We start from the raw sequence: 58,189 nt of genomic DNA, 5'->3' as shown, positions 1-58,189 counted from the left end.
CTCCGCTGATTCAAAATAATGACCACTCGTCCATATCAGTGTGTTAAGATAAGATATCGTCGATCGTAGCGATTGTAATAATTTATAATTGAAAATTTGTAATTTTGTATTAACAGTTAGTTGTCGTCTGCGATGGTCGAAAGTTGTGGTTCACCGTCCGGGGATCGTATTGTCGCTACGAAACGATATTAATTAAGTGTTATTAATTATAAATAAAAAGAATCAAAAGTATTCAATAATAATAAATTATAATTATTAAATCGAAATATACAGGTATCTGAATAGCGTCTGCTGGCTCCTACTTATGCTATGGCCGGCCTTGATGTCATAAGCAGTATTGAGTTTGCGGTTTTCGTGAGTTCGGTAGTTCCAGTGACGATTATAAGTATGATTCCCAAATTAGCACACTACGGGGTTTTATTCTTTCGGGTTTCCCGGGGAAAACATATTTCCGGCGGACGGCGCGCTATCTGTATTGCGATTTCGCGCGGCGACAGTCGTCTTTCCTATTACTGTGGTAATGAGCCACAAGAGTGTGCCACATAAATGGGCACTACGTTTTGTCTCGTTACAAGGCTCAATCTATCTCGAATGTTAGGTAATATTACCACAGAATAGATAAAATCAGAAAGGACACTCGATGCCAAGAACGTTTTGCGTGGAGTGGGGACGGAGGCCGCCATCTTCTTATTTATGCTGTTTTGTTAGGTTATGAAATTAAGTTGTTATGAACACTATGAAATATTGTGTAACTCGTGTATGTTTAGTAAACATTGTTTACCTTTCGCTGACTCCCTATTTTACAAATATACAATTTTATATATTATTCTTTGCTAATTCTTAAAAAATTGTGATTTGTATTGATATTTTTGTTTTTGTCAATTGTTTATAATAGTTGTTGTGTTTGGTCAATTTTAATTTTTACTTTTTTTCTATTTATTATTATTGTTCCAATTAATTAATTATACTAATGAAGTATTGTTTTAAAAACAAAAGTTTTTGATCACAATAAATAAACAAAATTGAAAAATAGATATACTATATTTGAATTAAATTGTATTGTAATTGAATAATATACTTACCTATAGGTACTATTTATTATTTAATTAAAAATAAGCCGAAATTCCAAAAAGCTTGAAGTAAGTCTATGGCCAAAAGTTGGACTTCAAGATTTTTAACTTTAACCGTATCATTTTGTGATTTTATTTTTTAGTTAGGTAATTTATTTTTCATTGTATGGACACACTGATTCATAAATAAGAATATGGCCGCCACGTTTTTGTGTGATAAGTATGATTACTGTGTTATAATTTTTAAGTGTCCACCCCTTGATATTACTATGTTTACATAATACCTATTATACAATATTATACATAATATACTATTTTATACTATATAATACTATTTTTCTTTTATTAGTGGAAATGGAATACTTTTCCAATATTTCTGAAGAAGTAATTTTATTAATAACATCTCTTTCAATCATAGGTGCTAATAGGTGGAGGGGCTAGAAGGACTTAGCCCCCTAAGAATTGATATAGCCCCCCCCCCCCAAAAAAAAAAAAAAAAAAATTATTTTACTACATGATACACATTAATACATTATTGAACTTAAAAGCATCATATATAAGAGTATTCAGTATCCTGATCTGAGCTACAGCTTCAGCCCCCCCCCCCAGATTTCAAACACTATTTGCGACTATGCTTTCAATATTTAAACAACCTTACATAAAACAAAAAAAAAACTTTTTCAAATGATTTTTTCAGTTTTGGTGTTTTTGATCTGGAGATACTGAAGCACCCCCGAGCACCTTCCCCCCTAGTAGCGCTTATGGTTCGGACAAAGTATACAATTTTTGCATGTATATGTTACGGGCAAAGTGGGAAATCCGGGCATTGATATATAATGCCCGGGCACTGTGCACATTTCCCGAACATTTTGGCCAATGTAAGAATGATCATTTCAAAACTCAAATTTGTCATACATTACCGGGCATTGTACTAGATTGCCCGGACATTGTTCCAACATTTTATACAATGCCTTTCGTATATCGTGCAATAAGGGCCCGAACAGACAACCGGATTTTGCCGTCCGGTCGATATACCCGCACTAAGGTCCACCGACCGGCGAATTAGTATTATCATTGATTATAAATACTATATTTATAATCAATGGTATAATTATCAGATAGTAACGTGCGTGAAGTTGGCCACTCCACATTGTCGTATCAACCTCAAGCCTTCACCAATATTTTGGAATTAATTTGGAACTTATTGCCAATTGGAACCTAGTTTTCGAAATTTGTTAGTTCATGTTTTTTACAGAAATTAAGACTATGAATAATACACGTGATGTTTCTTATTATAAGTATTATGAGGACGCCATACCCGCATGTGTTGTCTTCGTCTTTCAAGTGCGTAACATGGCAAATTGTATGCTCAGCATCAATTTCAATTTAGCTCCATTAGTTTACAATTTCGAGTAAATTGACCTCTTTTTAGAATTAAAGGTAACATTATTAATAGGTTTTCACAGAGGCTTTTTATTATAATTCAATTTTGAAGCGAGTTATGAGTATTTTAAGATATACAAGCAATTCACAGTTTTAAAAATACTCATAAGGTGCTTCAAAATTGAAATATAATAAAAAGCCTCTGTGAAAACCTATTAATAATGTTACCTTTAATTCTAAAAAGAGGTCAATTTACTCGAAATTGTAAACTAATGGAGCTAAATTGAAATTGCTGAGCATACAATTTGCCATGTTACGTACTTGAAAGACGAAGACAACGCATGCGGGTGTGGCGTCATCTTATGTAAAAAATTTTAAATAATATTAAAAAATTGCATATCCTTTGATATATATATTTTTTAATTTCTCTTAAAATGAAAATTTTCAAAATATGTTAAATTTTGTTTGACATTTAAATATGTATTCATATGGAAAATAAAATATTCTACTACTGTATACATGACGTATTGAGAAATTAAACGACTTAATTAACTCACTGAAATGATGGTGCGAATAATACAGTTAGGTTACATCAGGTAAGGTTATGAATAATAATATATTTAATATTAAGTAGGTATATTATATTGTAATGAGTAACAACCTTTCGTTTTATGTTGTAGATTAAGCAAAATAGAAGCCACGTTTAATGATGATATAGGTACTATAACCATTGTAAGAGCAGACAAATGTGGATCCTTCAGTGCTGATCACCTGTTGAGGTCATTGTGACATTGTTGGTTAAAACAGTTATAAAGTATTACATTTAATTATTGTAAGTGTCTAATGGTGTGCTTCGCAAGCAATCAAAGTATATACCTACAACATCTTATACTTTAACATTTTCGTACACAAACTATATTATATTATGTGTAAGGGATCGTATGTATTACAATTATAATTGACTAGGTGGTGTAATTTCTAAAAGTCAAAAATCAAAGCACTTTTACCGCCCCAAAACATGATGACAGGCACAAAAAATAAATAAATAAAAAACACACATCATGGTAAAATCAATACATTCCTCGATCCGCTCAGAATCTAAAAGAAAGAAAATCTATGATAGATTTAATGTTGTATTCATAAAAACATAATTATGTGATTCATCTTCTTTATGTACCTAGTTTATAATATTACAAATTTAAAACAATAAAATCAAATAGTAAGTACCTATACCTAAAGTACCCAAAATTTTTGAATTTTTTTTGAGTTATTTATAGACCACTGAAATTTTCGATTTTTATGAGAATTTTTTTTTGAAGTGTCGGTAAAAAAATTTTGGATGACCAAAATAACTTGAAAATTAATACAAGGTTCCTTACGAGTCGTTCTTATTTTAGCTAAAAAAAAATCAAATATCGTTAGTCACAATTTTTTTTAGGTTAAAATTAAATTTTTAAATGAGATATTTTATATGTACTGTATATTGTTTTTTATTTTTTATTCATTTATTTATTTAGTATTAAACGGGCAAGGCCCTGTTACAATATAAGTGTGGTGGATGATAATACAATACAATATTAAGATAGTGAAGTAGTAATATTGTAAATACAAGAATACATAGTAACAATAATAATTACAACGACACAAATAATAATATTATAACATGCGATAATTACATAACAACTTAAATGAGTGGACGTTTGGTGAGTTGAATAATTCTATTTCATGGTTATTTACGTACATTTCCCCAACCCCAACCATTTCGATTTTTTAATTTTTTCCAACGCCAATATTTAGTGCTCCATTCCTGCCAATTCCTGCCGCAATCCCCAGAATTCCTGCTCAAATACCGCCCCCGAAATAACTAAAAAAACTCCGGGTGGGGCGGAAGAAAAGTTTTTATTTAACGCGGATTTATATAATATTAAACCGAGTTTATTATTATATTGATTTAACTACAAATGACAGTTTTGAGATGATGTGCGAGGGCATGTAGTCGTTGAGTTTGTGCTTTATGCCGTTCGAATTCCAAAATAGAATTTTTAAGTTAGTCATTGCGAGGAGTGAGTATGGACAGGAATGTCTTGATGGTCGATTGGATCAGTGTTTGCGGATCCTGGTTGGTGGATATGGCAGTCAGGAGGTTGGTTAATAAGTTTAGAATGAGAGTTAAGTCCAGTTGGGGGGCTGGGGAAATACGTGGAGTGTGAGGTGACCCTGAAGTAGCTGAGAAGTAGGAAATTGTGGAAGTCGGTTGAGGGGCTGAAGATGGTGGAGAAGATTTGGGTGGTTGTTGGGTTTATTGTTGGACAGGGCGTTGGGATTGTGAACGCAGTTAAGGTAGGAGCTTTGTTGGAGGAACTGGATGACATGGTGGAGGAGCTTGATTCAGAAAGGGACTCGATTGTCTCGGAATCGGAGGAGTTTGGCGGTGGTGAGTGGGAGGGAGGCGCTGAGCGTTGGCGAGCTAATTTGTGTGCTGGGTTTAAGGCAGAGGCGCTAATAAAACCGAATAGCTGATGCGATTTATTTATAATCTTGTTAATATGGCAGTCAAATTTTAGTTTTGGATCGAATAATATACCAAGGTCCTTAATAGGACCTGTGGAACGAAGAAGAATTTCACTTTCTATAAAATAGTTATAGGTAATAATAGATCTAGCTCTAGAAAAAGTCATTATTTGACATTTTTTAATGTTAAGAGTAAGATAATAATTGGTGCACCAATTATAGAGGATATTTAAATCAGATCGAAGTAAGTCAGCATCCTCCTGTGAATTACTTTACGATACATTTTAAGATCATCCGCAAACATTAGCTTAGAGCAGTTATAAAAATTAATATCATTAATAAAGATACTGAATAATATTGGAGCTAAGTGGGCACGTTGCGGAACTCCAGATGTGACAACAATTGGGGTAGACATATAACATTTATAAGAAACAAATTGAACACGATCCTTAATAAAAGAAGTTAGCCAGTTTAGAAAAGATCCACAAATACAAATTTGTTCTAATTTTGCAAATAAAATCTGGTAGTTAACTTTATCAAACGCCTTAGCAAAATCAGTATAAATAACGTCAACACTAGCTCCGGTTAAAAGGGCATCAAATACAAAATTTTGAAAGACAAGCAAGTTAGTAATTATTGTACTCTTATTACACCGGAAACCATGTTGGTCATCTACGATTACATTTGATAGAATAGGCATGACTTTTGAGCTTACAATAGATTCAAAAACAATAGGTATAATAGAGGCTAATGATATTGGTTGGTAATTAGAAATATTAGACAGGTCTGATGAGGATTTTGGAATTGGGTGTACAATGCTAATTTTCCACGCTTCGGGAAAAATACCAGTAGATAGCGATAGGTTAAATAGATATAATAAGGACGTAGAAATGTACATTTTTCACAAATTACAGAAATTACATATAATATATATTCTTATTTATTTTGAAAGGAGAGGGGTAGGTTTTTGATGTAAATTACATATGCTCGTTTCTTCATACTATGGGTGGTACGAGTTTTAAATCGTTTTAGGTTTTTGCATTTTATGCGATAGTTTGCTACCATAAACATTTCGGTGAAAAAAAGTAAAGACGAACAATTGATTATGGTCGTCTATTACATTTACATGAGCTAACAAATATTTGATGTTTGCAAAATTAATTTGGCGGCAATATTTCAATTAACATTTAACAGCACACCTAATGTCAGCTATTAATTTATAACTTCGTAATTGTACTGCAACTTATAAACTGCTGTTCAATTATTATAATGCGCATATTGTGTACAATTGTATTTAAATGAGGTACTTTTCGTGCGATCGTAGTCGTAAATATTATACCAAATTCCGAAACTATTACATAAATCAGCCACGCAGATTTATTATTCAATTGAATATTTGATTGTACCCAACTATTATTGGAGTTTTTTGAAATTTATTTTGTTTAAGTGTTGTAAAATTATTTTACTCTTAGCATTATATGTTGTATAATTTGTACCATTGTACCTATATTGTTTTGTTTACATTTTACATATTAATATATGGTAATTAATAGGGAACGGATTTGAATGCAAATTGCATTTTTTTCTGAATGTCCGAAAACATTGGTTTCCAAGCAAAAAGTTCATTTCATACATCAAAGAATTAAAAAATGTAACTTTTATTTTGCATTTTTAGTGCATTTTGTGGTTTTTAAGTCATTTTTTCCACATTAATTTAAAAAAAAAAAATTAAAATACCTAAATATGTATTATGTTACGAAATTGCGAAATTATTGTTGACACGTGTAGACACAAAATATATACATACAAGTTACAACAGATTATTACCCACATTAAGGTAAAGGTAAGGGATAAGGATACGATAAACTATTTATCTAAAGTTAATTTATTAAAGTTGTATTGTATTTAAATATTTTTTATTAGATTTTTCATTATAATGTGTTTTTTTATAAGTTTTAAATCCAAAATTTTGTTTTTATTGAATATAAACCCATTTTTAAAGTTTTTTAGGGCATCTTTTGATCTTAAAGCATTTTTTTAAGGCATTAAATTGTATATTTTAAGGCATTTTTCTTGTTTGTTAGAGCATTTAAATCCGTTCCTTAGTAATTAATTATTAAATTAAATTTCTGTTTTGGTATGGCTACCTACATGCAATAACCTAATTATACATCACAAAATGTTATCATACATTTTTTTGTGGGTTGGCTAAGAACAATAGTTAGATGATAGGTTATATAAAATATGTACTTATATAATGGATAATTGAATAAAAACAAAAAATCAGTCATAGTATGGAAATCGTAATCTAAACAACACATACAGGAATATTATATGTATATATGTGAAATTTGTAGTATTAATATAATTAATATTATGTGTGATGCTCCACTTATCTTAGCTTTTGGGTAGTACTTGAGTAGGTACTCGAATAAATATTTGACTTGAATATAATAGGTTCAACCGTACAACAAATATAATATTATATAATATAGGATCCAGGAAGACTTGGATTTAAAGGGAAAATTTAATCAAGACCCTAACACTGACAGTGCGTATTGCTGCCTCCGAATTAAGTCCCAAAATTAAAAATCGACTAACTAGTCGGGTCACAGATTATTTTAGTTACTTGTTACCACTTTCTACAGTATAGTTGTGTACCGAATTTTTTTCGATAGTGATAATTTAAACAATACGCTTACGGCTTACACATTCCTTCTCATTCTAACAGGCTTAGGACTATATTCTGAACTATAATATATTTTGGCCATAAATGAGGCTAAAAATGACAAAATGGTGACAAACCTACAACTAACCTACACTAACCTACAAATCTATATTATATAATTATGTAATATGTATATTATATATGTATTATGTATTTATGTACCTATATAGTATAAGTGACTAAAATAAATTATAGAAAAGTGTAATACAGTATATGAATAATATGATATTTATGAATACCTACTTTAAATTATTTCGTCCCTATCACACACGAGACACTGGTAAATCAATGAGTCCTGGGAGTTTGGTGTGGTGTCGTTGATGGGGATGCACGGTCCAGCCCAATCTATATGGCACTGCGATTGCAAGCATTCGTTACACGACTTGAAATTAACGCTAATTGGTGAAGACAAATTATCATCGATGGAGTACACGTAGACGAAGTTCAATAGTATGGTGAAAACGAACACGGGAACGACGGTGTACGACACAAACATTTTGGAAATCGAGTCTGGTACCTAATATGCGGTACTGCGATGTATGTTATATCGGAATCTGTTCCTCAACAACGACGAAGTTGATCCGGTCAATGTTTGAGCGTTAATAGTTGATGGACTGACACTACAGTTCCGATCGGTTTAAGTTTCGTTTTTATAGCCTAACCACTGTCGGGTTCGCGATCGTTGCGTCGTTTAATTGGTCGGGTCTCGTCGTGGTAGGGTTGTGCGATGGGCGGTCGAATCAACACGACAAAATTATTTTGTTTGACTTCCGTCGTACAGTGTGTCACTAAAGTCCCGTTACGCAGTAATTATCTCTGTGTCAAATCCTCCGCTTGATAACTATACGTCCTGCAGTGGATGTGACATTGTTCAACAGCAATTTATTGTAGAAATGTGCGACATATAGTTTCAATTTCTTAATGGTTGTAGTGGTGCTAAAGCCATCACTCTAAATAGATTGATGTGCCCATCTCACAGACTTATATACTTAAGGTGGTTCGAGACATTTAAGAAGTAATATATTATGCTACATACTGATATTATCTATAATCGATAGATATAACTAAAAATAAATATTAAATTTGTGAGTAAACAGCATAAATCCATGATAATTTATTAATAAATAATAATTTATTAACAGTGGTATTCAATCCTTAAGTACCTAGGTATCTAAATATAGTTCTAGTAATTCTATTAATCATTAATAGTCGTAATAAATTAAAATATCTAACATATTGGTCCAAACGATGTGTTCAACATTTTGAACTTAGAAAGACTATAAAAATTAAAAGGACTTTGCGCGCATGTGTTGTCACCGTCTTACACATGTATACTATATAAGCAAATTTTCGTTCACTAGTTTTAATAGTGTGCTGCAGTTGGTTCTGATATTAGAGTAAATTGTGAATGAGTTATGTGCATTTTCAAATATTTATGCATTATATACAAATAACTCATTTGAAATTAAAATATCGTAAAAAACCAACGAAATAACACAAATATTGTTATTACCTAAAAGTTTGATAATGACTCAGTTCGATCTAATATCAAAACTAACAGCACACTATTGAAAATAGTGAACGAAAATTTGATATGTGTAGTACGTGAGTAAGACTCAAACAATAAACACTTATGGGAAACTTGTAACAATAGAACATTTAAATACATTTTTAAACAGAAAATAATTTTCACATTTTCGTCTAGTACACATTATTAGTATAATATTCAATCATGTGTATTCGAGTATGGTTAATATTACGACTCTGGTGTGCCGCAAGGTGGTCGAGTGACCCGGTATTGTTCGCTCTATTCATTAATGGCATCAGGTCCGTATTAAAGAGTTGCCGATTTCTCGTATTTGCAGATGATATAAAATTATTCTTTCGCATTGATTTCTCTCGTGATAGTGATCTGCTCCAGAGTGATGAAATTAATGCCCTGGTATTTTGGTGTAGGCAGCTTGGTTTGGAGCTCTGTATTCCAAAATGGCATTATATGTCTTTCACGCGTTCTCATAGCCCTATTCAGCATAATTATCTAATTATTGATGGTACCAGTTTAAGTTTTTCTGCAGGTAGTCGTGTAGTCGACCTAGGTGTCACATTTGACCGGACTTTAAGTTTTAATCTTCATATTGAAAAAATCACGTGTAAGGCTTTGGAAATGCTAGGTTTCATAAAAAGAATTTCATCTGAAGTTCAATATGTGTAGGTAGTTCTTTAAAAGCGCTTTACTGTGCATTTGTACGGTCTCACATTGAATACGGTGTAGTGATCTGGGACCACCAGAATTTTCGTGACTCTTGCTAATTTGAGCGTGTTCAGCATAAATTTCTAAAATATGCTTCTTTTGTACTGCATGTTGACTGCCTTCCACACGATTATACACCAGTTCTGATGAAATTTAATTTGCGGACGTTGAGTGATAGAAGGAAAAAGTCTAACTTGGTTTTCTTATCAAAACTCTTGAGTGGGGAACACTATTACTTGTTTACTGAGATTTGAAATTATTTTTTGTAAAGAAAATTTTCGAAAAACCTACACGAATATCAATCGTAGAACCTAACGTTGTAATGAATTTTGGATCAAGAAAAATGATTCCTAGTGGAGATGATTTGTCAGTCTATGACATTTTTTAGTTTTATACAATATTATTTATTTTGCTATTATTTCAATAAAAAATAAAAAAAATTAGGTACCTATAAAATAAAGTCCAGATTCATTATGCGCACGACTCACTCAGTCATTTATAGTAGGTATATTATACAATTTAATGTTCACACGTATTATATTTTTAAATTATAATAATATAACTAAAATTTTTGTTCTTGATTATTTAATATGTAATTTCATCCAAAATTGAAATTAAGATAAATATAAAAAACTGTTTGTGAAGTTTTTAGATTTTTTTTAAGTGGAATTAACTACTTACGTGGTACTTCGTTTTTTTAAGATTTAAAAGTTTTATAAATTTTCAACAACTAAAGATAACACTTATAACTAATTATAACATTTAGGTACCTATGCCTTCCTATTATTATTTTTAACTATTTATATCTTATTTTATAAAAAATTAAAAAAACATTAGTTCGTATCTTATTTGACCAAAAAGCTGAAACACTAATTTCTCATCAACGGCCAATGCTAAATCAAACACGCAATATCAAAATCTAGTAAAACTGTTGACTCGCAACAGTTTGTCGGGACGTTGTCGGCTAGCTCCTGATATTTATCTAATACGAATTTTTGAATTTTTTTATATTTTTTTTTTTAGTCGCTTAATTCACACCAGACGCCATTTTTTTTTATCGTTTACCAACTTACACGCCACATTTTTATATCCGGGAACCATATATACCTAAAATGCGTAGTTACATGTTTACCGTGTAAGAACTTGCATATTATGTGTGTACCTTTTTCTATCGTTTATGATTTAGGAACTGACATGTGTAATTTTTTTTACCGGCTAGTAGGTCTCGTGTAGTATAAAATTACATCCACCCTGAAATATTATATTGCCTTTTGATACGATATCTGTAGATGGGTAAACATAATGTGAATTGTGAATCGCAAAAGTTTGAATGCCTTACATACAGAGGGGCTGGCCTCTGATGAAGTGTGCTAAGTGCTTTATATAGGTGAGGTGTTACGTGTCCATAAAAATATATAAGTCATCGTGGACTATATTGAAAAGGTTTGAGGATGGTGAACTGGTGGATGTGAATAAGTATGTACATTTGATTTGAGGACGTTTAAAGGGGCCTAAATGTAAGTTCTCACTCGTTAGAAAAAGTTACGTATTACCTAGGAAAATGGAATACAATATAATAAATATAGTTTAGATTTTTTGTTCAGAATGTCATTAAGACCTAACCTAACCTATGTCAAAATTGAATTATATTTTTTCTACTTGTTTCTGTCTTATTTTAAAACTAAATTTAGTTAGTGGTCCTATGTTGTCAATATTAACCAAGCAATAATTGATGTTCCAAGTTTATTTCACACAAGGTTTTTTTGTTTTCTTAACAAATTTATTATTGATAAAATATACATATATTAGATTAAAACCTATATAATCATGGGCGTGCGCAGGGGGTATGCAGGGTATGCAGCTGCTACCCTGAAGTTCTGTGAGGGAGAACGTCGACTCTGGAAAATTGAAACATCCAGTTATCAGTTATCAACTACCAAGTATTTGCGAAATACATACTTCTTGTATTGTGTAATGGTATTTATTACAATAGCTTTTTAATTAAACAGTAGGTTTTTCAATATTTGTGAATTGTGTATTACATATTATCAGAATTTTACGATCTTAAAATAACTTTCAGTGCGCGCTATTGTCAGTCTTCTGCATATCCTGAAAAAGAGGCCTGCGCACGCCTATGTATATAATTAATTTTAAAAAAGAGAAATAGTCTCTTTATCCTCCAAATTTATATAGTATATTATAACATTAATTCCTTCATAAGTCTTGTCAATGGATAGTTTTTCCTCTATTACTTACCATTTTTATAATTATATATAAAAAAATATTATCACTTTAACTACTTGTACCGCAACCACATAATAATTTGTACGAATTATTGAATTTTCAAATTAGTAACAAAAGTCATATTATATTAAACTAAACATTCTATCAATAATATGATAGTGTAAATAATTTATTAATATTTAAAAAACACACATCATTGTAAAATCAATACATACATTTGGTACTACATTCTGAATCTAAAATTGGATATATGTTTCTTTTGTAATGGTTTTTGTTTCTGGTATTCAATCTTATTAATAATCAAATATTATCTATTTAATTATTGCCATAATAGAGACATGAGTTAAATGTTAGATTTTAGGTGTTTATAGAATAAATAACAAAAAAACTTAATAATAATTTAATATTAATATAAATTACATTTAAAATTTCATCAGTAGCATAGCATATAAATAATATGTACATTGACTATTGAGAAAAAAACAACAATTTATAATTTTAAAAAAAAACATACAATATGAGGTACCACAGTCAGTGTTGAGATTAGATAAGTACTTTTTTATCTAGATAAAGATAAAAGATAACACAATTTAAATTTATCTAGATAAAGATGAAATATAAATACATTATTATCAGGATAAAAAGAAAGATAAATTTAATTTTTTTAACACATTGAAATCCAAAACATTTTAAGAGTACACCTTTGATATTACTTAGTACTTCAATATTATATAAACATCGGCTATATGAGTAAATTAATGTTAGCAGTAGACATTATTATTAATAAATAACTAAGGTATAACTGAAAAAAACATTTTTTAAATTGAGTATCAAAATCAAGAAAAAAATACACATTTTACACGATTCGTAATAATGTAATGTAGGTATTCTCGTATTTGATCACAGTGTCCGGGCCCCTAATGAAAATATCAATAATAAAAAATAATACTTGTATAATAAATAACATTATAATGAACATATTTTTTTTTTTTACTGAGAGTCTGAGATGACTCGACAATTCAAATTTAAAGTATTGGCTAGTTATCATACAAATAAATTGACAATCAAAATGCGTATTATATTTTTTTGTATAGAGATGAATTTATCTAGATGAATGTTTTTTTAATCTTAGATAATTATTTAGATAAAATTCAAATATTTATCGAGATAAGATAAAAGATAACTAAATAATTATCTAGATAATTCTCAACACTGTCTAAAACAAATGATCGCAGATACTTGAAATTTTCACTGAATGTTTATAAAGGCATTTTCTATATTTGATAAAATTTAAAAATATTTAAATTTGTTTTGAGCTGATTACTGACATTTTAATTTTTCAACTTTTTTAGTTTTTTTTTTCTATAAATATCGATAAAAACGTATGTGTTCGGTATAAAAGCAATCCCACCACCATAGAAAAATCATGAGCACGGCGTTTTTGCAGACAACACATAATCATGTACCTAACTGAAAATGTATCAATATTAGCACGCAATGGCGGCTATATCTTCAGAAACTGTCACACATATAATTCTTAAAATATTTCCACGATGCCGATCACAAACCGCAATGGTCAAGGGCCATCCCTTTTGAGCCCTCTACTTATAATTACCTAGTCACACCGCTGTTTAAAACGTATCTACTACCGTACTGGTGTATGTACCGGCAAGATATGGTAGCATAGGCGGAGATCGGGGGGGGGGGGGGGCTTACGGGGACTTAGCCCCCCCAAAATAAATCATTGGAAGTTAAAGCCCCCCTAAAAATTTTTAAAAAACAAAAACGTACTTTTGTACAGATTACAGAATATTCTAGGATAATTTATTATTATTATTAAATAAATACCTAAACTGTAAAAATAAGAATTTTACATACAATTTATATGTAAATTCGTTTTTGTTTGGATCTAAAAATTATATTTAATAATTAACAAGGATTAGTATCACACATAAACGTGCTAACGTCATACTATTTTTGTATATAATATATTCTGTGTACAAATCGAGTATTCGAGTGTATTGGCTATTTGGCTACAATAATATACAATAACATATTATACGGTTCTATAAATAGATGGGAAAAATATTTTTTCATTTCTTTTTCTTGTTATATCACAAGAAACGATAATAACTGCCTTGATGCCTGATATTATGGTGAGCTATTCCGGCTATTATAGACAGATTGCTATGGCTGTTTGCTATTGGTTGTAAAGTTTATCATGATTAATTAATATACCATTTTCTAAATTATATTTTGCTTATTGTTATTTGATATCGGTCCTTGAAAAAACGTTTTAAAAATTTATTATTCAGTTCATTCAATATGTTTGAAATATTTAAATTTAAATCTAAAACAATTGAAGAGATACACACAGGATCGACAGATACTACTGATCAACCTGAACCAATTGTCGACGATTTTGATTTAGATTTAGGTGATTTAGAGTCTGGTCCTAAAAGACCAAAACTAAAGGTAAGTTATAAATTTATTATACATGACATTACCTACCTGTAATAGATAGGTAATAATCTGTATTTTTTTATTATTAAATATTATGTAGCATTGTAGCTACTTAATTAATATTATTAATTTTTATATACCTAATAATATTTAGCAATTCCCTTTAACGCAATTTGGTTCTCAAAAACGTGGTTTTAATTCGTCATATTATGTGAATAATAATTGGCTCGAATACAGTATTAATAAAGATGCCATTTTTTGTTATGCTTGTCGAATATTTGGAAACAATCATACTGAACCTACATTCACATCTGTTGGATTTAAAAATTGGAAAAAAGTATGTTCAATGTTTTATTAATTATAAAAATATAGGTACCTAATTAAAAATATCTAAATTATTTGGTGCATATAGTTAGATCAAGAGGTTTAAAAAATGGGAAACAATCAAAGCTTGATGCCCATGCTAGTACAAAAACTCACTTGACTTGTATGGCAAAATGGTCAGGACATAATATAACTGTTCAAAAAACTGGCACTGTTCATACTCAGCTAACAACTCAGCATCAATTAGAAATTGCAGCTAACAGAGAGTATATAAACAGCCTTATTGATATTACACTATATTTAGCAACTCAAGGATTGGCCTTTAGAGGACATGATGAAAACAAAACATCATTAAATCAAGGTTTTATCATTTAAAATAAGAAAATAAATATAGGTACTATGAAATTATTATTGAACTGTTTATTTTGTTTTTAGGGAATTTTAAGGAAGCTTGTGTTTTATTTTCTAAGCACATGCCCAAGTTTTCTGAAATATTTAGCAAAGATACTAATTACACTAGTCATCATATACAAGATGAAATCATTGATATATGTGCAAATAGTGTTAAAGATTCAATTACCTATAGAAGAAGTAGGACCAGGAATATTCAGTATAATGTGTGATGAAGCACGGTAAGAAATGCATATAACAATACAATAATAAAATGCTTTTATTTAATATTAAAATATTCAATATCCTACTTTTTATTTTTTATTTTATCATGACTTTTATTTTTTAGTTGCTATAAAGACGAGCAAATGTCTCTTTGTATTCGATATGTAAAAGATTTTGATATTAAAGAAAGATTTCTTGGATTTATCGACTGTTCTGAGAAACAGGATGCTCAAGCTTTAAGTGAGCATATTTTAAATTACCTTCAAACATGTAAACTAAGCGTTTGTGAGTATTCTAATTAGTAGGTATAATAACGACAATTTTTAATTATTTTAATGAGTTATTAAATGTAAAAATGATTGTTGGGGGTGTGGGGGCAAAGCCCCCACGGGTCAGTTTATTACCAAATATTTGAGCCCCCCTCAATATTTCACAGGATCTCCGCCTATGGATGGTAGTTTACATTGGTGCAAATTAAAAGTTTTGTAGGGATAAGATGGCATAGATTTAGTTTGTTTTTGTTTTATTTAGTTTTTATGGGACACGAACTACCTATACAAACTTAAAAGTGGCGCAAATTACCAATATTAATTTTTAAATGTAGCACAAATTACATATAATATATATTCTTATTTATTTTGAGAGGAGAGGGATAGGTTTTTGATGTGAATTACATACACTCGTATCTTCATACTTTAGGTGGTACGAGTTTTAAATCGTTTTAGGTTTTCGAATTTTATGCGATAGTTTGCTACCATAACAATTTTGGTGAAAAAAAGTAAAGACGAACAATTGATTATGGTCGTCTAATGCAATTATATGAGCTAACAAATATTTGATGTTTGCAAAATTAATTTGGCGGCAATATTTCAATTAACATTTAACAGCACACCTAATGTCAGCTATTAATTTATAACTTCGTAATTGTACTGCAACTTATAAACTGCTGTTCAATTATTATAATGCGCATATTGTGTACAATTGTATTTAAATGAGGTACTTCTCGTGCCATCGTAGTCGTAAATATTATACCAAATTCCGAAACTATTACATAAATCAGCCACGCAGATTTTCTATTCAATTGAATATTTGATTGTACCCAACTATTATTGGAGTTTTTTGAAATTTATTTTGTTTAAGTGTTGTAAAATTAGTTTACTCTTAGCATTTTATGTTGTTTAATTTGTACCATTGTACCTATATGGTTTTGTTTACATTTTACATATAGTAATTAATTATTAAATTAAATTTCTGTTTTGGTATGGCTACCTACTTGCAATAACCTAATTATACATCACAAAATGTTATCATACATTATTTTTTGGGATGGCTAAGAACAATAGTTAGATCATAGGTTATCTAAAATATGTACGTATATAATGGATAATTGAATAAAAACAAAAAATCAGACATAGTATGGAAATCATAATCTAAACAACTTATACAGGAATATTATGTATATATGTGTAATTTGTAGTTTTAATTAAAATTAATATTATGTGTGATGCTCCACTTATCTTAGCTTTTGGGTAGTACTTGAGTAGGTACTCGAATAAATATTTGAATTGAATATAATAGGTTAGGTTAACTATTAAAGGTTAGGTCAACTATTAAAGATTATTAATTATCAAACAGAATATCTCACTTCGTGTTACGATTTGATTTTATATATTGTCTTATGTCATGAACACGGCGCAAGTGATTTTTAAATTTTTTTTAATATTTAAAATGTATTTTTAACTTTTAGGTACCTATATGCATTCCTATTATTATTTTAAACTACTTATATCTTATTTTACAAAAAATAAAAATATAATAATTCGTAGTTGTACACAACTGTACAACAAATATAATATTATATAATATAGGATCCAGGAAGACTTGGATTTAAAGGGAAAATGTAATCAAGACTTATATATATATATAATACAAACACTTACAGTACGTACTGCTGCCTCCGAATTAAGTCCTAAAATTAAAAATTGACTAACTTGTCGGGTCCCAGATTGTTTTAGTTACTTGTTACCACTTTCTACAGTATAGTTGTGTACCGAATTTTTTTCGGTAATGATAATTTAAACAATACGCTTACTGCTTACACATTCCTTCTCATTCTAACAGGCTGAGGACTATCTTCTGAACTATAATATATTTTGGCCATAAATGAGGCTAAAAATGACAAAATGGTTTTTCGTCAAAAAAAATACGAATTATTATATGTTTATTTTTTATAAAATAAGATATAAGTAGTTAAAAATAATAATAAGAAGCCATAGGTGGTAACTAAATGCGTATTCATAAAATTATATAAGACATTTTACAAAATCAAATCGTAACACGAAGTGAAATATTCTGGTTGATAATTAATAATCATTAATAGTTGAGAAAACGATTAAATTCGTTTTGAATTACAAAAGAGTGATTTTAGATTCTGAGCGGCGCGATGAATGTATTGATTTTACAACGTTCTGTGTTTTTTTTTTTTTTGTGTATATCTGTGTACACGATAAGCTGTCGAAATAATGCTTAGATTTTCAACTTTATTAGTTTTTTCTGTTGGAAAGTGAATCTAGTTAGGGAGATCAAATTTTGAATTTCATATGGTTTTCAAAAGCACCGGAAAAAAATAGGAAAAAATTAAGGCAAAACAGACATTATTACGCAATAGTATATTGTGTGGCAAGGGTAGGAAGTGAGCCATTTCAGTCGCGGGCGTCGTGTGCATTTCGCGAGCCACACATACTATTTTTTTTCACGCCCCTACGTTCATGGAAAAGGTTATGCAGGGATCTATGCAACAATTATAGACAATTATATTATTACTATTCTATAAAAACAATTTCATGGAAGACATTTTATTTTATTTCAAAATTACAATTTTCACTTTGCATATTTTAATTATTGTGCCTAACTGATAAGATAATTATACTAATATACTATATTATTACTAACGCATCGTTCGACGCACTTATCTAAGAACGGTGCAAATTAAATATGTTTAAATGTTTATGCGTCATGCAAGGAGGTTATACTATACATTTAAGACGTAACCAAAAGTTTATGTTTTGTAAGAACCGTGGTAGGTGTATACATTTTAGTTTCTGGTTGTGCAGGGGATCCGCGCCCAGCACTTTTGGTGATTTCCTCTTTTCCGCCCGAAACTTTTGGGGATTTCCTCTTTTCCGCCCGGCACTTTGGGGATTTACACTTAACCGCCCGCTGGACGGAAAGAGGACGCTTTCGAACGCTTCAACCGTGGTCGAAAACCAAACTTTCGGTGCAGGCGAGACAAAAAATCAATTTTTGAGAAAATCAAACTTTTATATTGGTGTAACACTGGCATTTTCTATACAAGGTTTAAATTTAAAAAAAAAAATCTTAATCTTTTGAAGTTGTTTATATAGACATTTGAAATTGGTTATTTCACAAAAATATGAAGTCAATCCCCCCACCGTGGAATAATTCATAATTTAATGGTTAGATATATTTACCGATTACATAGGTATAATTTATAATGTTATACAAACATTGAATCTTAACTATATAATAATAATAATTATAGTGATAACAATGAAGGTACAATAGTTTATTTATATAATATCATATAGAATAGGTACTGCATAAGGCATAACAATAACTTAAAGAATTTTTGTATTTTTTTTGTTTACTTGGTAAGGGGGTTAGGAAGGGTAATTTTTCTGAGAACAAAAATTATAGTTGAAAAAAAAATATAATGTAATTAATATTAATATTAAATAATATCATGATGAAGATGGCACGGTTTCATAAACCGACCATATGGTAATTTGTTAACGTACACTTATCGTCAAACATCTGGGTGGGCAGGTTGCACGAATCAGATGAGGTAAGGTTAGGTACACTCACTTCAAAGCACGTGAAACACTGGCCGTTGCAATGGCAACCGTGAGCTTTATTGTGGCATAAACTTTCACAATATTCTTTGTTGTAGTACATAGCGTTTCCCTCATCGTCCTCTTCACACATGAGACACTGGAAAATCGATGAGTTCTGTGAGTTTGGTGTGGTGTCGTTGATGGGAATGCACGGTCCACCCCATTCTTTGTGGCACTTCGATTGCAAGCATTCGTTACACGACGTGAAATTAATGCTATTTGGTGAAGTTGAATTCGTTGAAGACAAATTATCATCGTCGGAGAACACGTAGATGAAGTTAAAAAGTATGGCCAAAACGAACACGGGCACGACGGTGTACGACTGAAACATTTTGGCTTTGCTGTTTTTGTTGTTTTTTCGGAGGAAATCGATTATGGTACCTAATATGCGGTACTGCGATGTCTGTTATTTCGGAATCTGTTCCTCAACGACGACGAAGTTGATCCGGTCAATGTTTGAGCTTTAATAGTTGATGGACTGACACTACAGTTCCGATCGGTTTAAGTTTCGTTTTTATAGCCTAACGGCTGTCGGGTTCGCGATCGTTGCGTCGTTTAATTGGTCGGGTCTCGTCGTGGTAGGGTTGTGCAATGGGCGGTCGAATCAACGCGACAAAATTATTTTGTTTGACTTCCGTCGTACAGTGTGTCTCAAAAGTCCCGTTACGCACTAATTATCTCTGTGTCAAATCCTCCGCGTGATAACTATACGTCCTGCAGTGGATGTGACATTGTTCAACAGCAATTTATTGTAGAAATGTACGACATATATAGTTTCAATTTCTTAATGATGGTTGTAGTGATGCTAAATCCATCATTGTAAATGCCTTAGTACCTAGGTATCTAAATATAGTTCTGGTAATTCTATTAATCGTTAATAGTCGTAATAAATTAAAATATCTAACATATTGGTCCAAACGGTGTGTTCAACATTTTGAACTTAGAAAGACTATCAAAATTAAAAGCACTTTGGGCGCATGTGTTGTCGCCGTCTTACACATGTATACTACATAAGCAAATTTTCGTTCACAAGTTTTAATGGTGTGCTGCAGTTGACTCTGATATTAGAGTAAATTTTGAATGAGTTATGTGCATTTTCAAATATTTATGCATTATATACGAATAACTCATTTAAAGATTAAAATATTGTAAAAAACCAACCAAAGATCACAAATAATGTTATTACCTAAAAGTTGGATAATGACTCAGTTCGCTCTAATATCAAGACTAACAGCACACTATTGAAAATAGTGAACGAAAATTTGATATGTGTAGTACGTGAGTAAGACTTAAACAATAAACACTTATGGGAAACTTGTAACAATTGAACATTTAAATACATTTTTAAACAGAAAATGATTTTTCACATTTCCGTCTGGTACACATTAGTATAATATGTATATATAATGTATTTTAAACTTGGTTTGTATTAAACTGTACCACTTACTCACTAATTAATATTAAAAGAATACAAGTTTTATAGATTATTATATTAGTTATATAAAGCTTCAATCATAATAACATAGGTAGGTCCAAGTAAATATACAGGGGAGGCGGTTGGGACAAGTTTATGCAATTTTTACCCACCCAAAGTAGAACTTTGAACACTCCAATCTTCAATCCAATAGTGTACATATATAACACTTATAAATATGTCAATAGTGACTTCCTAATTTTTGGTACCAAAAAACTTGAATCAAATTAGTGCGATTGATTTACATTAAATCATTAACACTATTACTTGTTTACTGAGATTTTAAATTATTTTTTGTAAAGAAAATTTTCGAAAAACCTACACAAATATCAATCGTAGAACCTACCGTTGTAATCAGTTTTGGATCAATTTTTTTTTTAGCTCACGAGGGGTATTTACTTGAACGAATTGTATTAATCCAGAACTACAGGTTCCACCAATGCATCCCATTTGAATCTTTGGGGGTTAATTACAGGAAGTACCTATACTAGTTAGGTCCCAGATTATTTTAAGTAAATAACTAAAATATTCGATATAGAAGGTAAAACATTAAAAATACGTATATAAATATAAAAATAATTATATAACATAAAACGCAATTAAGTGGCTAAGTAGATATCGCTCTGCTGTTAAGTAATTGACAAGTGGGTTACTGTAATGGATGGTATTAAATTTTAATTCAATAATATAATATCATTGTACAAGAAAATTGATTCCTAGTGGAGACGAGTTGTCAGTCTATGACATTTTGTAGTTTTATACAATATTATTTATTTTGCTATTATTTCAATAAAAAATTAAAAAAATAGAGTCGAGATTCATTATGCGCACGACTCACTCGGTCATTCATAGTAGGTATATTATACAATTTAAAGTTCACACGTACAATATTTTTAAATTACAACAATATAACTAAAATTTGTATTCTTAATTATTTAATATGTAATTTCATCCAAATTTGAAATTAAGATAACTATAAAAAATTGTTTGTGAAGTTTTTAGATTTTTTTTAAGTGGAATTAACTACTTACGTGGTACTTCGTTTTTTTAAGATTTAAAAGTTTTATAAATTTTTAACAACTAAAGATAACACTTATAACTAATTATAACATTTAGGTACCTATGCCTTCCTATTATTATTTTTAACTACTTATATCTTATTTTATATAAAATAAAAATACAATAATTCGTATTTTATATGACGAAAAACTGAAACACTAATTTCACATCAACGGCCAATGCTAAATCAAACACGCAATATCAAAAACTAGTAAAACTGTTGACTCGCAACAGTTTGTCGGGACGTTGTCGGCTAGCTCCTGATGTTTATCTAATACGAATTTTTGAAAAATAGTCGCTAAATTCACACCAGACGCCAATATTTTTTTATCGTTTACCAACTTACACGCCACATTTTTATATCCGGGAACCATATATACCTAAAATGCGTAGGTACATGTTTACCATGTAAGAACTTGCATATTATGTGTGTACCTTTTTCTATCGTTTATGATTTAGGAACTGGCATGTGTAATTTTTTTACCGGATAGTAGGTCTCGTGTAGTATAACTTACATCCACCCTGAAATATTATATTGCCTTTTGATACGATATCTGTAGATGGGTAAACATAATGTGAATTGTGAATCGCAAAAGTTTGAATGCCTTACATACAGCAGGGTCGGCCTATGATGTGTGTTAAGTGCTTTATATAGGTGAGGTGTTACGTGTCCATACAAATATATAAGTCATCGTGGACTATATAGAAAAGGTTTGAGGGGGGTAAACTGGTGAATGTGAATAAGTATGTACATTTGATTTGAGGACGTTTAAAGGGGCCTAAATGTAAGTTCTCACTCGTTAGAAAAAGGTACGTATTACCTAGGAAAATGGAATTCAATATAATAAATTTAGTTTAGATTTTTTGTTCAGAATTTCATTAAGACCTAACCTAACCTATATAAAAATTGAATTTTTTCTACTTGTTTCCGTATTATTTTAAAACTAAATTTAGTTAGTGGTCCTATGTTGTCAATATTAACCAAGCAATAATTGATGTTCCAAGTTTATTTCACATAAGGTTTTTTTGTTTTCTTAACAAATTTATTATTGATAAAATATACATATATTAGATTAAAACCTATATAATCATGAGCGTAAGCAGGGGGTATGCAGGGTATGCAGCTGCTACCCTGAAGTTCTGTGAGGGGAGAACGTCGACTCTGGAAAATTGAAACATCCAGTTATCAGTTATCAACTACCAAGTATTTGCGAAATACATACTTCTTGTATTGTGTAATGGTATTTATTACAATAGTTTTTTAATTAAACAGTAGGTTTTTCAATATTTGTGAATTGTGTATTACATATTATCAGAATTTTACGATCTTAAAATAACTTTCAGTGCGCGCTATTGTCAGTCTTCTGCATATCCTGAAAAAGAGGCCTGCGCACGCCTATGTATATAATTAATTTTAAAAAAGAGAAATAGTCTCTTTATCCTCCAAATTTATATAGTATATTATAACATTAATTCCTTCATAAGTCTTGTCAATGGATAGTTTTTCCTCTATTTCTTACCATTTTTATAATTATATATAAAAAAATATTATCACTAACTACTTGTACCGCAACCACATAATAATTTGTACGAATTATTGGATTTTCAAAATAGTAACAAAAATCATATTATATTAAACTAAACATTCTATCAATAATATGATAGTGTAAATAATTTATTAATATTTAAAAAACACACATCATTGTAAAATCAATACATACATTTGGTACTACATTCTGAATCTAAAATTGGATATATGTTTCTTTTGTAATGGTTTTTGTTTCTGGTATTCGATCTTATTAATAATCAAATATTATCTATTTAATTATTGCCATAATAGAGACATGAGTTAAATGTTAGATTTTAGGTGTTTATAGAATAAATAACAAAAAAACTTAATAATAATTTAATATTAATATAAATTACATTTAAAATTTCATCAGTAGCATATAAATAATATGAAAATTGATTATTGTGAAAAAAACAACAATTTATAATTTAAAAAAAACATACAATATGAGTTTTATCAGGATAAAAAGAAAGATAAATTTAATTTTTTTAACACATTGAAATCCAAAACATTTTAAGAGTACACCTTTGATATTACTTAGTACTTCAATATTATATAAACATCGGCTATATGAGTAAATTAATGTTAGCAGTAGACATTATTATTAATAAATAACTAAGGCATAACTGAAAAAAACATTTTTTAAATTGAGTATCAAAATCAAGAAAAAAATACAAATTTTACACGATTCGTAATAATGTAATGTAGGTATTCTCGTATTTGATCACAGTGTCCGGGCCCCTAATGAAAATATCAATAATAAAAAATAATGCTTGTACAATAAATAACATTATAATGAACATATTTTTTTTTTTTACTGAGAGTCTGAGATGACTCGACAATTCAAATTTAAAGTAATGGCTAGTTATCATACAAATAAATTGACAATCAAAATGCGTATTATATTTTTTTGTATAGAGATGAATTTATCTAGATGAATGTTTTTTTAATCTTAGATAATTATTTAGATAAAATTCAAATATTTATCGAGATAAGATAAAAGATAACTAAATAATTATCTAGATAATTCTCAACACTGTCTAAAACAAATGATCGCAGATACTTGAAATTTTCACTGAATGTTTATATAGGCATTTTCTATATTTGATAAAATTTAAAAATATTTAAATTTGTTTTGAGCTGATTACTGACATTTTAATTTTTCAACTTTTTTAGTTTTTTTTTTTTCTATAAATATCGATAAAAACGTATGTGTTCGGTATAAAAGCAATCCCCCCACCATAGAAAAATCATGAGCACGGCGTTTTTACAGACAACACATAATCATGTACCTAACTGAAAATGTATCAATATTAGCACGCAATGGCGGCTATATCTTCAGATTCTGTCACACATATAATCCTTAAAATATTTCCACGATGCCGATTACAAACCGCAATGGTCAAGGGCCATCCCTTTTGAGCCCTCTACTTATAATTACCTAGTCACACCGCTGTTTAAAACGTATCTACTACCGTACTGGTGTATGTACCGGCAAGAGATGGTAGTTTACATTGGTGCAAATTAAAAGTTTTGTAGGGATAAGATGGCATAGATTTAGTTTGTTTTTGTTTTATTTAGTTTTTATGGGACACGAACTACCTATACAAACTTAAAAGTGGCGCAAATTACCAATATTAATTTTTAAATGTAGCACAAGTTACATATAATATATATTCTTATTTATTTTGAGAGGAGAGGGATAGGTTTTTGATGTGAATTACATACGCTCGTTTCTTCATACTATAGGTGGTAAGAGTTTTAAATCGTTTTAGGTTTTCGAATTTTATGCGATAGTTTGCTACCATAACAATTTCAGTGAAAAAAAGTAAGGACGAACAATTGATTATGGTCGTCTAATGCAATTATATGAGCTAACAAATATTTGATGTTTGCAAAATTAATTTGGCGGCAATATTTCAATTAACATTTAACAGCACACCTAATGTCAGCTATTAATTTATAACTTCGTAATTGTACTGCAACTTATAAACTGCTGTTCAATTATTATAATGCGCATATTGTGTACAATTGTATTTAAATGAGGCACTTTTCGTGCCATCGTAGTCGTAAATATTATACCAAATTCCGAAACTATTACATAAATCAGGCACGCAGATTTATTATTCAATTGAATATTTGATTGTACCCAACTATTATTAGAGTTTTTTGAAATTTATTTTGTTTAAGTGTTGTAAAATTATTTTACTCTTAGCATTATATGTTGTATAATTTGTACCATTGTACCTATATTGTTTTGTTTACATTTTACATATTAATATATGGTAATTAATAGGGAACGGATTTGAATGCAAATTGCATTTTTTTCTGAATGTCCGAAAACATTGGTTTCCAAGCAAAAAGTTCATTTCATACATCAAAGAATTAAAAAATGTAACTTTTATTTTGCATTTTTAAGACTTTAATGCATTTTTTGAAATTTTTAGTGCATTTTGTGGTTTTTAAGTCATTTTTTCCACATTCATTTTAAAAAAAAATTAAAATACCTAAATATGTATTATGTTACGAAATTGCGAAATTATTGTTGACACGTGTAGACACAAAATATATACATACAAGTTACAACAGATGTCCGAATTAAGTCCCAAAATTAAAAATTGACTAACTAGTCGGGTCCCAGATTATTTTAGTTACTTGTTACCACTTTCTACAGTATAGTTGTGTACCGAATTTTTTTCGGTAGTGATAATTTAAAAAATTCGCTTACGGTTTACACATTCCTTCTCATTCTAACAGGCTTAGGACTATATTCTGAACTATAATATATTTTGGCCATAAACGAGGCTAAAAATAACAAAATGGTGACAAACCTACAACTAACCTACACTAACCTACAAATCTATATTATATTATTATGTAATATGTATATTATATATGTATTATGAATTTACAGTGGCGTAATTACGGGGGGGGGGGGGGGGGATTTGGGTGTCGTATCCCCCCCCCCATGACCTTTTTTTAAGATTGATTAACTACATACCTATGTACTTCATTGTCTAATAATATTATTATTTTTTTTTTTTATATAAATGTAATGTATAAATTGAAATCAAATACCTCGGCGAATTATTATTATAAATAGCCTATACATATTTTATACTTTATAGAAATAATACAAAAAAAACAAATCCTTTATGCTAGTTTTACATAAATACTTCGTACCTAGTTCATTTTAAATGCAGCCACGCAAGTTTATAAGAATCACTATTGCAATATGAATATGTTTTGTGTAAGTTTTGAGTTTGTTTATGCATTGTGTAGTGATACAAAAATAAACCACCGAGCAGTAAAGTATTATTTTATCGTGGATCGACGACGATCGAAAGACTATTGTCATATCTGTCCTATCTTATCCTATCCTAATATTTTTCCGTAGTGCTATTGAACTAAAAATAACTGATCGATTTGTACACTTAATCGGATTTTATTCCATGTCTCATGTGTACATATTATATTACTCTGAATTCTGAAAGGTGCTTATAATAAATACTTTTTATTTTTTTTTATGGGAGGGGGGTATAGCTGTATAGGTAAAAATATGTTGAAATATTTTATCCCCCCCCACAAACATGGCCAAATTACGCCACTGTATATTTATGTACCTATATAGTATAAGTGACTAAAATAAATTATAGAAAAGTGCATAATATTGCATTTCACGTTTATAATTATACCCATATATTGTATGCAAAATTATCATTATGCCTACTTGTTGCCAAGTTGCATTTCAGCTAAATAAGTTTAAATTTATTCATCTTGTCATCTTGATACACAATGTAATTATGTAATTTCATATGTCCATACCATTATTTTTATCTAGGTAGGTATTTTAATAGGTAATGTTATATAAATACAATTATTTTTGATGCAATAATAATTATGGTTTTGCAGACTAGGTATATAGTTTGAATAAAATAAGGTAGGTAAAGTACAACAGTACAAGTAAGTAAATAAAATAGGTATTAACACAATAATTCGTCAATCATTGATAACATCAGTTCCTAATTAAAACAACCCTATTAAAGTTGAAATAACAACAGCGCATTGCCAACTTAAAATCAAATCGCAGTTAATAAGAACGTTTTATTAGCTATTTAAAATAAACAAATTATAATTTTTAAGATAATTACATTTCGTATTTTTCCCATGTATAAAGGTTTTATTTTAACAAGATTATATTCAAATAAACTATATTAATAAGTTGAAATAATATTATGTATATATTGTTATTTTAATATTGATTATAGTCAAACCATATTTTGGTTTAAATATACTCCTGTTGGTGTTAATTCAAATCCAAAATTTGTATAATTAACAACTATACCGTCAACAACATTGTAAAAAGTTAAATCAACAATAGTATTTTTGTGTACAAACATTGAATCTTAACTATATAATAACAACACAACTTAAAGAATTTTTGTATTTTTTTTTTTTTTTTAATTGGTGAGGGGGTTTTCTGAGAACAAAAATTATAGTTGAAAAAATATAATATAATGTAATTAATATTAATATTAAATAATATCATGATGATGGCGGCACGGTTTCATTATTCGTCCACATGGTAATTGATTAACTTACACTTATCGTCCAACATCTGGGTGGGCACGTAGCACGAATTAGATGAGGGTGGCTTAGATACATTCACTTTAAAACACATGAAACAATGGCCGTTGCAATAGCAACCGTTAACTTTATCGGGGCATACCTTTTCACAATATTCTTTGTTGTAGTACATAGTGTGTCCCTTATCGTCCTTATCACACACGAGACACTCGAAAGTCGATGAGTTCTGTGAGTTTGGTGTGGTGTCGTTGATGGGAATGCACGGTCCACCCCATTCTTTGTAGCACTCCGATTGCAAGCATTCGTTACACGACGTGAAATTAATGCTAGTAGGTGAAGTTGAATTCGTTGAAGACAAATTATCATCGTCAGAGAACACGTAGATGAAGTTCAAAAGTATGGCGAAAACAACCACGGGCACGACGGTGTACGACAGAAACATTTTGGCTTTGCTGTTTTTGTTGTTTTTTCGGAGGAAATCGAGTATGGTACCTAATATGCGGTACTGCGATGTCTGTTATTTCGGAATCTGTTCCTCAACGACGACGAAGTTGATCCGGTCACTGTTTGAGCGTTAATAGTTGATGGACTGACACTACAGTTCCGATCGGTTTAAGTTTCGTTTTTATGGCCTAACGGCTGTCGGGATCACAATCGTTGCGTCGTTTAATTGGTCGGGTCTCGTCGTGGTAGGGTTGTGCGATAATTGCATATGTAATGAGGTTTACTACCATATTAGTTGAAAAATCTACACCAACACATTTTATACTAACTACAACTACAAGCTTGTTGTTGCATTAGGTGTTCTATGCTTTATTTTAACATATGGCCAAACATTTTAAAATAACACCAGCCTAATGTTATCGTAAATATCTAATTTATTGATTTTGAAAATAAATTGTAAAAAAAATGCAAAATTTAACTTTTGTCCTTTGGGCGACAAGACGACAACATGTTCAGCATCACGGATTCGCTCTCGTTACCCCCGTGCTGTTACGGCTACCTACCTATCTATCGACTATCTATTACTATCCAGATAGTAATTCTAACAAAAACATGTTATTTAATAGAATGTTTTTTTTAATATAATTTTACATAATATTGCATTTCACGTTTATAATTATACCCACATATTATATGCAAAATTATTATTATGCCTACTTGTTGCCATGTTGCATTTCAGCTGAATTAGTTTAAATTTATTCATCTTGTCATCTTGATAAACAATGTAATTTCATATGTCCATACCATTATTTTTATGCTTTTGCAGACTAGGTATATAGTTTGAATAAAATAAGGTAAGTTTTATTTTATAAGCATTGTACAAAATATATCATAAACATAATTATAGGTATGTAAATAAAATAGGTATTAACACAATAATTCATCAATCATTGATAACATCAGTTCTTAATTAAAACAACCCTATTAAAAATGAAATAACAACAGCGCATTGCCAACTTAAAATCAAATCGCAGTTAATAAGAACGTTTTATTAGCTAGTTAAAATAAACAAATTATAATTGTTAACATAATTACATTTCATGTTTTTTCTCATGTATAAAGGTTTTATTTTAACAAGATTATATTCAAATTAACTATATTAATAAGTTGAAATAATAATATGTATATTGTTATATTAATATTATTTATAGTCAAACCATATGTTTTAAAAATACTCCTGTTGGTGTTAATTCAAATACAAAATTTGTATAATTAACAACTATTCCGTCAACAACATTGTAAAAAGTTAAATCAACAATAGTATTTCTGTGTACAAACATTGAATCTTAACTATATAATAACAATAATTTAAAGAATTTTTGTATATTTTTTTTTTTTTTACTTGGTGAGAGAGTTAGGAGGGGTAATTTTTCTGAGAACAAAAATTATAGTTGAAAAAAAAAATATAATGTAATTAATATTAATATTAAATAATATCACGATAATGGCGGCACGGTTTCATTAACCGTCCATATGGTAATTGATTGACGTACACTTATCGTCAAACATCTGGGTGGGCAGGTTGCACGAAAGAGATGAGGTTGAGTTAGATCCACTCCAATCAAAGCACGTGAAACACTGGCCGTTGCAAAAGCAACCGTGTTTATTATTGGGGCATTCCTTTTCACAATATTTTTTGCTGTAGTACAAAGCGTTTCCATCATCGTCCTCTTCACACACAAGACACTCGATAATCGTGTCGTTGATGGGAATGCACGGTCCACCCCATTCTTTGTGGCACTTCGATTGAAAGCATTCGTTACACGACGTGAAGTTAATGCTAGTTGGAGAATTTGGATTCCTGTAAGCCGAACTATCATCGTCAGAGTACACGTAGATGAAGTTAAAAAATATGGCGAAAACGAACACGGGCACGACGGTGTACGACAGAAACATTTTGAAAATCGAGTCTGGTACCTAATATGCGGTACTGCGATGTCTGTTATTTCGGAATCTGTTCCTCAACGACGATGAAGTTGATAGGGTCACTGTTTGAGCGTTAATAGTTGATGGACTGACACTACAGTTCCGTTCGGTTTAAGTTTCGTTTTTATAGCCTAACGTCTGTCGGGTTCGTGATCGTTGCGTCGTTTAATTGGTCGGGTCTCGTCGTGGTAGGGTTGTGCGATGGGCGGTCGAATCAACACGACAAAATTATTTTGCTTGACTTCCGTCGTACAGTGTGTAACGTTACGCTGTAATTATCTCTGTGTCAAATCCTCTACGTGATAACTATACGTCCTGCGCAGTGGATGTGGCATTGTTCAACAGCAATTCTTTGTAGAAATGTGCGACATATAGTTTCAATTTCTTAATGGTTGTAGTGGTGCTAAAACCATCACTCTAAACAGATTGATGTGCCCATCTCATAGACTTATATACTTAAGGTGGTTCGAGACATTTAAGAAGTAATATATTATGCCACATACTGCTATTATCTATAATCGATAAACATAACTAAAAATAATTATTAAATTTGTGAGTAAATAGCATAAATTCATGATAATTTATTTATAAATAATAATTAATTAACAGTGGTATTCAATCCTTAAGTACCTAGGTATCTAAAATCTAAATATAGTTCTAGTAATTCTATTAATCGTTAATAGTCGTAATAAATTAAAATATCTAACATATTGGTCCAAACGGGGTGTTCAACATTTTGACTTAGAAAGACTATAAAAATTAAAAGGACTTAGCTTGCATATGTTTCACCGACTTACGCATGTATACTACATAAGCAAATTTACATTCACTATAGTTTTAACAAATAACTCATTTGAAGATTAGAATATCGTAAAAATCCAACGAAAGAACACAAATAATGATATTACCTAAAAGTTTGATAATGTTTTAGTTCGCTCTAATATCAAAACTAACAGCACTCTATTGAAAATAGTAAACTTATCATTCATACATTTTACCTATCCGGGAACAACCATAAAAATTAATCGTCAAATGTTTCATATATTATTAATATTTCGTGTTAATCATTCTGGTTTTATGTAAACTGTGTAGATTTATCAAATTACAAAGCGCAGATTACCTAAAAATGAATAAGTAGATGCTACGAAAATTGCATGTAGTTCTTTTAAGTTTTAGTGCAGATCACAGACAACCAGTGGCGTAGCCAGGATTTTTTTTAGGGGGGGGGGGGTTTTAATAACAGAATACATTTTACCACGACCAAATGATTGTATTCCTATATTATAAACATTATATTTTTGATATAAATACGGCTGAGGGGGAGGGTTATAACACCCAAACCCCCCCTGGCTACGCCACTGCAGACAACAAGAGTCGTGCTCAATGGGGTATTCTTATGGGATTAGACCCCCTCCTGATATAATGATATATATATTGTATAATAGTATAATACTATAATCACTGGTCCAAGAAATTCGTTATTTCACAAAAAGATGAAGTCAATCCCCCACCATAGAAAAATCATGAGCACTGAGTTTTTGCAGACAACACATAATCATGTAACTGAAAATGTATCAATATTAGCACGCGATGGCGGCTATATCTTCAGAAACTGTCTCACATAATACGTATATAATCCTTAAAATATTTTCACCCTGCCGATCACAAACCGCAATGGTCAAGGGCCATTCCTTTTGAGCCCTCTACTTATAATTACCTAGTCACACCGCTGTTTAAAACGTATCTACTACCGTACTACTGTACTAGTTATGTACCGACAAGAGATGGTACTTTAAAGTGGTTCAAATTGAAAGTTTTGTAGGGATAAGATGTCATAGATTTAGTTTGTTTTTGTTTTATTTAGTTTTTATGGGACACGAATTACCTATACAAACTTAAAAGTGGCGCAAATTACCAATATTAATTTTTAATTTTAGCACAAATTACATATAATATATATTCTTCTTTATTTTGAGAGGAGAGGGATAGGTTTTTGATATAAATTACATACGCTTGTATCTTCTTACTGTGGGCGGTACGAATTTTAAATCGTTTTAGGTTTTCGCATTTTATGCGATAGTTTGCTACCATAACAATTTCAGTGAAAAAAAGTAAGGACGAACAATTAATTATGGTCGTTTAATACATTTACATGAGTTAACAAATATTTGATGTTTGCAAAATTAATTTGGCGGCAATATTTAAATTAACATTTAACAGCACACCTACTGTCAGCTATTAAATTATAACTTCGTAATTGTACTGCAACTTATAAACTGCTGTTCAATTATTATAATGCGCATATTGTGTACAATTGTATTTAAATGAGGTACTTTTCGTGCCATCGTAGTCGTAAATATTATACCAAATTCTGAAACTATTACATAAATCAGGCACGCAGATTTATTATTCAATTGAATATTTGATAATACCCAACTATTATTGGAGTTTTTTGAAATTTATTTTGTTTAAGTCTTGTCAAATTAGTTTACTCTTAGCATTATATGTTGTATAATTAGTACCATTGTACCTAAATTGTTTTTTTTACATTTTACATATTATTATATGGTAATTAATAATTAAATTAAATGTCTGTTTTGTATGGCTAATGTTATCATACATTTTTTTGTGGGTTGGCTAAGAACAATAGTTAGATCATATAGGTTATGTAAAATATGTACTTATATAACGGATAATTGAATAAAAACAAAAAATCAGTCATAGTATGGAAATCGTAATCTAAACAACACATACAGGAATATTATGTATATATGTGTAATTTGTAGAATTAATATAATTAATATTATGTGTGATGCTCCACTTATCATGCTCTTGGGTACTACTTGAGTAGGTACTCGAATAAATATTTGACTTGAATATAATAGGTACAACCGTACAAGAAATATAATATTATATAATATAGGATCCAAAACGACTTGGATTTAAAAAGAAAATGTAATCAAGACCCTAACACTTACAGTGCGCACTGCTGCCTCCGAATTAAGTCAGAAAATTAAAAATTGACTAACTATTAGTCGGGTCCCAGATTGTTTAAGTTATTTGTTACCACTTTCTACAGTATAGTTGTGTACCGAATTTTTTTCGATAGTGATAATTTAAACAATACGCTTACGGCTTACACATTCCTTCTCATTCTAACAGGCTTAGGACTGTATTCTGAATTATAATATATTTTGGCCATAAACGAGGCTAAAATGACAAAATGGGTTTTCGTCAAAAAAAATACGAATTATTATTATTTTATTTTTTATAAAATAAGATATAAGTTGTTAAAAATAATAATAGGAAAGCATAGGTACATAAATGTTAAAAATACATTTAACATATTTAAAAAGATTTAAAAATCACTTGCGTGTTCATAAAATAATATAAAACATTTAAAAAAATCAAATCGTTACACGAAGTGAAATATTCTGGCTGATAATTAATAATCATCATTAATTGTTGAGGAAACGATTAAATTCATTTTGAATTACAAAAGAGTGATTTTAGAATCTGAGGGGGGCGATGAATGTATTGAGTTTACCACGTTCTGTGCGTTTTTTTTTTTTGTGTATATCTGTGTACACGATAAGTTGTCGAAATAATGCTTAGATTTTCAACTTTAGTAGTTTTTACTGTTGGAAAGAGAATCTAGTTAGGGAGATCAAATTTCGAATTTCAAATGGTTTTCAAAAGCACCGGAAAAAAACAGAAAAAAATTAAGCAAAACTGACATTTTAACGCAAAATCATTTTTTGAGAAAATCAAACTTTTATATTGGTGTAACACTGGCATTTTCTATACAAGGGTAAAATTTAAAAAAAAATCTTAATCTTTTGAAGTTGTTTATATAGACATTTGAAATTGGTTATTTCACAAAAATATGAAGTCAATCCCCCCACCATGGAATAGTTCATAATTTAATGGTTAGATATATGCACCGATTACATACCTAGGTATAATATATAATGTTATCACACATAGAAAACTGTTGTAGGTTCAACAAACAATTTGAGTTAATCTCATACACATTTGCACGTTATATTCCGACTAAGGTCGGTTTGGCAGGGGCGAACACAGGAGGGGGGGGGTATAGATGGGATTACCCAAATGGGTAGGTATTTTAATTGGTAATTTTATATAAATACAATTATTTTTTAAGCAAAAATTATGGTTTTGCAGACTAGGTATATAGTTTGAATAAAATAAGGTAAGTTTTATTTTATAAGCATTGTACAAAATATATCATAAACATAATTATAGGTATGTAAATAAAATAGGTATTAACACAATAATTCATCAATCATTGATAACATCAGTTCTTAATTAAAACAACCCTATTAAAAATGAAATAACAACAGCGCATTGCCAACTTAAAATCAAATCGCAGTTAATAAGAACGTTTTATTAGCTAGTTAAAATGAACAAATTATAATTGTGAAGATAATTACATTTCATGTCATTTCTAATGTATAAAGGTTTTATATTAATAAGTTGATATAATATTATGTATATTGTTATTTTAATATTGATTATAGTCAAACCATATTATGGTTTAAATATACTCCTGTTGGTGTTAATTCAAATCCAAAATTTGTATAATTAACAACTATACCGTCAACAACATTGTAAAAAGTTAAATCAACAATAGTATTTCTGTGTACAAACATTGAATCTTAACTATATAATAACAACTTAAAGAATTTTTGTATATTTTTTTTTTACTTGGTGAGGGGGTTAGGAGGGGTAATTTTTCTGAGAACAAAAATTATATTTGAAAAAAAATAATATAATGTAATTAATATTAATATTAAATAATATCATGGTGATGGCGGCACGGTTTCATTAACCTTCCACATGGTAATTGATTAACGTACACTTATCGTCAAACATCTGGGTGGGCAGGTTGCACGAATCAGATGAGGTTGGGTTAGATACGCTCCCTTGAAAGCACGTGAAACACTGGTCGTTGCAAGGGCAAGCGGTATTGGGGCATACCCTTTCACAATAATCTTTGTTGTAGTACAGAGCGTTTCCATCATCGTCCTCTTCACACACGAGACACTGGACAATCGATGAGTTCTGTGAGTTTGGTGTGGTGTCGGTGATAGGGATGCACGCTCCACTCCATTCTTTGTGGCACTCCGATTGCAAGCATTCGTTACACGACGTGAAATCCATGCTAGTTGCTATAGTTGAATTCGTTGAAGACAAATTATTATCATCGTCGGAGTACACTTACATAAAGTTCAAAAGTATGGCGAAAACGAACACGGTCACGACGGTGTACGATAGAAACATTTTGGAAATCGAGTCTGGTATACCTAATATGCGGTACTGCGATGTCTGTTATTTTGGAATCTGTTCGTCAACGACGACGAAGTTTATAGGGTCACTGTTTGAGCGTTAATAGTTGATGGACTGACACTACAGTTCCCTTCGGTTTAAGTTTCGTTTTTATAGCCTAACGGCTGTCGGGTGCGCGATCGTTGCGTCGTTTAATTGGTCGGGTCTCGTCGTGGTAGGGTTGTGCGATGGGCGGTCGAATCAACACGACAAAATTATTTTGCTTGACTTCCGTCGTACAGTGTGTCTCAAAAGTTCCGTTACGCTGTAATTATCTCCGTGTCAAATCCTCCGCGTGATAACTATACGTCCTGCAGTGGATGTGGCATTGTTCAACAGCAATTCTTTGTAGAAATGTGCGACATATAGTTTCAATTTCTTAATGGTTGTAGTGGTGCTAAAACCATCACTCTAAATAGATTGATGTGTCCATCTCACAGACTTATATAGGTACTTAAGGTGGGACGAGACATTTAAGAAGTAATATATTATGCCACATACTGCTATTATCTATAATCGATAAACATAACTAAAAATAAATATTAAATTTGTGAGTAAATAGCATAAATTTCATGATAATTTATTAATAAATAATAATTAATTAACAGTGGTATTCAATCCTTAAGTACCTAGGTATCTAAAATCTAAATATAGTTCTAGTAATTCTATTAATCGTTAATAGTCGTAATAAATTAAAATATCTAACATATTGGTCCAAACGGTGTGTTCAACATTTTGACTTAGAAAGACTATAAAAATTAAAAGGACTTAGCGCGCATATGTTTCACCGTCTTACACATATATACTACATAAGCAAATTTTCATTCACTATAGTTTTAATAGTGTACTACAGTTAGTTCTGATATTAGAGTAAATTGTGAATGAGTTATGTGCATTTTCAAATATTTATACATTATATACGAATAACTCATTTAAAAATTAAAATATGGTAAAAAACCTACGAAAGAACACAAATAATGTTATTATCTAAAAGTTTGATAATGACTCAGTTCGCTCTAATATCAAGACTAACAGCACACTATTGAAAATAGTGAACGAAAGTTTGCTTTGTGTAGTACGTGAGTAAGACTCAAACAATAAACACTTATGGGAAACATGTAACAATTGAACATTTAAATACATTTTTAAACAGAAAATAATTTTCACATTTCCGTCTAGTACACATTAGTATAATATGTAAATATAATGTATTTTAAACTTGGTTTGTATTAAACTGTACCACTTACTCACTAGTTAATTTTAAAAGAATACAAGATTTATAGACTATTATATTAGTTATATAAAGCTTCAATCATAAATACACAAGTACTTCGTGCAACCGGGTTCGGTGAACCGCTCCTATCATGGTTTGAGTCTTATGTAACGGGTAGAAAGCAATTCGTAAAATTCAATGGTGTGTATTCGAGAATGGTTAATATATTACGTCTGGTGTGCCGCTAGGTGGTCACTCATCCCCGGTATTGTTCGCTCTATTCATTTATGGCATCAGTTCCGTATTAAAGAATTGCCGATTTCTCATATTTGCAGATGATATAAAATTATTCCTTCGCATTGATTCCTCTCGTGATTGTGATCTGCTCCAGAGTGATGAACTTAATACCCTGGTATTTTCGTCTAGGCAGCTTGGTTTGGAGCTCTGTATTTCCAAATGTCATTATATGTCTTTCACGCGTTCTCATAGCCCTATTCGGCATAATTATCTAATTGATGGTACCAGTTTAGGTTTATATTTAATTTACATAAATAATAATATTTTATTATTTTATATTTTAGGATTTATTGAATATTAACAAATTAAACATTAAATCTGAAATGACTGTTGCCAGAAATTTTATAAATAAAATCAACAATGATTTGACTATTGACGATTTGAAAACATCAATAAAAAAAGACATTTTTCCAAATGTCTATAAAATGCTTCAAGTAGCATTTACTTTACCTGTCAGCTCTTCAACTTGCTAACGGTCTTTTTCGGCTATGCGAAGAATAAAGACGTGGGTGAGAACTTCTATGTATCAAGAACGATTTACAAATCTTTCTATTCTACATATAGAGAAAGATGTAACAAAAAATATGGATACTGAATGTATTTTAAATGAATTTTCTAAATCCTCAAGGATGATGGTTTTAAAATAAAACATTTAAGACAAATATTTTATAGTACCTATTTATTTTCTACAGTACCTAAACTATGTTATTATTTGTTATGTAAGATTATAGTATTCAATTTTAAATATGAAAAAAATAATTAGACAGTCATTTCATTCAAAATATTTCGTTCAGTTGTTCAGTATAATTATTTCAATGTTAAATTAAAATTTTGTTTAAAATTATTAACGAGGGGGTGTGGGGGCGTAGTCTCCACCCCCGCGGCTTTGGTTCATAAAAAAAAATTGTAGCCCCCCCCCCCCACATTTTTCTATGGATATCCGCCAATGCCAATAAACTGTATTAATAAAACACAAAGAAAATCTGATAGACGTAATGTTGTATTCATAAAAACATATTTATGTGATTCATCTTCCTTATGTACCTAGTTTATAATATTACAAATTTAAAACAATAAAATCAAATAGTAAGTACCTATACCTATAGTACCCAATATAATTGAAAAATTTGATTTTAAATTGTTTTTTATTATATTAATTATTACAATTTTACTGTATTAAAAAAATTTGTAACGGAGAGGAGTGATGAATATATTGATTTTACAATGATGTGTGGTTTTTTTTGTGTCTTTGTACAGCAAAACTAATCGAAATAATGCTACAATTTCAAACTTTGGGGGTAGTTTCGGATGGAAAAGTGAATATCCTTGGTGCATTATAGAGGTCAAAAGTAAACATTTTCCAACAGTTTTCAAAAACATCGATTTTTATATATGGTTGTAATTAAAAAACTAATCACTGTAAATACTTGAAATATTCACAAAGTGTTAATGTTAGTGTTATCTATATAGAGTTTAATTTTCAAAAATGTTTGAATTTATTTGAGTTATTTATAGACCACTGAAATTTTCGATTTTTATGAGAATTTTTGTTTGAAGTGCCGGTAAAAAAATGTTGGACGACCAAAAAAACTCGAAAATTTAATACAAAATTCCTAACGAGTCATTCTTATTTTAGCTAAAAAAAATTAAAAATCGTTAGTCACAATTTTTTTTAGGTTAAAATTCAATTTTTAAGTGAATTATGAGCATTTTATATGCATTGTATATTATATGCACATAACTCACTTAAAAATTGAATTATCGTAAAAAACCAACGTACAAACACAGATAATGTTCTTACCATCAAGTTTCATAATTGGTCGATTCACTGTAATTGTTAAACTAAAGGAGCTACAAGTGTTCTGCTGAGCGTAAATTTGCTAGACAACAAATACCACTGTTACGTACTCTTAAGTCAGTTTACGTAGTCTGATTTTTATTCTGAAAAATTGATTTCTACTAACAATTATATGTAAATTGTACGGATTATTTATCTCGTCCACGTTCCGGAACACATAAATTTGAGTTTGATTTCACACGAAAACCATCATAATATACTGTTTTAAAATACGGCAAGTGGTTAAATATTAACGTAGCAGCAGATAATTAACGTATACTTGATTTTCATTATTTTCTATGCCCTAAGCCCTTTCTGATAATTAACTTTTCTCCTAATATTTGATATGAGTATCTATCTGCTACCTACGACCAGTAAGGCAGTAAACTTATCATTTATACATTTTACCTATCCGGGAACAACTATAAAAATTAATCGTCAAATGGTTCATATATTATTAATATTCCATGTTAACCATTCTGGTTTATGTAAACTGTGTAGATTCATCAAATTACGAGGCGCAGATTACCTAAAAATGAATAATTAGATGTTACGAAAATTGCATGTAGTTTTTTTAAGTTTTAGTGCAGATCACAGACAACAATGTGCGTGCTCAATTGGGCATTCTCATGGGATTAGACCCCCCTCCTAATATAATGATATATATGTTGTATAATAGTATAATTCTATAATCACTGGTCCGATAAATTCGTTATTTCACAAAAAGAGGAAGTCAATCCCCCCACCATAGAAAAATCATGAGTACGGCGTTTTTGCAGACAACACATAATCATGTAACTGAAAATGTATCAATATTAGCACGCAATGGCGGCTATATCTTCAGAAACTGTCTCACATATAATCCTTAAAATATTTCCACCCTGCCGGTCACAAACCGCAATGGTCAAGGGCCATCCCTTTTGAGCCCTATACTTATAATTACCTAGTCACACCGCTGTTTAAAACGTATCTACTACCGTACTGGTGTATGTACCGACAAGAGATGGTACTTTAAAGTGGTGCAAATTAAATGTTTTGTAGGGATAAGATGGCATAGATTTAGTTTGTTTTTGTTTTATTTAGTTTTTATGGGACACGAACTATCTATACAAACTTAAAAGTGGCGCAAATTACCAATATTAATTTTTAAATGTAGCACAAATTACATACAATATATATTCTTCTTTATTTTGAGAGGAGAGGGGTATAGGTTTTTGATGTAAATTACATACGCTCGTATCTTCATACTACGGATGGTACGAGTTTTAAATCGTTTTAGCATTTTATGCGATAGTTTGCTACCATGACAATTTCGGTGAAAAAAGTAAGGACGAACAATTAATTATGGTCGTCTATTACATTTACATGAGCTAACAAATATTTGATGTATGCAAAATTAATTTGGCGGCAATATTTCAATTAACATTTAACAGCACACCTAATGTCAGCTATTAATTTATAACTTCATTATTGTACTGCAACTTTAACTGCTGTTCAATTATTATAATGCGCATAATATATCGTGCCATCGTAGTCATAAATATTATACCAAAACCCAAAACTATTACATAAATCAGGCACGCAGATTTATTATTCAATAGGAGGACTATATTCTGAACTATAATATATTTTGGCCATAAACGAGGCTAAAAATGACAAAATGGTAACAAACCTACAACTAACCTACACTAACCTACAAATCTATATTATATTATTATGTAATATGTATATTATATATGTATTATGTATTTATGTATATAGTATAAGTGACTAAAATAAATTATAAAAAAGTGTAATACAGTATGAATAATACACAGACTTCTATATAAACTAGATAAGTAACTCCAGACATTAGTTGAAGCCGGGTTCCGCCATTTTCTTGGTTGGCAAATAGTATGAAATATTATATATGTATTTATGGTAAAAATTAATTAATGTTGTATTGTATTTTATTATTTCTAGACTTGTTGTTTGTAACAAAACAAAATTATTTTATATAGGTCATTTTGTCATTATTGTTATATTTCACCTATAAAAAAATTTATAATTTTATTTTATTTCTTATACATTTTGTGTATGCCAACCAATGTTTTGCCAACCAGCAAAATGGCGGTCGTCTCCGTGCGGGCTTCACTGACAACAATGTAAATATTATAAGAGTACCTTATCTAGATAGTATAGAAGTCTGTGGAATAATATGATATTTATGGGGATCAGTACTTTTTCCCGACATCTTAATTGCCCGACACCATTTTCTCGACAATACATTTGCCCGACATTACATTTGCCCGACATTATATTTGCCCGACAATATCAAATTATATTATAAATAAATAAATTTCAATAAAATATTATATTACACCATGTTATTTACAAATTAATCTTACATTTAAAATTATACAACTAATAATATAACATTATAGGTGTGGGCGCGGCAAGTGCCTAGATAAAAATAATAGGCTGGCTTGTTCGCCTTAAATGAAAATAAATAAATGAACCTTATAATAATAAAATGTAATAAAAACAATGATTTATAGAAAAATGATAATAAATATAATAATAATAATTTATGCAATAAGAAATATTTGTGCAATAACAATAATAATAAGTATAATAACAATAATTCGAGTAATAACAATAATAATACTGGCCTTATAGCTGCACAATGACTACAATAAAATAATGCAATAAAAATATTACAAGAAAAATAAGTGGCCCATACGGCACACAATAAATAATTAATAGGAACACTATTTTTATAAGTATAATAATAATAAATAGCCTTTGCGGCTAGGCCCGTCGGCCTTAAACAATGAAAAAACAAACAAATATGGTCGACCAATACTTACATGTGATTGTGATTGATGGCGGATTTAATCCCAACGCGACCGTACCAGAACTGTAATGACCTGCCTAAGACGGCACACAGCAGTATTATAAAGTAACGATCACAGTCCAGTACGTGCGACCACCAAGCCACAATCACCAACGAAGACAAAATACAAATTGCTGTGCTCTGCAGACCAAGAACGATCACACAATTGACAAAACAACGTTATTCACAGGCGACCGCTGGCAAGCTAAAAAACAAAGAAAGGTTTAGACGTTGGACAATATTAAATTGCCTCGAACGATACTTTACCAGACGGCCGATTCACAAAAACGAAGAGGTGACAAAAACGTGTTTTTCAAAAGAACAAATGGCTGCAGACACAGGAACATAAACGAATTGATGTGTACACTACGAGAAGTAAGCGCAAAAAAAAACAACGACGGTGCCGACGACATTCACCACGAAGGCTATGCCGCCGGACACACCAAGATGAAGATAAGTGTCTCAGTGCCACCACACAAAACTGGACAAACACGCGAAATTAAGAAAACTTGTGACACTGAGAACATGACTTTAACTTTTTACTAAAAACATAACCGAAAAATCAAAAATGTTAACACACAACGAACATTTCCGTGCCATGATAACAGCGCGATTACGTAACCGGTCTGTCGCACACGGAGGCTTTGTTGCCGCCGCCGACAATGACCGCGGCTACGTAACGCACCGATACGCAACGCAATGCATCGCGCGAAAATACTAAAACGAAAACAACAACGAATGCAACACCATGACATATAAACGCGAACATTCTCCCCGCCTTGAAAGGACGCAGGAGTTTCAATTCAACACAAATTAAATATGATATAGTATAACATAAACATTCGATTAGCTAACAATATAAATAGATTATAAACATTTAAAAAAGAAAACAAAAAAAAAATAAATAGATAATAGCAATCCAAAAAAAAAAAAAATATAATAACAAATAAATAATGGTAATCCAAAAAAGAATATGATAACAAATAAATGAATTCAATGAAATTAAGAAGGAATGGGGTCTTCGGAATCTGCAATGTCGACAGTACTGGGTAAGAGTGCAAGTTTGACGACAGGTCTCTTCATTTCAGCACCAGCACTCTGTTTGATGGTCACAACTCGAATGATTCCGTCTGCCCCGGGGTGCACGGCACTGATTCTGACTAACTTCCACTGTAGAATGGGGACATTGTCTTCCTTAAGTATTGCCAGATCACCGACTTGAATAGCTCTGCTTGGAGAAGTCCACCTACCGCGTTTTTGCATCTGTGGTAGATATTCCATGCTCCAACGGGTCCAGAATCTTTGTAGCTGTGCTTGCATTAATTGAAATCTACGCAATCTGTTCATAGGAACGGCCGATAAATCCGGCTCTTGTGGCAACATGAGATTCCCTCCAATAATGAAATGACTTGGAGTAAGGGCCTTATATTCACTGGGGTCATCAGACAACGATGTCATAGGACGTGAATTTAAAACAGCTTCGATCTTACACAACAAAGTATTCAGCTCTTCCGCAGTAAGTAGTGCACCCTTTGTGATCTTTAGCATAAGCCGTTTGGCGGACTTTACAGCTGCCTCCCAGAGGCCGCCAAAATGGGGTGCAGAAGGAGGAATAAAATGCCACTGTATTCCCTGGTTAGCCATCAGATCCGTGACTCGCTGGTTTTTGCTACTTTGTGAGAAGTACTGTTTCAACACCTTGTGAGCTCCTACAAAATTTGTAGCATTGTCACTATACAAATGCGAGCACATTCCCCTCCTGGACATGAACCTTGATAGAGCAGCAATAAATGCATCGGCTGTCAGGTCAGTAACTAGCTCCAGGTGCACCGCTCTGGTAACAAAGCATACAAAGACGGCGATGTAACATTTAATAGCAGTGACTCGTCTAATACCACTCCTAATTAAAACTGGTCCGCAGAAGTCTACTCCAGTGCGATTAAAAGCTCTGTCAATTGTCACACGCTCCTTTGGTAACGGAGCCATTGGTGGGGCTGAAAATCTAGGATTCGCTCGAAAACATTGTACACATTGCTGGACAACCTTTCTGGCTACAATTCTGCCTCGAATAGCCCAATATTTTATAGATATATGAGCCAGTAAAGCTTGAGGGCCTACATGCATGAGGCGACAATGTTCGTAACGAAATATTAATTTAGTTATTGTGGCTCGGGAAGGAAGAACGATTGGATGCTTGCTGCTGCAATGCATATGCGCATTTGTAAGTCGACCACCAACCCTGATTAAGCCTTCGTCGTCAATGAACGGACTTAGCGAAGTCAATGCACTTTTGCGATGCACATTCTTTTTAGCCTTCAAGCACACCAATTCATCATGAAATGCAGAACTTTGAGCCTTGATTAACCAAAAACGTTCAGCTAGCAGTAACTCATTTAGTGTGATAGAATCAAAAACACGTCTCTCAGGGTGTTTTGATAGGGAATCCTTGCAATTGGAGACAAATCGGCGTACCAAAGCAGTGATTCTTATGAGCATAATCCAACTTGAATATTTATTCAAAATCCAGAAATTTTCTTCTGCTATGGCCGACAATACCATATTGATAGGCCGAATTTCTGGTAATTCTGATGGTAAGGTAGGATTTTTGGGCCAACTTTGTTTATCTTTACTCAACCATTTTGGACCGTGCCACCAAATGTAACAAGTGCTTACTGAGTCTGCATCTACACCTCTGGAGATTAGGTCTGCAGGATTTTCAGAAGTCGGGGTATGATGCCATTGTGATGCATGCGTTAGATCATTTATTCGAGCAATGCGATTGGCAACGTAGACTTGAAAGAGAGATAAACTATTGATCCATGCAAGGACGATAGTTGAGTCCGTCCATAAATAAGTATTATTTGACGTCACGGTAATATTTGATTTTTTGAGTTCGTCCTTAACCTCAGTAATTAATTCAGCCAATAGTAAAGCACCACATAATTCAAGGCGTGGAATGGTAGTGGCCTTGATTGGTGCAACTCGAGATCTGGATGTATATAAATTTACAACAAAAACATTGTCGCTGGTCTCTGAACGGATATAGACACAAGCACCAAATGCATTCTGTGAGGCATCACAGAAGCCATGAAGTGTATATCTGGTAGAACAATGTGCTAGTGCTAATCTTGGTATGATCAATTTATCAAGGTTACCCAAACTCGAATAAAACTTGATCCACTTTGAATATAATTCTCCAGGCAATGGTTCATCCCAATCCATTTTAAAACTCCACACTTGTTGCATAAAAATTTTGCCTTTGATTAGCACACAAGAAATGAAGCCGATAGGATCATACACACTATTTATATTTGATAAAAGACTGCGCTTGGTAATGAACTGAGGTGGCGTCCATTTCTTCATTAAAAACCGAAAACTGTCAATAGATGGCTGCCACAACAGTCCCAAGGCACTCACTACATCGTCCTCACTTAATTTGACCATAAAGTTTGGATCATCCTGCGCATGAGGCAGGCGATTGAGGAGATCTTTAGAACTTGAGCACCATTTTCGTAGAGGAAAACCAGCAGAGCCCAAAATGGATTGAAGCTGTTCATATATTGAAAAACAATCCTGATCAGAGTCACCTCCACTAATGAGGTCATCTACATAAAAATCATTACAAATAGTTTGACCAATTGCAGTATCACGATGTTCATAACCAAGTTGGAATAGGCAACGTGTTGCCAAAAAGGAAGCAGACTTTGTACCGTAGGTCACAGTTTTTAAGTTGAAATGTTTCAAAGATTCATCAGGATGCGAGCGATAAACTATTCGTTGTAGATAACAGTCTCCTTCATCCACTAACACTTGGCGATACATCTTTGCCACATCAGCAGTTAGTGCAATACGGTTTAAGCGGAAACGCAATAAAATATTATAGATATCAGGTTGGATCTTTGGTCCTCTCAGCATAATATCATTTAATGAAAGTCCAGAAGTTGATTCCGCAGACCCATCAAAAACTACACGAAGTTTTGTTGTTGAACTGTCTGATTTGAAGACCGCGTGATGTGGTAAATAATACATAGGCTTGTCACTGGCGGATGTTGTTAATTCCATGTGACCTAACGCTATGTACTCTTGAATGAATTCATCATACTGCTTAGCTAATGAGTTGTCTCTGGCAAGTCTTCTTTCTAAATTGAAAAACCTTTTTTCGGCCATAGTGAGGGAATTGCCAAGTACATCAGGATTTTGAGATAGTGGTAACCGCACGATAAAGCGACCATTTGTACTGCGACAAAAATTCTCTTTGAAATGCTCCTCGGCCCTGAGTTCCTCCATAGTACGTTGATTACTTTTTGATATAAAAAAAGACAAAGCAGAATCGTGATTTACCATCAAGGCAGATGACTTGTTACAGTTTGATGTCTCCAGAACCTTGCCAGTAACTATCCAACCAAATTTCGTATGGTGGAGAGCAGCATGTTTATTCAGTGCGACCTTCGTTCCAGAAAAAATTTCAAAAAATAGGTCAGCACCTAGTAATAAGTCAATTGGTCCTGGTAGATGAAATTGTGGATCAGCTAAGAGATTTTGCAAGTTATTAGGAATTTTCAAATTTTCACGGATAACTAAATGGGATGGAAGTGAGTTGACAATGATTGGCAATGAATGCAACGTAATTTTTGTAGTATAATCACCGAAACGTGAACACACAGTAGTATCTTCAAGTTGTTTGGATGAAGATGACATAGACGAAACACCAATAATATTGAGAGACTTCATTATTTCAGATAGTTTCAATTTTTTAGCAAAGGAATCCGTTATAAAATTTAATTGAGAGCCCGAATCCATAACGGCTCGACATGAATGCATAGTTCCGAATTTGTCACAAATGTTCACAATAGCAGTGGCTAGAAGTACATTTAAATTTGAAGAGTGTGTGTTGGCTACCCCAGTGCACATGGCAGTGGCAATGGGATGTGATGTTAGTTCATCATTGGTTTGAGAGATGCTTGGTCTTTCACTAGAAGGTTCTTCATGCAATTTTGAATTATGCCTTTTGTTGCATTTAGGACAATGCGAAAATTTACAATCTGCACTTTGATGACCATAATTTAAACAATTGAAGCAGAGCTTGGCATTTCGGACCACAGTTCTCTTCTCAGATAATGGCAATTTATCAAACGTATCACAATGATATATTCTATGTGCAGATGAACACAATGGACATTTGATAGTCTTTTGATCTGATGAGCGAGTAAACAACGATTTGTTATTGCCATGGTTATGATACGGAGGTTTAGCTTTGGAAATTTTATCTGATATATTGACTGAATTAGAGCATACTTCATATGCTGATACACGCTTAGACAAGAATAGTTCGATCTGCTCATAAGTCGGAAGCTCTTTGTTGTCTTGACGTAACTGCCACTCGCCAGCGGTGATTGAATCAAGTTGGCTACAAATTAAAGTCACCAGCCAGGCGTCCCAGTACTGCACCGGCTGACCAAGAGCTTTAAGAGCACGAACATGTGAAGCAATGTGGTGGTGCAATTTTCGTAAATCAGCTGCAGAAGGTGAAGTTATTTTGGGTGATTGCAGTAAGGCACGTATGTGTGTCTGAATGGTTAGACTTCTATTTTCAAATTGACGTACCAACTCATTGTAAGCAACCTGATAATTTTCAGCAGTGATCGTGAATGTTTTTATAATATCAGCTGCAGGTCCACACACACTGGTTTTTAAGTAATGGAGTCTTTGCACATCATTTAAAGTTACATTATTGTGAAAGAGTGCATTAAACGTATCAAAGAATGAAGGCCAGTCTTCAAGATTTCCATTAAAGGTCGGAGGCTGGATTGTTGGAAGTCTTAAAGAATCTCCAGTGGATGAATGAGATGAGTGTGAAGTGTTAACGATTTCAGCAGGTGTATTTTTGGCAATAAGATCTTCCATGGTAGCCTTCAATGTTAAGCATTCATCTTCAAACTTCAATCGCTCCCTTTCTTCATCATGTCCTTGATCTAAATCAGCAATAGACTGTTGAGCTTCATTAAATAAATCAATACATTCATTTAATTTAGTTAATCTTATTTGCAATTGTCTACTGGAATGAATTGCTGGATTGAAGTTTTTGACATATTCATTTATAACTTGGATAGTGGATTTAGTCGAGACTCGATGCTTGATCAATTTGCGCATTTCCTTGGAAGGCCCAGCCTCAGGAGTCGACATGGTGCAGTTGAGTTTGTGATTGATCTGTTGAACTTGAATGTGATGTGTTCGACAATTAAGGAGAATACAAAATCAAAATAACAAAAAATATGAATATAAGTACAAATCACGTCGAGGTCACCAAATGTGGGCGCGGCAAGTGCCTAGATAAAAATAATAGGCTGGCTTGTTCGCCTTAAATGAAAATAAATAAATGAACCTTATAATAATAAAATGTAATAAAAACAATGATTTATAGAAAAATGATAATAAATATAATAATAATAATTTATGCAATAAGAAATATTTGTGCAATAACAATAATAATAAGTATAATAACAATAATTCGAGTAATAACAATAATAATACTGGCCTTATAGCTGCACAATGACTACAATAAAATAATGCAATAAAAATATTACAAGAAAAATAAGTGGCCCATACGGCACACAATAAATAATTAATAGGAACACTATTTTTATAAGTATAATAATAATAAATAGCCTTTGCGGCTAGGCCCGTCGGCCTTAAACAATGAAAAAACAAACAAATATGGTCGACCAATACTTACATGTGATTGTGATTGATGGCGGATTTAATCCCAACGCGACCGTACCAGAACTGTAATGACCTGCCTAAGACGGCACACAGCAGTATTATAAAGTAACGATCACAGTCCAGTACGTGCGACCACCAAGCCACAATCACCAACGAAGACAAAATACAAATTGCTGTGCTCTGCAGACCAAGAACGATCACACAATTGACAAAACAACGTTATTCACAGGCGACCGCTGGCAAGCTAAAAAACAAAGAAAGGTTTAGACGTTGGACAATATTAAATTGCCTCGAACGATACTTTACCAGACGGCCGATTCACAAAAACGAAGAGGTGACAAAAACGTGTTTTTCAAAAGAACAAATGGCTGCAGACACAGGAACATAAACGAATTGATGTGTACACTACGAGAAGTAAGCGCAAAAAAAAACAACGACGGTGCCGACGACATTCACCACGAAGGCTATGCCGCCGGACACACCAAGATGAAGATAAGTGTCTCAGTGCCACCACACAAAACTGGACAAACACGCGAAATTAAGAAAACTTGTGACACTGAGAACATGACTTTAACTTTTTACTAAAAACATAACCGAAAAATCAAAAATGTTAACACACAACGAACATTTCCGTGCCATGATAACAGCGCGATTACGTAACCGGTCTGTCGCACACGGAGGCTTTGTTGCCGCCGCCGACAATGACCGCGGCTACGTAACGCACCGATACGCAACGCAATGCATCGCGCGAAAATACTAAAACGAAAACAACAACGAATGCAACACCATGACATATAAACGCGAACAATAGGTACTTTTTACAATTTAATGTTATGAGCGATTCCCCTTAGAAATGATAAATTTGATCGATTTCCTCTGTCATTTATAATTATACTAATACGTTTTTCTCTTTCAGCGTATTCTCTTCGAGTTGGAGTATGTGCCCTTCCACGAATTATATCTTCGGTTCTCCGTTCAATTTGAATTTGCTCTTTTTTAATTTCATCAATAATTGTGTAAATACCAACATGACATTTTCCAACTATAGTTTCAAAACGTCTGTGCCAACCTTCTACTCGATTTTGAGTTCTAGGAATTCCTAATTCCATTCGCTCAAACACGGACCAAAATTTTGGTGGAAATAAAAGAGCTGTGCGACTTACATTACCTCCTCTCATTACCCTTCTAATTCTACCATGCACATAATTATTTTCAAACCACTGCACTATTTCAGAAGCTTCTTCGGGAATAGTAGATTTCAGTTCATCGAATGCACCTGGTATTTCGGTGGGTGGAAGAAAAGCAAGAGCAATAATTTGACGTAGTTTAAAACTAAATTCTTCATCTTCTCCATATTTTTTACTAAGAGAATTTGCTTGAATTTGACGCCATACACTTTGCCCTAAATGAAAAAGACAACCTATACAATTAGAGTCAGGATATTCACGTTTTGAAGCATTTATAGCCGCTTGCTCAAAATCAGTTAAAATAAATTGAGGGTTTAAATCTAATTCATTTTCGGCTGCAAAATCATTTAAATTTTCAAAAAGGCGAGTATAACATTCTTCTGTTTTACTAGTCATTAAAGCATACACGAGAGGCAATACTTTTGCATTTTCTCCTGTTCCTACTAAAGCATGGATTATATATAATTGTCGAAAAAGTGTCGGAACAGTTTTAAAAGTACCGTCCATAATCCAATATGAACTTTTTTTCAAATGTTCAACGTTAGATTTAGTTGTAAACAAAAGTATTCTCTCATTGTCAAAGGTTGCGTCTTTTGCTAGGAAAATTTGTCCATTAATAGTTCTAAGGGGTAATGCCGTAATGGCACATCTATATTGTCAATAGAAGTTGGTTGGATAGGTAAATCTTTTCTGCGTACTCTTTTTATAATTTGACGTAAAGCCTGATTATTCGGTAACGATGGTTGACTTAGACTAGAAACAGCATTGGTTTCAACTTGTATTATTTGTGCAGCCGTGTCATTAGTCTCACAAGCCTTTCGTTTCAAATTATGAACAGCCGTGATAATATCGTTTCTAGTTTCGGGGCTATGGTTGTGCTCTTTTTTATTTCTTAAGTTATGTTTTCCATTAATTAAAATGGTACAAGCATAACCACCACAATGGAGAGTTTTTCTCTTTTCGCAGCACCAATAATATAAATCATCTCTATTTTTGTCTTTTGTCATTATATAACCATCGACAACAAGTTTTATACCACCTCTATTTGATAAAACAGTTTCACAAATCTGTGCCATTTTCCGATTTATATTTAAAAAAATAATTGAAATAAAATCAAACTGGATAAAATCAAAATTATAATATTTTTACTAAATACTTATACTTTACGTACTAAATGTGTACCTATAACGGCTATAACTGTACTGTAGGAACTGAACTATCAAATGTCGCATTTAAAACCTACGGTAATTTTATTTGTCTATCGCAGTATCGCCTATCGGTTTATTTGGCAATTAAAATCTTATCGTGAATAGCATTATAGTTCGTGACCGAAAACGCAATATCATTTTACTTATCTTACTTTTTCACGCATAGAACGATATCATCCGCATGATAAAATATACGTCTGATTTTGGTTTTTTTTAATTATTGTATATTAATAAATAATAATAATAATATGGATTGTATATTAGTATTACGTACAGTAAAAATATGTAAAATATATTGTCGGGCAAATGTATTGTCGGGTAAATGTAGTTGTCCGGTAAAGGTAGTGTCGGGTAAAAGTATTGTCGGGCAGATGGTGTCGGGCAATTGAAGTGTCGGGCATTTGAGTGTCGGGCAAACATATCAGACCCATATTTATGAATACCTACTTTAAATTATTTCAACCCCCCCCCACCGAAATTTTTTCCTGCGTTCGACCCTGGGGTTTGGTGTCAAGATGACACCAGTAGTTTGTTAATTGTAATTCTCAAATTATCCCGCTATTTTGGTCCTCTTAACTACCAAATTATGTTAAAATAACAACATACTATTGGTTATATTAAATTGCATGTGTAGTTAGGTATACTACCATATTAGTTGAATTAAGTTAGTAGTAATTCTAACAAAAACATGGTATTTAAGAGAATGTTTTTATAATATAATTTTACATAATATTGCATTTCACGTTTATAATTATACCCATATATTGTATGCAAAATTATCATTATGCCTACTTGTTGCCAAGTTGCATTTCAGCTAAATAAGTTTAAATTTATTCATCTTATCATCTTGATACACAATGTAATTTCATATGTCCATACCATTATTTTTATCTAGGTAGGTATTTTAATAGGTAATGTTATATAAATACAATTATTTTTGATGCAATAATAATTATGGTTTTGCAGACTAGGTATATAGTTTGAATAAAATAAGGTAGGTAAAGTACAGCAGTACAAGTAAGTAAATAAAATAGGTATTAACACAATAATTCGTCAATCATTGATAACATCAGTTCCTAATTAAAACAACCCTATTAAAGTTGAAATAACAACAGCGCATTGCCAACTTAAAATCAAATCGCAGTTAATAAGAACGTTTTATTAGCTATTTAAAATAAACAAATTATAATTTTTAAGATAATTACATTTCGTATTTTTCCCATGTATAAAGGTTTTATTTTAACAAAATTATATTCAAATTAACTTTATTAATAAATTGAAATAATAATATGTAGCCATATGGTTTAAATATACTCCTGTTGGTGTTAATTCAAATACAAAATTTGTATAATTAACAACTATACCGTCAACAACATTGTAAAAAGCGAGTAAGTCGTGTATGTCGCTCTGCTGTACAGTAGGTTACAAGTGGGTTACTGTAATGGATGAAATTAAATTTGAATCCAATGATATTATATCATTGTATACGAAAAACGATTCTGAGCGAAGACGGTTTATCTGTCTAGGATATATTAGATATATTAAAAATTTTCAAATCTTAGTTTTAAAAAGAAAAATTTTTATGAATTTCTAGTTTGAAATAATTTGCGAATTTTCGTGATTTTTACATATGTTGTCAAAATTCAAACTTTGAATGCTTGTAAAAAAAAATTGTGACTACGCATTTCTTTTATTTTTCAATTTTTATTGTAAAAATATATTATGAGCCTTGTATTAAATTTTCAAAAATCTTAGATATAAAAAGAAAATTTTTTATGAATTTCTAGCTTAAAATAATTTCTGTATTTTCGTGATTTTTACATAATATGTTGTCAAAACTCAAACTTTGAATGCTTAAAAAAAAAATTGTGACTATGTATTCCTTTTATTTTGCAACTGCTACTGTAAAAATATGTTAGGAGCCTTGTATTAAATTTTCAAATCTTAGAATTAAAAAGGAAAACTTTTATGAATTTCTATCTAAGATAATTTGAATATTGCCGTAATTTTTACGTATTTAGTCAAAATTTTAACTTTAAATGCTTATAAAAAAAAATTGTGCCTACGAATTTTTAATATTTTTCAACTGCTATTGTAACAATATGTTAAGAGCCTTGTATTAAATTTTCAAGCTTTTCTGCCTAACAAATACATTTTTATCGATATTAATTTAAAAAAAACTAATAATGATCGAAAATTTGAAATGCCTATGAATAGTTCAACTTAAGTCGAAATTTTTTGAAAATTGCATGGTGGATAGAATATACTTATATACATATTAGGTGAAAATTTCATGTATCAGTATCTATGGTCATTTGTTTTAAAGTTACATCAAAAACCAAAATCGATTTTGTCGAAAAATGAGTGTGCGTAAAATTTCCCGTTTTTCCCTTAATTTTTAGTTTGTTTTTCTCAATTATTTAGAAAAGTATTAAGAATTTTTTACTTTTGACCCCCCAAAGTACCAACTAGATTCACTTTCTGATCGAACTAGGTACTGAAGTCAAAAATCGAAGCATTTTTACTGCCCCAAAACGTGATGACAGATACAAAAAAAACACTCATCATGGTAAAACCAATACATTCATCGCTCCTCTCAGAATCTAAAAGTTAAATCAACAATAGTATTTTTGTGTACAAACATTGAATCTTAACTATATAATAACAACAACTTAAAGAATTTTCGTATTTTTTTTTTTTTTTTTTAATTGGTGAAGGGGTTTTCTGAGAACAAAAATTATAGTTGAAAAAATATAATATAATGTTATTAATATTAATATTAAATAATATCATGATGATGGCGGCACGGTTTCATTATTCTTCCACATGGTAATTGATTAACTTACACTTATCGTCAAACATCTGGGTGGGCAGGTTGCACGAATTAGTCGAGGGTGGCATAGATACATTCACTTTAAAACACATGAAACAATGGCCGTTGCAATAGCAACCATTAACTTTATCGGGGCATACTTTTTCACAATAGTCTTTGTTGTAGTACATAAAGCGTCCCTTATCGTCCTTATCACACACGAAACACTGGGCAATCGATGAGTTCTGTGAGTTTGATGTGGTGTCGTTGATGGGGATGCACGCTCCACCCAAATCAATGTAGCACTTCGATTGCAAGCATTCGTTACATGACGTGAAATTAATGCTAGTAGGTGAAGTTGAATTCGTTGAAGACAAATTATCATCGTCGGAGAACACGTAGATGAAGTTAAAAAGTATGGCCAAAACAAACACGGGCACGACGGTGTACGACAGAAACATTTTGGATTTGCTGTTTTTGTTGTTTTTTCGGAGGAAATCGAGTATGGTACCTAATGTGCGGTACTGCGATATCTGTTATTTCGGAATCTGTTCCTCAACGACGACGAAGTTGATCCGGTCAATGTTTGAGCTTTAATAGTTGATGGACTGACTACAGTTCCGATCGGTTTAAGTATCGTTTTTATAGCCTAACGGCTGTCGGGTTCGCGATCGTTGCGTCGTTTAATTGGTCGGGTCTCGTCGTGGTAGGGTTTTGCGATGGGCGGTCGAATCAACACGACAAAATTATTTTGTTTGACTTCCGTCGTACAGTGTGTCTCAAAAGTCCCGTTACGCACTAATTATCTCCGTGTCAAATCCTCCGCGTGATAACTATACGTCCTGCGCAGTGGATGTGACATTGTTCAACAGCAATTCATTGTAGAAATGTGCGACATATAGTATACATTATTGTACTGATAATTAAACTGCTGTTCAATTATTATAATGCGCATATTGTGTACAATTGTATTTAAATGAGGTACATTTCGTGCCATCGTAGTCATAAATATTATACCAAAACCCGTAACTATTACATAAATCAGGCACGCAGATTTATTATTCAATTAAATATTTGATTGTACCCAGCTATTATTGGAGTTTTTTGAAATTTATTTTGTTTAAGTGTTGTCAAATTAGTTTACTCTTAGCATTATATGTTGTATAATTAGTACCATTGTACCTAAATTGTTTTGTTTACATTTTACATATTATTATATGGTAATTAATTATTAAATTAAATTTCTGTTTTGTATACATAACATTTTGGCTACCTACATGCAATAACCTAATTATACATCACAAAATGTTATCATACATTTTTTTGTGGGTTGGCTAAGAACAATAGTTAGATCATAGGTTATGTAAAATATGTACTTATATATTGGATAATTGAATAAAAACAAAAAATCAGACATAGTATGGAAATCATAATCTAAATAACATATACAGGAATATTATGTATATATGTGTAATTTGTAGTAGTAATATAATTAATATTATGTGTGATGCTCCACTTATCTTAGCTTTTGGGTAGTACTTGAGTAGGTACTCGAATAAATATTCGACTTGAATATAATCGGTACAACCGTACAACAAATATAATATTATATAATATAGGATCCAAGAAGACTTGGATTTAAAGAGAATATGTAATCAAGACCCTAACACTTACAGTGCGTACTGATGACTCCGAGTTAAGACCTAAAATTAATAATTGACTAACTAGTCGGGTCCCAGATTGTTTTAGTTACTTGTTACCACTTTCTACAGTATACCAAGTTGTGTACCGAATTTTTTTCGGTAGTGATAATTTAAACAATACGCTTACGGCTTACACATTCCTTCTCATTCTAACAGGCTTAGGACTATATTCTGAACTATAATATATTTTGGCCATAAACGAGGCTAAAAATGACAAAATGGTTTTTCGTCAAAAAAAATACGAATTATTATATTTTTATTTTTTATAAAATAAGATATAAGTAGTTAAAAATAATAATAGGAGGGCATAGGTACCTAAAAGTTAAAAATACATTTAAAATATTAAAAAAGATTTAAAAATCACTTATGTGTTGATAAAATAATACAAAAAATTTTACAAAATCAAATCGTAACACGAAGTGAAATATTCTGGTTGATAATTAATAATCATTAATTGTTGAGGAAACGATTAAATTCATTTTGAATTACAATTGAGTGATTTCAGATTCTGAGCGGGGCGATGAATGTATTGATTTTACAACGTTCTGTGTATGTTTCTTTTTTTTTTTTTGTATATCTGTGTACACGATAAGTTGTCGGAAATAATGCTTAGATTTTAACTTTAGTAGTTTTTACTGTTGGAAAATGAATCTAGTTGGGGAGGTCAAATTTTGAATTTCATATGGTTTTTCAAAAGCACCGGAAAAAACAGAAAAAAATTAAGGCAAAACAGACATTTTTACGCAAAATCAATTTTTGAGAAAATCAAATTTTTATATTGGTAACACTGGCATTTTCTATACAAGGGTAAAATTAAAAAAAAATCTTAATCTTTTGAAGTTGTTTATATTATAAACATTTGAAATTGGTTATTTCACAAAAATATGAAGTCAATCCCCCCCCCCCCACCATGAAATAATTCATAATTTAATAATAATTTTAGTGATAACAATGAAGGTACAATATTATAGTTTATTTGTATAATATCATATAGAATACTGCATAGGCATAACAACAACTTAAAGAATTTTTGTATTTTTTTTAATTGCTGAGGGGGTTAGAAGGAGTTTTCTGAGAACAAAAATTATAGTTGAAAAAATATAATGTAATTAATATTAATATTAAATAATATCATGAGGACGGCGGCACGGATTCATAAACCGTCCATATGGTAATTGATTTACGTACACTGGGTGGGCAGGTTGCACGAATCAGATGAAGTCAGGTTAGGTACACTCACTTGAAAGCACGTGAAACAATGGCCGTTGCAAGGGCAACCGTGAGCTTTATTAGGGCATACACTTTCACAAAATTCTTTGTTGTAGTACAAAGCGTTTCCCTCATCGTCCTCATCACACACGAGACACTGGACAATCGATGAGTTCTGTGAGTTCGGCGTGGTGTCGTTGATGGGGATGCACTGTCCACCCCATTCTTTGTGGCACTCCGATTCCATGCATTCGTTACACGACGTGAAATTAATGCTAGTAGGTGAAGTTGAATTCGTTGAAGACAAATTATTATCGTCGGAGAACACGTAGATGAAGTTCAAAAGTATGGCGAAAACGAACACGGGCACGACGGTGTACGGCAGAAACATTTTGGATTTGCTGTTTTTGTTGTTTTTTCGGAGGAAATCGAGTATGGTACCTAATGTGCGGTACTGCGATGTCTGTTATTTTGGAATCTGTTCCTCAACGTTGACGAAGTTGATCCGGTCAATGTCTGAGCGTTAATAGTTGATGGACTGACACTACAGTTACGATCGGTTTAAGTTTCGTTTTTATAGCCTAACCACTGTCGGGTTCGCAATCGTTGCGTCGTTTAATTGGTCGGGTCTCGTCGTGGTACTGTGGTAGGGTTGTGCGATCGGCCGTCGAATCAACACGGCAAAATTATTTTGTTTGACTTCCGTCGTACAGTGTGTCTCAAAAGTCCCGTTACGCTGTAATTATCTCCGTGTCAAATCCTCCGCGTGATAACTATACGTCCTGCGCAGTGGATGTGACATTGTTCAACAGCAATTCATTGTAGAAATGTGCGACATATAGTTTCGATTTCTTAATGGTTGAAGTGGTGCTAAAACCATCACTCTAAATAGAATGATGTGCCCATCTCACAGACTTGTACTTAAGGTGGTTCGAGACATTTAAGAAATAATATAGTATGCCACATACTGCTATTATCTATAATCGATAAACATAACTAAAAATAAATATTAAATTTGTGAGTAAATAGCATAAATTTCATGATAATTTATTAATAAATAATAATTATTTAACAGTGGTATTCAATCCATAAGTACCTAGGTATCTAAATATAGTTCTGGTAATTCTATTAATCGTTAATAGTCGTAATAAATTAA

The 58,189-nt window shown here is 31.5% G+C and overlaps 6 protein-coding genes across 6 annotated transcripts; all 6 read right to left on the bottom strand.

Moving 5' to 3' along the window:
- Nucleotides 1–18,428: 18,428 nt before the first annotated feature.
- Nucleotides 18,429–20,016, bottom strand: LOC107165394 (uncharacterized). Its single transcript, XM_015513603.2, has one exon. The coding sequence runs from the start codon at nucleotides 19,832–19,834 to the stop codon at nucleotides 19,373–19,375; it is 462 nt and encodes a 153-aa protein (XP_015369089.1). The 5' UTR covers nucleotides 19,835–20,016; the 3' UTR covers nucleotides 18,429–19,372.
- A 9,752-nt stretch (nucleotides 20,017–29,768) lies between these two features.
- Nucleotides 29,769–30,752, bottom strand: LOC107165395 (uncharacterized). The gene has a single exon (XM_015513604.2). The coding sequence runs from the start codon at nucleotides 30,591–30,593 to the stop codon at nucleotides 30,159–30,161; it is 435 nt and encodes a 144-aa protein (XP_015369090.1). The 5' UTR covers nucleotides 30,594–30,752; the 3' UTR covers nucleotides 29,769–30,158.
- Nucleotides 30,753–41,849: 11,097 nt separating this feature from the next.
- Nucleotides 41,850–48,532, bottom strand: LOC149055433 (uncharacterized). Its single transcript, XM_089228361.1, has 2 exons — nucleotides 42,462–48,532; nucleotides 41,850–42,399 (listed from the first exon to the last, which is right to left on the bottom strand). Exon 1 carries the CDS (start codon nucleotides 48,375–48,377, stop codon nucleotides 43,197–43,199), a length of 5,181 nt encoding a protein of 1,726 aa, XP_089084487.1. The 5' UTR covers nucleotides 48,378–48,532; the 3' UTR covers nucleotides 41,850–42,399; nucleotides 42,462–43,196.
- A 1,034-nt stretch (nucleotides 48,533–49,566) lies between these two features.
- LOC149055432 (uncharacterized) lies at nucleotides 49,567–50,608 on the bottom strand. Its single transcript, XM_089229562.1, has 2 exons — nucleotides 49,816–50,608; nucleotides 49,567–49,670 (listed from the first exon to the last, which is right to left on the bottom strand). Exons 1-2 carry the CDS (start codon nucleotides 50,606–50,608, stop codon nucleotides 49,567–49,569), a joined length of 897 nt encoding a protein of 298 aa, XP_089085688.1.
- Nucleotides 50,609–53,215: 2,607 nt separating this feature from the next.
- LOC107166424 (uncharacterized) lies at nucleotides 53,216–55,224 on the bottom strand. Its single transcript, XM_015515087.2, has one exon. The coding sequence runs from the start codon at nucleotides 54,580–54,582 to the stop codon at nucleotides 54,124–54,126; it is 459 nt and encodes a 152-aa protein (XP_015370573.1). The 5' UTR covers nucleotides 54,583–55,224; the 3' UTR covers nucleotides 53,216–54,123.
- Nucleotides 55,225–56,136: 912 nt separating this feature from the next.
- Nucleotides 56,137–57,741, bottom strand: LOC149055431 (uncharacterized). Its single transcript, XM_089229110.1, has one exon. It carries the CDS (start codon nucleotides 57,422–57,424, stop codon nucleotides 57,005–57,007), a length of 420 nt encoding a protein of 139 aa, XP_089085236.1. The 5' UTR covers nucleotides 57,425–57,741; the 3' UTR covers nucleotides 56,137–57,004.
- Between the last annotated feature and the right edge of the window lie 448 nt (nucleotides 57,742–58,189).

Source organism: Diuraphis noxia, unplaced genomic scaffold (genome assembly GCF_037042655.1).
Source record: "Diuraphis noxia isolate RWA-SAM2 unplaced genomic scaffold, SU_Dnox_SAM2 contig0005, whole genome shotgun sequence".
Classification (NCBI taxonomy): domain Eukaryota; kingdom Metazoa; phylum Arthropoda; class Insecta; order Hemiptera; family Aphididae; genus Diuraphis; species Diuraphis noxia.
This window is presented reverse-complemented; position numbering and strand designations above follow the sequence as displayed.

Bases quoted from the DNA above. Each gene is read 5' to 3' on its own strand.
- LOC107165394 (XM_015513603.2), bottom strand. From the start codon at position 19,834: ATGTTTCAGTCGTACACCGTCGTGCCCGTGTTCGTTTTGGCCATACTT.
- LOC107165395 (XM_015513604.2), bottom strand. From the start codon at position 30,593: ATGTTTCTGTCGTACACCGTCGTGCCCGTGTTCGTTTTCGCCATATTT.
- LOC149055433 (XM_089228361.1), bottom strand. From the start codon at position 48,377: ATGTCGACTCCTGAGGCTGGGCCTTCCAAGGAAATGCGCAAATTGATC.
- LOC149055432 (XM_089229562.1), bottom strand. From the start codon at position 50,608: ATGGACGGTACTTTTAAAACTGTTCCGACACTTTTTCGACAATTATAT. The intron at 49,671-49,815 runs GTATTAGTATAA...TTTTCGTTTTAG, and splicing joins ATACGCTGAAAGAGAAAAAC to TATTTTCGCGCGATGCATTG.
- LOC107166424 (XM_015515087.2), bottom strand. From the start codon at position 54,582: ATGTTTCTGTCGTACACCGTCGTGCCCGTGTTTGTTTTGGCCATACTT.
- LOC149055431 (XM_089229110.1), bottom strand. From the start codon at position 57,424: ATGTTTCTGCCGTACACCGTCGTGCCCGTGTTCGTTTTCGCCATACTT.